Raw genomic sequence first — 72089 nt, forward strand, 5'->3', positions numbered from 1 at the left:
AAAATGTTGGGTAAAACAGCTGAAAGATGTTGGGTATGAAATGAAATGAAATGAAAAGGGAAATAAATGAAATGGAAATTAAATGTGAAATCTGAACAATATAAAATGGGAAAAAGTCACTTAAAGTGAAATGTAATGTAATGTTAAGCCATGAATATGAACAGATGTGTATGAATGAATAATGATAGAAAGAATGATGCATTATGATATTAGAAGTATGTATGTACGTAGAACATGTTACGATTGGGCAAAGCGTACCTTTCTCCTGAGGGCATGCTGAATAAGGTGAGTGCACTAGTAGCTACAGATGTGGCAGTAACCGCATAACGTACTAGGGCAGAGGGAACCTACTTGTATGGGTGGGTAGATTTCCTTATCCTTAAGGCCTTCGTTGGTAAGCTATTGTTGAACGGTGTGAGTACGAGATTAATCTAACACTTGAGGGCTTACTGAGTAAGGTGAGTGCCCTGGTATGCTTTAGTAGTGACCTCAGGGTTACCTAAATATCAGAGCAGAGGGGTGCTACTTATATGGGCGGGTAATCTCCCCTATCCTTGGGTAATCTCGTGAGTTAAATCTCTACATGTGTTTGAATAGGATCATAAAATGATTTCTGAAATTATGTTAAGAATTTGCAAATGTTAACTATTATGTTGATTATAAACTTATATTGGCCACACACTATTTTAATATATTGTTTTTTCCCTTACTGAGATATGTCTTACTCGAATATTAACTAATCTTTTTCAAGACCTCCATGAGATCGCGCTTAAAAAGCTTGAGCTATTATAACACCTTTGAGGAAAATGGTATAATTTTGATGTTTTTGGGTATGTAAATATTTTATGTAATATGTTTTAAGTCTTCTGAGTAATGGATGGTTGTGGAACATACTGATATTTGGGGATTATATTTTGGAGATATGTATTTATGTGAATACAGGTGGATGTATGATGTATGTTAGAACGTAGATGGATGTAGAATTAGTAAACTCTGGTGTTATGTTATATGGAGATTATGATCATGTTTTCCGCTGCGTATGTTAGGGATTATGATTTATCAGGATATGATCAAGTATAAGGCACTGGACCCGGGTTAAGGGTTCAGGGCGTTACATCTGGGGTACACAGGTTTATTCGAAGATTGACCTTAAATTTGGCTATCAACAAGTAAAAGTGAAAGTAGAAGAAGTCCCGAAGGCGACCTTCAGGACCAAATACACGCATTACGAGTTCCTTGTTATGCCATTTGGTCTTATGAATGCTCCTGCTATATTTATGGACTTAATGAATGGGATTTTTTATCCATATTTAGATCAGTTTGTTATTCTCTTTATGTACTGGTCTATTCGAGGAGCTATGAGGAGTATAAGATGCACTTGAGGCAAGTTCTGCAGACGCTATGGGAAAAGAAGTTGTACGCTAAGTTCAGTAAATGTGATTTCTAGCTTGAGAAGGTCGTGTTTTTGGGACATGTTGCTTCTGGAGATGGTATTTTCGTGGATCCTAGTAAGATCGAGGCGGTAGTGAATTGAGTTAGGCTGAGGAATGTTCAGGAGATCAGAAGTTTCCTGGGGTTATCTGGGTATTACCGTCATTTCGTTGAGGGATTCTCAGTATTATCAGGGCCTTTAACACGACTGACCAAGAAGAATGTCAGATTTGAATGAGACGACAGTTGTGAGCAGAGTTTCCAGGAATTGAAGTAGAGATTAGTCACAGCACCAGTGTTGATCATCCTGTCAAGGGTGAGGGTTATGTCATTTTCAGTGATGCATCCTTGAAAGGACTTGGCTGTATATTGATGCAACATGACAGGGTGGTAGCGTATGCTTCCAGATAGTTGAAAGAATATGAAAAGAACTACCCTACTCATGATCTTGAATTGGCTGCAGTAGTACACGCATTGAAGATTTGGAGACATTACCTGTATGGAGAGCGGTGTGAGATTTTCTACGACCATATGAGTTTAAAGTATTTATTCACTCAGAAGGAACTGAATATGAGACAAAGACGGTGGTTAAAGTCAATTAACGATTTTTATTGTACTATCAGTTACCACCTAAGGAAAGTAAACGTGGTAGCTGATAAACTGAGTAGAAAGTCTAGGGAATCAACATTGATAACTATGGAGATCAAGTATCCGATCATAATGGATCTGGACTCGACATTGAATTAGTCAAAAGTGACCCACAGGTATGTATTGTCAGTTTAGTAGTGCAGCCTATTCTGCAGGAAACAATTAAAGCCGCTTAGAAGGAAAATGCAGAATTAGAGGAGGTGATAGATAGAGTGCAAACTAGTTAGGGAGAGGAATTTTGCATTACAAATGTCAGAGCTTTACAATTTCGTTCTAGATTATGCTTTCCGGCTAATGCTGACATCAAGAAGACCATTTTAGAGGAGGCTCACAGATCTTTATACACAGTTCATCCCGGTAGTACGAAAATGTACAAGGATCTACGAGAGTTTTACTGGTGGAGTGGTATGAAGAAGGAAATTACTGAGTATGTAGCGCAGTGTCTAACATGCCAGCAAGTAAAAACTGAGCACCAGAGGCCGGTAGGTTAGTTGCAGCCGCTATTTATTCCATAGTGGAAGTTATGGATTTTGTCTCAGGCCTGCCATTGACATCGCATAGCCAAAATGCGATTTGGGTGATTGTAGATCGATTGACTAAGACCGCCCATTTCCTCCCTATCAAGATCAGCTACTCTTTTAACCGTTTGGTGGAGATTTACATTTAGGAGATAGTTCATTCTCACGGGGTGCTAGTATCTATTGTGTCAGATCGAGACCTGCGTTTCACGTCACATTTCTAGAAAAGCTTGCAGGAAGCTTTATGGTCTCAGCTATCGTTTAGCATGACATTCTATCCACAATCAGATGGGCAGACTGAGAGGATGATACAGATACTAGAGGATATGCTATGAGCGTGAGTATTAGATTTTGGGGGTAGTTGTACTTAGTACATGCCACTGGTAGAGTTCGCGTATAATAATAGTTATCAAACCAACATTGGCATGGCACCGTTTGAAGCATTGTATGGCAGGAAGTGTCGCTCTCCTTTATTTTGGGATGAAGTGGGTAATCGGTGAGTTGTAGGACCAAAGCTTGTTCAGCAAACCCGTGATAAAGTTCGGCTTATCAAAGACAAAATCAGTGCACTGATAGAAAAGTTACGCAGATAACCACTGTAGGGAATTGGAATTTGATGTTGGTAATTATATATTTCTAAAAATAGCTCCGCTAAAAGGGGTTATGCGATTTGTGAAGAAGGGTAAACTTAGCCCTAAGTTTATCGGTCCATTTGAGATTCTAGATAAAGTGGGGTTGGTTGCCTATAGGTTAGCTTTGCCATTTGTATTATCCATGATGCATGACGTATTCCACATTTCCATGTTGAGGAAGTACGTCTTAGACCCTTCTCATATTATTAGTTATGGTGAATTGGAGCTCAGTGATTCACTAGTGTGTGTGGAGGTGTTAGTACAAATTTTGGATAGAAGAGAACAGGAACTACGTAATAAGAAGATTCCTTTAGTAAAGGTTCTATGGAAGAATCATGCAATAGAAGAGGGTTCTTGGGAGCTCGAGGAATAGATCAGACAAAAATACCCACAATTGTTCTAAGAAGATCAGATGTAACTAGAAATGTAAAGTGATTATATAGTATTTCTTTTGCAGGTACATGTAATAGTTTGGTTAGTGTGTAGCATTTTAGTTTTGGGGGAATTTTCATTTTTATATGTAATCTCTCAGGACTCGGAATGTAACCATGGTATTCCTCCGCCATAAGTGAGAGTAGGTAATAAAATAAGTAGACCATTTTGTTTTAAGGGATGATGAGTTACATGGACAGTAAATTTCGAGGACGAAATTTTATAAGGAGGGGAGAAGTGACCCGGAGAATTTATAATATTTAAATGATAAAAGGAAGGGAGAAAAGGAAATAAATAAAGGGGCAAAGCAGGTTCGTCGACGACGTGGCATATTGGGCTCGTCGACGAGGGTGTGCTTCGTCGACGAGAAAACACCAAGAGGGAGTTTTGGGTAATTCTGAATTTCGTCGATGATGAGAGAGTTCATCGACGAATTGTCTTCTTGACCTCGTCGACGAAGTGACGTGGTTCGTCGACGAAGGCCAGTGTATAAATAGGCCAAATCTTCATTTTTGACAGAAATATCATGCACAATTTGCATTTTCTTTCTCCTCTTCAGTTTTCCATCCTTCTCTCTTAGTTTTTGGGTCCGTTCTTTTCTAGATTGACAATTCGAAGCCACCACGACACTTCTGGGGAAGTTCTCTACATATCTGCTGGAGTGGATAGTTGGTGGACCTAGTTCGGAATCCATCCTAGATTCATGGTAAGACTTTCTACTCAATATTTGACTTCTTGACAGTTGTAGAAAGCGTAGTATGCGTAGAAATATTGAAGTTTAGTTCTGAAAAATATCATTTTCAGGGTGTTGAACGGGGAACCTTGCGGGTGTATGACTGTTTATCTTAGGGGCTTTTCAGGAATTAGGTAAGGGAATAAACTAAGCTAGATGTTTTATGAAAAATAAGTATGGTTTTATAGCATTTGATTTCAAGGAAATATATATATATATATATATATAAATATATAAAATTATATATTCTGATGGAAAATACTGTTGAATATGATGATATGTTTTGATTATACAAAATACCCATTTTGTGTGGCATGAGTTGATTTTATGATGAATTACTGTTTTCTGGGAATATGATAATGATATGAATTTGTTTTAAATAATGAAAAACAGGCGTACGGGCCTAGAGTTTTATATGTTTTGCCTGCGTATGGGTCGAGCTATGGATATATTTTATCGGCGTACAGGCCGAGCTATGGATATGATTTGCTAGCGTACGGGCCTAGTTATGGTAAAAATATGAAATGCGGGCCTACAAGCCGATGATTTTCGTGATGTATATATGTGCAAATTGATGTGATGATTAACTTGGCAATTATTAGTATGAAATATCGATGTATCACAGTTTGATTATATGCTATATGTTATCAGAACCTGTTTGGTTTGGTTTAGGCTAGTACTTGCATGGTAGCACTGCTATGTGTTCATGATCATCATGATATTGTGTTAAAGCTGCTGTATGGAATATCGCGAGGACAGATAGTCGATGAGGTTTTAAGAAGTGTGGACGCCCCTGGTGTATGGACCAGGTCTGGCAAACCTATCGGACTTACAAACTGTACTTTTGACTTGGCAGTGGTCAGCTAACCATTATCAGGTCCCGCCTTTGGGCCACACAACCTAGTCATTTGGGGGTAATACATGATAACAACCAGCTAACCTACTAGGATTGTTTCACATTATTATTATATGAGATGATTTATGCTATGAGAATTCAGTATGTTTTGTCATGTTATGATTATACATGTTTTTCCCATAAATGATACATACAGTTTTACTGGTTATGCTTATGTATATGCTTATATGTATATCACAGGAATGCTCATGTTGCCACACACTAGTGTTAGTTTATTTCCATTACTAAATGGTGTTTCACCCCAAATTATATGAACTTTTTAGGAGCCCCTAATAGGAGAGCGGATAAAGCTCCGCTGAAATAGTACAATTGATATGCCCTCTCTGAAGGGTAAGTTTTGGTAGGGTCGGTTGGATTTTGTGGGAATGACCCTAGGATTTTCTTTTTGGAATGTATAAACCTAAATACAATGGATGCAGTAACTCTGTTATTGAGATGGATGGTTCTGCGTTTATGATATTATGATTTTATGTTTCGTGCTGCTTAGGTTTCCGTTATGTGTTTCTGTTATATCCCTAGTATCCACGGGTTCAGGTTGATCATGATCTGCGTGATTTATTATATTGATTTATATTATTTTAAAAAAAATGTACAGTTATTAAACAGGTCGTTACACACACAGTGTCCACCTTTCAAGCCCAGCTGGAAGCCATGATGAATAGGCAAGCGCAGTTCAAACAAATGATGCACCAATCTCGACCAAATGATGCGGGTGACTCCTCTCATTAGAAGGTATGTAAAACGTATTTTGAACTGTATGCTGGTAGCTCTGTTGGTTGTTTAATTGTATTCATATGCTGAATTGTGAATTGTTGAGAGATATTGGAACTTTATTGATTATGTTGTCAATTTAATTATTCCCAAGAAACCCTAACTCAATCTATCACATCAACATCACATAATCTAAGTAACAACTTCATGCACAACCCAAGCTGCATCAAGAATGCTTGAGAAGCAATCTTTTGGACAAAACTATAAAACCTTAGTTCAGTTGTGTTTTAACTTTTTCCTGATAATATTTTCTTGATTGATGATACTATATGATATGAATTATATATTGAACTACTGGAATACATGCTTGTGTTCAACGCCAACTGCATGGCTGATACAGTACATTGTGAATTGCATGCTGATAATAGATTTAGGTTGTTGCATGCTTAAAGTGTTTTATTTTGTGAAAACAACCATGTTTCAAGTATAGGTTTTGTGGAAAAATGTCCAATTTACAGATGGTATGCTGTCGAAATTTCGTTAAAATTTTCTAAAAAAAAAAACCATGTACAATGATAATTATAATAAAATGAATGTTAAAATATTTTTGAAAGGATAAGTGAAAGTTAAACAAAAAATCATTTCATTAAGTCCTAAATTTGGGATTGTTGTTTTGATATTTTTGTTTGCTTGTGCTGATATTTGTGTTATTGATTAATGACTATATAGTTTATATTAAAAAAATTAAAGCATTGCTATGGCCTTCAGTTGGTGCGTGTTTTCATGCTATTTGACCTATCTACATCATCAATTATATCACTCTCAACAAACTAGCAGCACTATACCAAAAACTTATTAAATCAACCTGAAAACATGATACTATGATCAAGGAGGATTATTTCTACATTCATCCATAGCCAGAAGAAAGTAGCCAGGCAATCTTAATTTTAAAACACCAAGGATTCTTTCATCTGGCCCTTATGGTGCAAAAAATTATGACCTAGCATTTAAATGTATTTGACTAAAATACAGACAGTTAATTCATAATATTACAAGAGAACAAACAGGAGGCAATATGCTTACATCAATATCACTACTTGGAAGATAAATCCCTGTCTTGAATGACCCATAAACTTCTACTTGTAAATCAGCAGCAACATCATAGAATCTAAGTACCAACTTCATACACAACCCAAGCTGCATAAAAAATGCTTGAGAAGCAACCTTCTGGACAAAACTAGAAAACCTTAGTTCAGTTGTGTTTTAACTTTTTCCTGATAATATTTTCTTGATGGATGGTATTATGTGATATGAATTGTATATTGAATTACTAGAATACATGCTTGTGTTGAACGCCAACTGCATGGCTGATGCAGTACATTGTGAATTGCATACTAGTAGTGGATTTATGTTGTTGCATGCTTGAAATGTTTTATTTTTTGAAAACAATCATGTTTTAGGTACATGTTTGATGGGAAAATGTTCAATTTACAGACGACATGCTACTGAAATTTCGTTAATTATTTAAAAAAAAAAACCATGTACAAAGATAATTATGATTAAATGAATGTTAAAATATTTTTGAAATGATGAGTGAAAGTTAAACGAAAAGTCATTTCCTTAAACCCTAAATTTGCATCTATTAACATACATGGTTTGATGCATGCAACTGTATATATTCATACATACGCTATTCACATTCATTTCAATCATTCGTTTAGGATTGAAAATTATTGTACGGCGTACTCTCTTGAAGGTCAACTGTCCATTTGTATACTATTTTTTTTTTTATGATTCTTATTTTGTAGGGTTTACGACTGTCATAACATTAGCACGATGTCATGCATGCATGCACTACGGTCGTCGGTTGCAACTTTTGATTATTTATTTGTAATTTTTATTGTTATTTGAACAAATAGAATTTTTGTATTTTAATTTGAATTTGTATTTGTATTTTGAATATTCTGATTTTTTTTTTTGTTATCCAAACATATGTTATTTCTTTATTTTAATTGAATTTGTATTTGAATTCAAAATTTTGAATAATTTACGAATTTTGTAGTAATTATGGTTTCAGGTTATGTATGCTACCGATTTTTATAGGAATTGATGATTAAAAAAATTAGTATTAAAGATTTTTTTTTTAATTTTTTAATTATTAGTGAAGGATTCAAATTCACCATTAATAGTAGGATATTAGTGACAAATTACAAGTTCATCACTAATAATAAAGTATTATTGAATGATTCATATTCGTTACTATTAGTAGAGTATTAGTGATGGTTTTTATATTCGTCACTAATAGTATGCTATTAGTGAAGGATTCAAATCATTCACTAATATTGTACTATTACTGACGAATTTGTGATTCGTCACTAATACCCTATTATTAGTGGCGAATTTGAATCATTCACTAATAATCTACTACTAATAACGAATCTAAAAACCATTACTAATACTCCACTATTAGTGACGAATTTGAGCAGAATCGATGTAAAATTTATAGTGACAATATTAGAGTTTTAGCGACAGTTGCAATTCGTCACTAATAGTTAGTAGTAACTGCAGATATAATAATTAATTTAAAACCGTCACCTAACTTATAAATTCGTTACTATCCTTCATTAATATCCTGATTTTTTGTAGTGGTATCTTCAACACATCCGCCAAAAGATTCTTTTAAAATTCCATATAAGGAAATATAAGTTATTGCATCACCTTTTAAAGAGGTTAAAAATACTAATAATGAATTTGATCAATTAGTAAGTTAAAATAATTATGCCAATAAAATGCCAATCGTCAAGAATGATTCTTGAATTTTGAAATTTATATTTGAGTTAAGATTTTTTTTGGTCAAAAAATGACTATCGACAAGTGAAATATATATATATATATATATATATATATATATATATAAATAAAAATTTTGAAATTAAATTTCAAAAATAAAATTATAAACTTAAAAGTACTTGCAAATAATTTATGCAAAACTAAAAAAATATTAATTGATTATTAAGTAAACAAAAATAATAATTATAAATATTTTAAGTAGCAAATAAAAAATTGAAAGTAACAATAAATTTATTAACATTTTTATTTAATTGAAAAAGGCATATATTAAGATGCTTAGAAAATAAAAAAATAAAATAAAAATATCATTTTTAAATATTTTTATTTATAATAACTTATAAATATTTAAATTTAATATCTCATATAATCTTAACTAGAGCACTACTATCATATTGTATCTTGTATTATAAAAAAAAAAAAAAATTAGAGTACTAATATCACATAATCTTAACTAGAATATTACTATCATATTGTATCTCGTATTTTCCAAAAAATTAATTTTTTATAAATAATTTTAACTTTCATACTTTTATATTTATAAACATATTATAAAAAATAATTTTTAAAAAGATATTTTTAAACTTTATTAAAATTAATTTTTTTGAATAGTATTATTTCCATGCAATGGCTGCAGATGTTAGTAATAAAACACAAAAAAAATAACAACTTTATTTGTAAAAATGCTTATAACTTAACAAGTCTTCTTACATTCATTTAATAGCGGATTTAAATGAATTCTCCAATAACACATTTTCGAACTCGTCCCTGTCGGAATCCTTCCTTTTCAACGCGATTGCTGAGCGCGTGTTCCAAGCACTTCTTCCCCTAGCTGGTACTTTCTGCCGAGAGGATTATCTCAAAGGTGGCCACCGCTTTCATCTCCCCAAAATCCACACAAAGGTGAGCTTTCTCTCTCTCTCTCTCTCTCTCTCTCTCTCTCCCCGCATGGCTTCGTCTTCGATTGCCACCTCCTTATATCGATTTTCTTGCTCTCGATTGGCTCCAAAATTCTTTCCATCCCCAATCCCTCTTTCTTTCCCCATCAGACCGAAGGTTGGAATCGTTGATGGTCGCCTTCTCCTGCTTCAAATGTCGGGCCTTCTCATCTCCATCTTTGTGGCATTTGCAGGGTTTGAATCGAAATCGGTTGTTTTCATCCCCAATGGCTTCGGTGTCCAAGGAATCTCCTTCCAACAACCCAGGCCTCCACTCGAGCCCCGACGAAGCCACTAAATCATATTTCATGCAACAGACTGTAAGCTCGGAATATTGTTGTTTGTTTGTTTGTTTGTTTTTATTTTTGTCGTTTTGTTTTTTTTTTTTTTTGTTTTCACTTTCAAACTCGCAGTTAGGTGTTGCTGTGAATATGTATCAATGTATGCATGTATCTGTTGTTCGTGTTAGTTGTTTGATTTGTGATTATTTGACTAGTTCTTGATGCTTATTTTCAATTTTAGATGCTTCGAGTCAAGGATCCCAAAGCCAGTCTTGATTTCTATTCTCGCGTGTTGGGCATGTCGTAAGTTCCTTTTTTTTTTTTTTTTTAAATTTCCAGTGATGCTATGTGTGTATAGTGCAGATAATTGTATCTTTACTTATTGAAGGTATGTGGTGTGTTCAAAGTTGCTACTAGTGAAAGGGTATAGGAATGCTTAGTGTTCAAGTGCTTACATGCTTTGTGTTAACTTCTCTTTTTGATAGAAAATTGTGATAACTGTTAAGCAAATATGGAAACGGAGAAATAAATATGAGACTTAATGGTCTTGATGATGATGAGCTGCAAATGAGAATGAGAGTCGCGGAAGAGCCAGCTTTCATGCGCTAGAATGATTATGCTCGCGTGCTCAATTATCCCATTAAAATGCAATGACTCCTTTGCTTCTCTATCTATCCTATGTATCTATAAATGAGAGCATTTTTGTTGTGTGAATAGTGCAAGCAAGTGAGTGAGCGAGGAGTGTGAGAGTACTGAAGGTGAGAGAAAGAAAAGTGTTAGAAGAATTTAGTTGAGTGTGTGTCTCCTGCTCTTATTTTTTTTCCCAGGTTGTAGTATATTTGGTGTACTCCGTGGACGTAGGTCAGATTAGCGAGGAGTGTAAGAGTGCTGAAGGTGAGAGAAAAAAAGTGTTAGAAGAGTTGAGTTGAGTTGAGTTGAGTGTGTGTCTCTTCCTCTTATTTTTCTCTCAAGTTATAGTATATTTGGTGTGCTCTGTGGACGTAGGTCAGATTAGACTGAACCACGTACTTGTTTTGCTTATGTGTGTGATTATTGTTCTTAAATCCCTAACAATAACTTCCTGTTCCTTGCTTAATTGAGTTAATTAAAGGAATTCAAACCTCATTTGGGTTTACTCATGATTAAATGTTACTTTAAACTTTAAAGACTGACAGATTTAAACCCAAAGTCAGCAGTCTACGTTTTGTTTGGAAGCATGGAGTTCAATTTTTTATTGGGGAAGGAAGTAGATGGTGATGGTTGGAACACAATAACCCAGGACAATGATTCCCTTTATTCGAATCAACACTAAGTAGAATAACCAATAACTGGTAGGCTTGCCAAGGTTTGGGTCCTTAATTACCAAAAATAATATTTATAAAACCTAACTAATCCCAAGTTCAGTAGAAAGTGGGGGAAGTAGGGTGTCGATCCACAGGGACTTGAAGCGCAGTTATCAAACCACTTCCAAATCAGTTTATTGTAGCCTTGTGTAGAAGAAAAGTAAAAAGGTGGTATTTTGCAATGAGTGTGAAAAAAGATGGTATTTTGCAATGAGTGTGCTAACAACTACTGGAAAGCAGATAAAATCTACATTACCCTACTCCTACAAAGCGATGGTTAGATATGAATCAGATGCTGGACGTCGTGCCTCTAACTACGTTCAATCAGGTATACATAAGAGTACTAATCTGAGCTTCTCAAGACAAAGCGGGAGAGGGTCATTCGAGGGCACACGGTAGCAAGGGTGCACCAACTGTCCAGAGTACGGTCGGGAATTGGAGTATACCCTGTCTCAACGATCCCACAAACACCTTTGCGGATCCGTAGCCAACTACTTTTACCTGACTGAAATTGTAGTAGTGCTTATCCTTATATGCAGCCTTTCATCATACACAAAGCAGTAAATCAAAAGCGAGTAAATGAAAGTAGTAAAGAGAAAGCAGTAAAGGAGAAAACAAGTAAAAAGATCATCCCTTTAGTATTCAGAATGTTTGTCACTAATGCCAGAAGGTACAAGAGAATGATTGTGTAATATACACGGAGAGTACATAAATGCCGCCGGTTGTCACAGGCTGTCGGACGCTTCATGCACAAACCGAAAACAGGAATTGAAATCTAATCTACTCCTGCTCTAACTTGGCTCTCAATGATGTCTTAGATCTCTTACTAACCTAAGAAAGGCCAAAAAGGATCCAGAGCTCATGTTCGTAGCGAATACTTATAGGCTCTAGGGTTTACAAAGTTTGTTTCACAGTCTAGGAAAGTCTGCAGCATATCTCGTGTAGAAGATCGTCGCCGTCGACCAAGTCGCTCCCATGCTCCCCTTGTGCGCGCCCTAGTCTAGACTTGCGGGAAATCAGGAATTCGAATCTTCAGTATCTTCAACTAAGTCGCACTTCAGGGTCTTGCTGGTCGAGTTGATGGTCGAGGCTTGCAGGATCTCGATCTTCAAGAATCTCAGGAACTCGACATAGTCGCCCCTCAAGGTCTCTTGGTTGACGGCTTGGTCGATGCTCTCAATATTTCTAGGCTTAGGAGACTTTAGTATCTTGCCTTAGTCGTCCTTGAGGGTCACATGGTCGACCCTTGTAGCATTTCGATCTCAGTTTGAACTTTGGAGTCTGCAGTGGAAGACTAGGTCGCCCCTGGTGTTGCTTGTTGCACCACTTGGTCCAAGAGTTTGATTGAGCATTTGATTTGAGCTTTGCGTGTTGCCAACTTCTCGTTTAGCTTCTCGGATGCTTAACTCCTCGGTTTTAACCCGTTTTTCCTAAAAGGACCAACAAACCTTGCATAGCTCCAAACAATGATAAAAATGGATAAATACATAATAAAATAAGGATAAACAAGGGTAAATGAGGGTCTAAAATCATGCATTTTAGGGATTCATCACAACCCCCAACTTACACTTTGCTAGTCCTCGAACAAAGCAAAAACTAAGAAAACTCTAAAATCCTATCTACCTCTTTTTTCGCGGGAAACGCGGTTGCATTTATCGTATGCAATAAGACTTTAAACCCGTTGGTTGATCCTAGTGAACGAGTTCTACTCTCATGAGGGTTTCTAGGGCGATACCCACAAACACCAGTTCCAGTGAACAACAGAGATGCATGCAGCCCTATCACACCTTTCCATATACAGATATATCACATATTTACAAACAGACTCTTTCACGCATGACTCCACCAAGCACACAACTTCGAAGCAAATCACCCATGCAAGTCTCAGCACAATATAATGGTTAGGAAAAGAATAACTCACAGATAATCAACCAGCAATTGCAATTCAGAGTTAATATAGTCATGTAAATCCAAGTATAAATAGGTAATATCACAATGCATGTGTAAAGTGCATGATCTTTCATACTCAAGATATCCTAGGACACCTACAGAACGGTCGTTTAACAAACGTTAAAAATATGGAGTGAACTAGTCTCAAAAGGACTCCAGCCTATGCATGAGATGTCGGGTCCTTTACCCTAACATCTTCTCACCTACTCGCCACATCCAACCAAGACCACCATAGATTAACTTTATTCATAAACTTATCGTGAATACAATAGGTGCATTGGTAAGCTGAAGACCTCTTCATATGTGTAATGGCGTGGTGTCGTGCCCTTAGCTTGACCTTTTCAACATTCATTTGGCGCAGGTAAATATTTTTTATTTCTTTTGTATCTTTTTTTATTTCTTCTGCTCATTCTTCATTTTCTTTCCTTTCATGGTCAGCTAGGACAATCATTGCAACCTTTATTTTGTTGTCTTCATACCACCAATGGGAATTAAACTCGAACAGGAGTCCATGAACTCGGTCTATCTCTAGGGATGACTTAGTCTTCACATCTTGAGTAGGCTATGAGACATAAGTTTCTATCTCCCCACTTGATGTCACCTCTAAGCTAGCAAATGCAAGAATAATGACTAGTATACAAAGAATATCGAGAAAAAGGAAAGTTGAATTTCACAAACTCATAGTTTTATCGTCAACAACTCCGGAAATGAACGTACGGCTCAATAGTACCTCACAGGGTGTCATAGTCTCCACGGTTGTTCTCTTAGCGTTCTCAAGGAACCCTAAGTGTTACAAATCACGTGTAAGTGCATTCTAGCCTTATGAGATACCATGTAAATACCAGTCGTTACACCATCATATTAACACGAATGAATCATTAGTCAATTATCCCAAAGTTTCAAAGCATAAATGGACCATATTATGCTAGACTAACACACAAGTAACTCACTACTTTGTTAATGAGCATAATAAAATCTTATATTGGTTAAACCTATGCATGTAACATGTGAGTGATATAAAAGTATGTGAAGAGTGTAAATGGAGCTAGCATGGCATAAAATAAAAAATGTTCATTAAAAGTTTTATAGTTTTTTGTCATTTTTGTGCTTTAAAATACCATGTAGTGTTTACCTACCCCCTACCCCCAACTTAAGACTTCAGTGTCCTCACTGAAGTATGGAAAGAAAGAGCCTGGAAATCATGGGAGAGGAAATACGACATGGTGCAATAAAAATCAACCAGTGTACCTGCGCAAGTAAGAAACATAAAATCCAGACATTGCATGTAATAATACATTGAAGCACAAAAGACATGGAGATACCAAAAACACCATGTATTTTCATTTTATATTCATAGGCAGTACAATGTATATAGATCATCAAGAGAACAGGTACAACCTTGCCAAAAGCATGGTGATGCACAAGACAAAAGAAAATACAAATAAGAGAAAAGAAACGAAATAAAAAGAAAAAAGACAGTATATACACAGAGAGCGTATAAAAAAAATAAAAAATCCCAAGAACTAGCCCTGGCCTAGTCTGAGTCAGTGGCACCCCCAACTTACCTATGACCTACTCTAAGGACCCTAAACGCTATCTACTCTACAATGTATAACCTATAAACTGAGAGTAGAAAGAAAAATAAGAAACATAATTAGGTTGCCTCCCACGAGCGCTAAGTTTACCATCTTCAGCCAGACGCCGTGAAAGCTCGTGTCGGATTCAACCGGGATCGATAATAAGAACCTTCTCCACTAATCCCTCACTAGCCCACTTCACACATGTCCAAGGCCTTCTCTCTAGACTAGAGGCCGAGTCACAAACAACAGAAATGTTCTCATACGGGTCCTCTAGGCCTGAGATGGAAGGGCTATTAAGCTGAAGCTTGATTGCGTCTGCGAGAGGACGGTTGACCTTAACTTGGTTAAATGAGTCCATTATGAACTCAACATTAGCTTTCTCTTTAGACTTGGTGTTCGAGTGAAGGGTTGCGTGATATGGGACTATAGGGATGTAGTGGGGCAATGCTCCATCATTGAAGGAGGTGGGTATCACATGATTATTCATCGGATTGGGGAAAGAAGGGTTGCATGGCTCAACACTGGGCTTTATCTCCATCTTCTCCCTACCTATACCTACGTCAAATTTTTTCTCAATCTTGTTGTCTACCTCCTTACCACTTCTAAGGGTGATCGCGGTTTAGGTTTGCTCATGATATATCGAATGGCTAGAAACCAGATTACTCACTACCCCTTATTGTCCTTTTGGGTTGACGAGGGACTGACTTGGCAACTTATCCTTCTCCCACCTACTCAGGGATGTAGCTAGTTGGCCCATAGTGACCTCAGGCTTCGCTATGGACTGCGAGTGGGAATGGAGCAATTGTCGATTAATTTGACGATCAGCCCTTGATACCCTTAAGGACTTTCAACACTGTCTCCTGACAAGAATCGTACTTAAGGGGAGGAGATGAATGCTGAAAAGATGATGGTCTAGGGGCATGAACGGGAGGATTCTGCTAGTTTTGATATGGGCGAGGAAGTGGAGCATTGGATGATTGTTGAGGTCTTTGAGCTTGGAAACCCGGAGCTTGTGGCCTCCAGGAGAAGTTGGGACGTTGCCTCCACCCAGAATTGTACACATTGAAGTAGGGGTCGTTTGATGGCCTGTCGTACTAATTATGGGTAGAGTTAACCTCTTCCTGCACAAGCTCAGGCTGGGGTGGCGCATGTGGGCATTTATAATAAGAGTGGGAAGGATTAGCACATATAACACACACTTCTGCACATGCCGTGGGTTGCAGTTGTTGTCCTAAGTACAAGACCCGATCTAACTTTTGAACTATAGTGTGCAGGGTGGTTGCTAGGTCATGGCCTGTGGCCAACTCATAAACTCCCCTAGATTTTGAAGTGGACAGTTTAGAGGGTCTATGAGCAGCAACATCATGCTGGTGAGAATTCTCGACGAGATTCTCGAAGAGAACCCATGCCTCATTCTCGTGTTTAGTGAGGAAAGTACCTCCACAAGACGCATCTACCATGGACCTATCTCTCTTGGCCAACTCTTCGTAGAAAGTTTGGACCAATTGCCACTTAGGAACCTGATGGTATGGGCATGTATGTAGAAGGTCCCTAAAGCGCTCCTAGGTCTCGTAGAACAGTTCCTTATCCGCTTGAGAGAAACTGGTGATTGCTCACTACAGCTGATTAGTCTTCCTAATTGGGAAATGCTTTTTCAAAAACTCTTGTTGCATGGTGGCCCAGTCAGTCACCGAGTTTGGCTCTAAGGACGTTAGCTAATATTTGACCTTATCCTTCACAGAGAACGGGAAAAGCCTTAAGCAGAGAGCATCATCACTAAAATTTTGGATGTGGATGATGGAACAAATCTTGAGAAATTCATCTAGATGCTTATAAGGATTTTCGTTAGAATTCCATAAAATGGGGACGCATCGAGATGATAGAAGTCTTTATCTCAAATTGCGCCGTCTGAACATTTGGATATTAGATGCAAGACGGCGAAGTGTATGTGTTGGGCACAAAGTAGTCCCCAAGAGGCCTAAGTGGTTCCTTCGCCGCCACAGGTTGGCGGGGAGCTTGGGGTTCTGGTATTTGAATAGAGGGAACCGGTGGACGTTTAACCATTACTTTAAGTTCAGATGACTTTGCAAACTCATGATTCGAAGTGGGTATTAAGGGACTTACGGGATCTCTCAATCTCGGGGTCTGTAGGAACTATCTCGGGCTCCAAAGAACGCAGACCAAACATACACACTTTAAGCACACAAATGTAAGACTTCAGATTCGGCAAACAAAAACAAAAATAAAAAGAAAACAAAGAAAAACAAAGCAATAATACTCTAAAATGGTAATTGGTCCATAACCGTAGCCAAGTCCCCGACAATGGCGCCAAAATTTGGTAGGCTCGCCAAGGCTTGGGTCCTTAACTATCAAAAATAAAATTTATAAAACCTAACTAATCCCAAGTTCAGTAGAAAGTGGGGGAAGTCGGGTATTGATCCACAGGGACTTGAAGCGCAGTTATCTAACCACTTTCAAATTAGTTTATTGTAGCCTTGTGTAAAAGAAAAGTAAGAACGTGGTATTTTGCAATGAGTGTGAAAAAGATGGTATTTTGCAATGAAAGTGCTAACAACTACTAGAAAGCAGATAAAATCTACGTTACCCTACTCCTACAAAGTAATGCTTAGATATGAATCAGACGCTGGACGCCGTGCCTCTGACTACGTTCAACCAGGTATACATAAGAGTACTAACCTGAGCTTCTCAGGCCAAAGCGGGAGTGGGTCATTCGATGGCATAGGGTAGCAAGGGTGCACCAACCGTCCGGAGTACGGTTGGGAACCGAATTATACCCTGTCTCAACGATCACACGAACACCTCTGCAGATCTGTAGCCAACTGCTTCTACTTGACTGAAATTGTAGTAGTGCTTATCCTTATATGCAGCCTTTCATCATACACAAAGCAGTAAATCAAAAGTGAGTAAATGAAAGCAGTAAAGGAGAAAGCAAGTAAAAAGATCATCCCTTTAGTATTCAAAACGCCTGTCACTAAGGTCATAATGTACAAGAGAATGATTGTGTAATATACACGGAGAGTACATAAACGCCGCCGGTTGTCACTGGCCATCGGACACTTCATGCACAGACCGAAAATAGGAGTTGAAATCTAATCTACTCCTACTCTAACTTGGCTCTCAATGACGTCTTAGGTCTCTCACTGACCTAAGAGAGGCCAAAAAGGAACCAAGAGCTTATGTTCATTGTGAATACTTGTAGGCTCTAGGGTTTACAAAGTTTGTTTTACAGTTTAGGAAAGTCTGCAGCATATCTCGCATAGAAGATCGACACCGTCGACCAAGTTGCTCCCATGCTCCCCTTGTGTGCACCCTGGTCTAGACTTGCGGGAAATTAGGAATTTGAATCTTCAGTGTCTTCGACTAAGTTGCACTTCAGGGTCTTGCTAGTCGAGTTTATGGTTGAGACTTGCAGGATCTCGATCTTTAGGAATTCTCAGGAACTTGACATAGTCACCCTTCAAGGTTTCTTGGTTGACGGCTTGGTCCATGCTCTCAGTATTTCTAGGCTCAGGAGACTTCAGTATCTCACCTTAGTCGCCCTTGAGGGTCTTGCAGCATTTCGATCTCAGCCTGAACTTCGAAGTCTGCAGTGGAAGACTAGGTCGCCCCTGGTGTTGCTGGTTGCACCATTTGGTCGAGCAAAACCTTCTTTTCCTTTGATGATTTGGAGCTTCAGGAGTTTGGTTGAGCATCTGATTTGAGCTTTGCGTGTCCCCAACTTCTCCTTTAGCTTCTCGAATGCCTAACTCCTCGGTTTTAACCTATTTTTCTTGAAAAGACCAACAAAACTTGCATAGCTCCGAACGATGATAATACTGGGTAAATACATAATAAAACAAGGATAAACAAGGGTAATGAGGGTCTAAAATCATGCATTTTAGGGACTCATCCATCAATAACCAAATACCTTAAGCAATCAATAATATAAAATCATCCCCAGACTCAAAAGGACATCGAGATTTTGTGGAAACTTCCTTCAATGTGAAGGGAAAAACCATAAGATCAGAGTTTGCTTCCAATTGTCCACTATGTCAGAATATTAGGATTGCAATAAGTATTTTCTAGTCAAAACTAGGGACTTGCGTCTACAACAATCATCAAGAACAACAAATTCTTGGCATCCAATACATAAAAGTCATCATTTTAGTGAGCATCGCTTCCGCTAGTGTTTGTGATGCGGAGAGGGCTAAAGGTTAGGAGCCCAAGAATAAAGGAGTGGGCAGAGAGTTGGGTGGCCTATGGATTATATGCATTACTTTAAATTTGGGTCAACTGTTGGGTGCAATGGGCTTGACCTCAAGGTATTTAAAGGGCAACTTGCTCTAACTAACTTGTTTTCTCTAAAGCAGGCCCAAGACTTACATTAGGCTTTGTGAGGTAATTATGTTAGATGTTAGGTCCAAAGCCTAGTGGAGAATTCCCATTGAGCAGGTGGGTAAAGTGAGGAGGTGGAGGAGAAACAACTTCATGGCACCTCTTCTATGATAGGGGTGGATTGGGCCATTGAGCAACACAATATGATATTTGTTGGGCAAATGGATGGGGGAAGGGGTTTATTGAAGATAAATGAGTTTATCAGAGGCATGAAGGATGGTTGCCAGGAGGCTCTTATGGAGGATGATCGTTTGACGGTTTGAAATTTGAACAAGATGATGCAAGCTTCAATCATGACAAAGTGAGGATGGATGGGGGAGACTTAGGTTACTAAAAAGGCAAAAACATTAAAGGTTTATACTTGTGGAGGCTGAAGAGGAAGAAAAAAAGGATGACTCAATTGAGAAGAGTCTCATTGCTAGTTAAATTCCTCAAAAAACACAATGATGGTAATTTTACATTCAGGATTCAAGTGGGTTGAAAATAGATTTAAAGAAAAAGATTAGTGGGGAAATTTCGTTGGAGAAGAAGTGGGGCGATGTATTATATGAAAATGAAAGGCTATTCATAGATGAGGTTCGTGAACAACTTGGTAATGAGTTAGATGATTTTGAATTTATGGGGCCTTATTCCTTGCAATCCTCACCTCCAATGGATGATCTAGAGGGAGTTCTTGGCTTGAGGAATGATGGATTAGAAGAGGTAGAAGACAAGATTGAGCAGAATGAGACCATTGCTGATTTTGTGTCATGTATTCAACATATGCTGGATAAATAAGGTATGCAGTTAGTTAACTCAGAAGGAAGTAAGCCTGCGTGGATGGAGGCATAATTAAGGCTAGGAAGGGGCTACAGGAATTGGCTAATTTGCAGTGTTCCATCAATTACGATGGGAAAGGTCTGAAAAAAGGTTTTCTTTGTTCATGTTTTGTTTAGGCTTAGGTCTTGGGTGGAGGGTAATAGTGGTTCAGATTGTGGGCAGTTATGGTATGCGGTGGTCTTTAATTTTTGTTCTTATTTTCTTTGAGGATTCCTTAACCTTTCTTTCTTGTATCCTCTTTCTCTCTTGGTATATCTGTTAGGACCGGAGGAGCCCATGGGTGGATTTGATACACATGGGTGAACACCAACTTGACCCAAAAGCTTAATCCTATTGCGTTTCCAACTTATCACGCGTTTCCAGCTCAGCTCTAGCTCCCCTGGCTGTCTCCTGGCTCCAGCTACAACAATATCCTTTATTATTATCTAATTAGAAAGAAAACAACTAGTTGGAAACAAACAAGAATGAAATATGGGAAGGACTCAACTGAAAATATAGGCTGGTGTACGAGCAATTAAAACCGCCTTTGGAGAGCTCCAAATCACAATCACACCTCTCAAAATGAAGAAGCACAAGTTATGAACATGATGTCAAAATTTCACCTTAATCAAATTGGATGAGAAATCACCATTTGAATGTCAAGAACAAGCTAACTGCGCAGTTCTTTTCAACAAGCTTTTTCGTTCTCATTCTCTCACCCTTCTTAGCTTTTCTTAGGCACACACAAACTAAGGGGCTGTTTGTAATTACTGTTAAAAGTTATGAAAATGAAAACTAAAAGCGAAAATTTAAAACTAGAAACAAAAACAAAAATCGAAAACCAGCAACCTATTTGGTTAGCATTTCTAAAACTAATACAAATTAAAAATTTGATTAAACAAATGCTCATTTTTTGTCCTTGAATCAAATACAAATTTAAAGTATGATTAAAATAATAATAAAAAAATGAAAACAACAACAATAACAAAAACAAAACCAAGCCTTAAGTCCTAGGTGGGGTTGGCTATATGAATCCTTTTCCGCCGATTTATGCGATCATGAACCATTTCTTTTAACAAATTCAGGGCTATGATATCCTTACTATCTCATTTCAAGTTATTTTAAGTCTATCTCTACCCCTTCTACTGTCCCCTACGATAACTAACTCACTCTTCCTCACTGGTGCACTATGTGGCCTACGTTGCAAGTGCCCAATCATCTTAGTCGTCCCTCATCTTATCTTCTATTAAAGCTACACCTACCCTACCGCGAATATGTTCATTTCTTAATTTATCTTTCAGCTTGTTGACCCTATAAGGCTTAACATTCTATTTTGATGCTAACAAACAAGTGGAACTTAACATATTTGGTTAAGTGATGATATTTCAGGATTTAAGAATGAGAATACAAAGTAAAATGATCACAATGAAGAGTCAGCATGGATGCAAAGATGATCAAATAAAGCTTGAAGAATATGAGAGCATAGATGTTAAAGAACTTAAAGTATATCAAAGCTTGAAGAAAAGCAAGAGAGCCAAAGAAAAGTAAAGCAAGAGAGCTCAAAGGAAAACAAGCATGAAGACTCAAGCATTTAGAATGTCAAATGTCCTAAGAAGTCTTTATGTAAGTGTTTCATATTTTAAATATCTCTTGAAATATGTTGAAGCTCATTAAGGTGCAACAAAGACTTAGAGACCAGTTTTTTAAAACCCTGGAAAATGTTTTTGAAAAGTCACATTTAAGTTTTTCAAATAACAAAAGGTTTAAAAGCTTAAAAAAATAGAAGTTTTGAAAAATTGACTGGGCAGTCGACTGACCAAGATTGCTTTGAAATTTGTCAGCCGACTGACAAAAATTTCCAAGTTGAATAATTGTCCAGCCGACTGACCATTTTGACTAATGATCAGTCAGCCGACTGACAAGCCTAGCCGACTGACACTTTTGAATTGTGTTCAGTCAGCCTACTGACAATTTAATGGAATTAATTTCTGGTAGACAGAAAGGTCTCGGCCACTTTTCCAGCCGACTAACCCTGTATAAAATGCTTACCCAGTCGCCTGTTCAGCCGATTGATCCTATGAGAATTCAAATTTTGAACTTCAACAGGAAAATTCTAAAAATTAGTTTTTCAAATGTGAACGTTATAAAAACTTGATGGACACTCCAAGTAACTTGGGAAACAAGAAAACTAACCCTAAAAAGTCTATAAATATCCTTTAACCCAAGGAATTAATTACCCAAGCTTAATATCAGCATTCAAGCTCTCTAATTTCAATCCTCCCTTGCTCACTCATTGCAAAATTGATTTGCTAAGATAATCTGAAGTGCTGAATCCATCCTACTCTGGTCTTTACTGCTGATATTCATCTAGAGAAGGAATTGGTGAATTCTATACTTGAGCTTCAGTTCTATTTCATATTGATATTTGAACATTGAAGTGCATAGTGATTGAAATTGTACTAATCTGCTTTGTGTGAAAGCATTATTGTACGCAACTTTTGTTTCTTGTTTCTTTGACGATTCTAGGTTGTTGGATCATTGACCAAGTGTGGGGTATCGCTTGGAGAGGTGCAACTCTAGCCTATTGAAGGAGTGACCGAGTGTGGGGTATCACTTGGAGAGGTGGTGCTCTAGCCTACTGAAGGAGTGTGTAATGGTTTTGTTCCGCCTAGAAAGGAATTGGTTTAGTGAATCCTTAGGTGGTTTGCCTAAGGTGAGGACGTAGGCTGGGGATAAGCTGAACCTCATAAAAACCCAGTGTTATTCTCTTTCCCTTACTCTCTTTATTTTCAGCATATATTAATTGCGTGAATGATTTAAATTTCCTAATCATAAAAACTATGTGGATTGGATTTTAAATAAGCTGAAGTGTAATTTGGTTTTGGGATTGCGGAAACCGAAAGGGAGAACGTTGGTTGATCAATACTTTGTGGAAACCTCAAAGGGAGTACGTTGATTGGTTTACACCCAAAGAAAAATTAACCAAGAGTTTATTTAATTTATGAGTTGTTGGGAATTTGAGTTGTGGTTTGCATTGAAGAAACAAATTTCATTACTACAGGGCTTAAATCAAATTTATATACACAGGGCTGTTAACAAAAGCTGAGAAACAAAAGCTTTTTTGATTGAATATTTGATTGATTGAATATATTGTAGTTGAATAGTTTAAAGTTTGGTTGATCAGTTGGTTACTTTGTTGGTGAATGATTGTGGATTGAATATTGTTTTTGAAAATTGAATAAAGACTTAAGTATTTATTGTGTATTGGATAAATCAACAAGAAGTCAAGAATTCATTAAAAGAATTAAAAGAGGTTAAGAATTCATAAAAGGTTTAAAAGAAAATTTTAATAACCCAATTCACCCTCACTCTTGGGACTACACCTTAGTTTTCATAGCGTCATACCACTCATCCATTTAAGCATTCTCATTTTGGCAACTTTTACTTTTTGGATATTCAGTTTCTTCATCGCCCAACATTCTGATCCATATAGCATAGTTGGTCTTATAGCCGTCCTATAAAAATTCTTTTTTAATTTTAAGGGTATTCTACGATCAAAAAGCACACTTGAAACACTTCTTTCATTTTACTCAACCTGCTTTAACTCTGTGCATTACACCATCTTCTATTTCTTCTTTAGCTTGCATAATAAATCCAAGGTATTGAAATCTACAAGTGCTATTTATTTCTTCATCATCAAGTTTAATTTTGTCTCCAATATTCCTTCTATAATTATTGAAATTACATTTCATATATTTTGTCTCATTTCTACTTATCCTAAAGTCTCTAGATTCCAAAACTTCTCTCCATAATTCTAACTTAGTCTCTACTCCGCCCCTAGCTTCATCAATCAATACAATACCATCTGCAAGCAACATACACCATGGAATCTCATTTTGAATGCTCTTAGGTAGTTGGTCCATCACTAAAGCAAAAAGATAAGAGCTCAAAACAGATCCTTGATGTACACCTATAGTGATTGGAAATTCTCCTTACACTAGTCATTACTCCATCGTATATATTTATAATGACATCAGTATACTTACTACATACACCTTTTTTTTTTCTAAAACTCAACATAGAACTTCTCGAGGTACCCTATCATATGCTTTCTCTAAGTCAATAAATACCATATGCAACTCCCTCTTCTTTTTCGTAAACTTTTGCGTTAATCTTCTTAAAAGATATATAGCTTCTGTGGTAGATCTCCCAGGCATAAAGTCAAATTGATTTTATGAGATTTTCGTTTCTAGTCTTAATCTTTGTTCAACTACCCTTTCCCACAGTTCTATAGTATGACTCATAAGTTTAATTCCACTATAGTTATACAATTTTGAATATCTCCTTTATATTTTTATATAGGTATGAAAGTGCTTTTCCTCCATTCATATGACATTTTCTTAGTTTTGATAATTGTGTTAAATAAATTAGTTAACCTTATAATTTCGTTATCACCTAAGTGCTTCTAAACTTCAATTGGGATGTTATTTAGTCTTATAAATTTTCCATTTTTCATCTTTTTTAGTGCAAACTTTACTTTGTTAACTCTAATTTTGCGAGTAAATATCATATTTTTAATATTTTCCTCATTTGTCAATTCTAAGTTTAAGCTTTCTATTTGGTTTTCATTAAATAACTTCCTAAAATAACTTCGCCATTTATCTTTTATGTCTTCGTCCTTAACCAAGACAATATCATCCTCACTTATTATACATTTTACATTTCCTAAGTCCATACTCTCCCTTTCTTTAGCTTTAACAAGTTTAAATATATTTCTTTCCCCTTCTTTTATATCTAATCTATCATACAAACTATTGAATGATACGTGTTTAGTTTCACTAGCATACTTTTTTGCATCTTTTCTCGCCTCTTTATACTTTTCAAAGTGACCCATGTTTCTACATTTTTTCCACGTTTTATACCAATTTTTTTTTTTGTCTTTATGACTTTTTGGACATCTTTATCCCACCACCAACTGTGTTTGCTATTCAAGAATCTTCCCCTTGATTCACATAAAATCTCTTTTGCTATCTTTTTAATAGAGCTAGCTAATCTACTCCAAAGAGTATTTGTATCTATCCCATCCTCTATAATCTAATCTCCATATTTGATCATTTTATCTTTAAATTTTATTATATTTTCTCTCTTTAGGTTCCACCACCTAGTTCTCTTATACTGGTTTATTTTTTCTTTTTTCTTCCATTTTTTAATACATATATCTAACACTAAGACTCTATGTTATGTGGTTAGACTTTCACCCCGGAATAACTTACAATCTTTGTATGATAAAGGATCTACCCTCCTAGTTAAAAAAAAAAATCTATTTGACTTCTATTTTGTCCACTTTTAAAGGTTATTAAGTGTTCTTCTCTGTTCTTAAAGCAAGTATTCATTGTAATAAAATCATATGACATAGCGAAGTCTAAGATCATCTCCTCAGACTCATTTTTGTCTCCATATCCATATCCTTTATGTATCCTCTCATAACCTTTATTATCTCTTCATTCAAATCTCTTCCTATGAATATTTTCTCAGTCCTTGGTATGCCTTGTGTAATACAATCCATATCTTCCCAAAATTGTCTTTTAAGATTTTTTGCTAAGCTTACTTGAGGAGAATAAGCACTAATGATATTTATTATTTCTTGGCCTAATACCGTCTTGATTTTTATAATTATATCCCTATTTTTTTTACATCAACAATTCTATCTTTTAAGTTTTTGTCTACAATAATTCCTACTCCATTCTTATGTTTTTCTTTTCTAGTGTGCCAAAGTTTAAATTCTAATTTATCAATTTCTTTTACTTTCTCCCCCACTCGCTTAGTTTCTTGAAGGCAAATTATATTAATTTTTCTTCTAATCATTGTGTCTACAATTTCTATACTTTTAGCCGTAAGTGTCCCTATATTCCAAGTTGCCAATCTAATCCTAGTTTTCTGAACTAGCTTCTTTACTTGCCCACGTCTAGAATGATGCAGGAATCCTCGCATATTTGACACCATACTCGGACGTTGACACAGTGCATTGCTTTGGGGAGACGACCTAGCCCACCCTTGCCCACTTTTTGCTACACTCGGGTGATACAAGTGCAACACGTCTCTCATAAGGGATGCTCTAGCAAATATTCGGTAAGGATTCATATCATAGTTTTGACAAATTTTATGCTGGTTGTCAGCTACCTAACGCAATCTCCCTCCTTTACCCGGCCCTGAGATCGACTGTGTGTGAAAAAATTAGGATATTAAGTGCATCACAAGCAGAGTTATTAAAATAATAAAAGAACATGATAATAAAAATTAAAAAATACTATAATAAAAAAAATATTATATTTATTTTATTTGATTATTATATTTCAATATTCACCGTACAAGAATAATTTCATTGTACATGACAATTGAAATTTAAAATGGCTAGTATTATTTAAAATTTTTTTTTTGAAATTTTATTGGCATTTTATTTTACTTGTATTTTAAATTTATATGATCTTTTAGTTTAATTTTAATTAAAAAGTATGTATAGATGATCAAATAAAAAAGAAGTTAATTTTGGATGTTAAAATATTCTAACAATAGATTGTTGAAACAACTGAAAACCATAAAATCGGGTTTTTCAGTTTTTTTGCAAATAGTTGAAAAAGAACAAAAGAAGCAAAAGTATGGCAATGCAAAGAAGCGAGTTTTCATAATTTGTTTCTTCACTATATAGAAACGAAAACCGAAAAACCAGAAAATAGCGACGATACCAAGCATACCATAAAGCTTCAAGCTAGCCTTTGCTTCCCTAAGAATTGATCTGACTTCTTGAAAGATGACCATTCATCTCTTAAAGAAAATTATAAAAAAAAGAAGAAAAAGGCCGTACCCAGTGCACAAGGCTCCCACTTTGAGTGGGGTCTGGGAGAGGTGGATGTCGGCAAGCCTTACCTCCATTTTTAAAGAAAATTAAAGCCATACCAAAATATCAAATTCAATTGCATGGCCATCCAACCAAGCAGGCTGCCACTTAAATAAATATCATCTATCACTTGGGCATGGACCAAGACCTCCAAGTGGACCACTCCAAAAATATGGGCCATCATCCGCTTAGGAGGGATACTCAATAAATTCCACCCTCTTGATTATGTTGGAGTTCATCGTTCTAACAATCTCACAACAAGTTTCATGTTTCTTCCTTAAAGAAGGATTTCATCATGATGTCTGAACCATTGTCGTTAGTATGGATCCTTTCAATTTCAAACAAACCAGAATCAAATGCACCCATAATTCTATGGTGTTTCATGTAAATGTGTTTTAGTCTAGAATTAAAAGTTCTTAGATGAATTGCAGTCTTAATGTCACAATGCAACACATAACTCTCTTTCTTGAACTCAAGATCCTATTAAAAACTTTTCATCCACAAAACATCCTTGCAAACTTCGCTAGTTGTAATAAACTTTGCTTCGGTTGTAGAAAGCACAATACATTTTTTTAACTTCTATTCCAAGCTACAACTACCCCTGTGAAAGTAAACAAGTAACCCAAGATAGACTTTCTAGTAACAATATCTCTAGCCAGTCCATGTCTGCATGGTTTTTGATTCCCAAAGCAAACACATAACATATAGGACCTTGGAATCTTGGAGATAACTTGGAATCGATTTCATAGCATCCACTCCCTACCAAGGTTAGAGAGAAGTTTTCTAACAAAACCAACAAACAATCTATTTGTGGTCTTCTGCAACATATATCAAACTTCCAATTGTTTAATCTTATGGAACACTTACACAGGTGGCTGGGAAGTCGAGGAAGATTATGAGAGATTTCCTATGGTTGGGTATTGGTGAAAATTAGAGGGATCATTTAGTTAGTTGGGATGTTGTTAAGAGGCCTAGATCAGAGGGTTTTTGGGGCTTGGTAATGTGGTTTCTAAGGACATATCCTTAATAGGGAAATGGTTATGGCAGTTTTCTTTAGAATCCAATTCCCTATGGCACAAGGTAATACCGAGTAAATATGGAATACAAAAGAATAGATGGGATTCCAAAGGGAGTGGCAATGCCACTCATGTGAGTCCTTGGAAGTTTGTTTCCTAGGTTGCTAGTCTTTTCTTTCCTTTCCTCTCACTCAATTTAGAGTAGTTATGGGGATCAAATTCAATTCTTGGTGGACATTTGGGTTGGTGAGTCCACATAGGAGCTGTTGATGCTGCATCTGTTTAGAGTTTCCACTGTTTACAATGCACCGATTTCAGGATTTTATTCTTTTGATGGGGTTCTCTTTCTTGGAATTTTTATTTCTTTAGAAGTCTCAATGAAAGAGACGTTGGTGAGTTAACTCTGCTATTAGGTGTGCTGGATTCTTTCGTGCCAAATTCATAGGGGATACAAGGCTTTGGATTGAGGACACTTCTTTCTCTTCAAAGTCTTTCTTTTCCAAATTTCTTAAAATCCATATATCCTAGTGCTTTCCTCTTACACAAAGCTGCTTGGAAAGCAAAGATTTCTTTTAAAATCTACGCCTTCATTTGGACTTTAATTCTTCACAAGGTCCACACAAAATGATATGCTACAAAAAAGGAGGCTTCACAAAGCTGTTAGTCCAGACATGTGTATGCTGTGCAATGAGTCTAATGAGACTATTTGACATTTATTCATTCATTGTAAGGTAGCAGGATGCATGTGGAGGAACTTGTATTCGGAGGAGGAATATTATAGACCAATGTTAGAGGGGTTGGATTGGAATCCTATTGCTGTTGATCAGAAGAGTTGGTTAGAGGGACCCTTTGAAGAGGAGGAAGTGAAGGGGGTAGTTTTTGGTATGGATAGGGATAAGGCCCCAGGCCCGGATGGTTTTAGCATAGCTTTTTTTCCGAGATTGCGAGGAGGTTTTTAAGGGTGATTTGCTGAAAGTTTTTACGGAATTCTTTGGTAATGGGATTTTGAGCAAAAACATCGACTCCTCTTTTATTGCCTTGGTGCCTAAGAAGCCTAGATCTTTAAGGTTGAGGGTTTTAGACCTATTAAGCCTTGTTTCTAGTGTATATAAAATTTTAATGAAGTCTTAGATAATAGGATGATTGAGGTGCTTGTTGATACCATTTCTACTGCCTAGAGTGCGTTTTGGGGGGAGGCAAATAGTGGATGCTACACTTGTGGCTAGTGAGGTGGTGGAGGATGTTCATAGGAATAAAAAGTGTTTTTGTCTTTAAATTAGATTACGAGAAAGCCTATGATAGAGTGAGTTGGAGCTTCTTGGATAAAATCCTTGAGAGAAAGGGCTTTGGTGACCGTTGGTGTTGGTGGGTTAGGGGCTGTTTATCTAATATGTGTTTCTTAGTGATTGTTAATGGTGAGCCAGAATCTTGCTTTAGAGCTTCTAGGGGCATTGGATAAGGTGACCCTTTATCCCCTTTTTTATTTATTTTTTGCAGCTGATGTGTTAAGCAGGATGGTGAATAGGGCTGTAGAAAGGGGTTTGGTTAAAGATCTAGAAGTAGGAAGAGAGAGGGGGTGGTGATTTCTCATCTTCAGTTTGCTGATGATACCATTTTCTTCCTTGACAATCATAGCCCTTCCTTTAGGAGAATCTTGGGTATTCTTCAAATTGTGTAGGGCCTTAAAATTAATATGGGGAAGAGTGGAATAGCATCTTTGAATGTGCCCATGGAATGAGTGAGGAAAAGGACCACCAAAGTGGGGTCTGACATTTTGAATTGGCCTATAATTTACAGAGGGGTTCCCTTGGATGGTAATCCTAGTGCAGCAGATTTTTGGAATCTGGTAGCGGAAAGGGTGACTAAGAGGTTAGCTGGTTGGAAGGGCCTGTTCACTCTTTAAGGTGTAGAATACCCTTGATTCAGACTTGTCTTTCTAGCATTTTGTTATATTTTTTGTTTGTGTTTAGGATTCCGATGGGGATCGCTAGCAAGCTTGAGAGAATCATGAGAGACTTTTTTTGTCTATTGGGGGGGATCATAGTGACCACTTAGTTGGCTGGGGTGAGGTTTGTAGGTCAAAAAAGGAGGGAGGGTTGGGTATAGGGAAGTTGGTGTCGAAAAACTTGACTCTTTAACTAAATGACTGTGGCACTTCCTGCTAGAAGAATCGTCCCTTTGGCTTAGAATAATAAGATGTAAGTTCAAGTTGGATGAGAACGGGCGTGATGCCAATGTTAGTTTAAGATGTTCTTTGGGTAGTCCGTGGTGGTCTATTTCTCAGATTTATCCTTTTTTCATCCCTCACTCTAAACTTGAGGAGAGGAAGGGCTCTCGGATCTATTTTTAGAAAGACCCTTGGCTGGGTAATGCATCCTTGTCTACTTCATTCCCTCATCTTTTTTGATTGAGCTCGGAGCAAAATAGAGCAATATCTTTCTTTGTTGGGGGTTTGAGTAGTCCATTGGTTTCCTGAAATCTCCATTTTAAGAGACCTCTTAATGATAGGGAGTTGGTGGAGCTGTCTTCTTTGTTATCTCTATTGGATGGGAGTAATCTTTCCTTTGGGGAGGGATGTTTGGTCTTGGTCTTTGGATCAGTCGGGAGTGTTTTCTTGTAAATCTGTTTTTGAATTCTTGACTCACTCCAATTCTTCTATCCCACTCTCTTGTTTCATTTGGAAGGCTAATGCTCCCCCCAAAAATTAAGGCTTTCACTTGGTTGGTTGTGCTCAATATAATTAATACTAATAACTTGCTGCAAATTAGTAGACCTATGAAGGTTCTCTCGCCTGATGTATGCATGCTCTGTTACAAAAATTCTAAGATGACTTCTCATCTTCTTTTGCACTGTGAATTTTCTTGGAGGATTTGGAATATGCTTTTTGGTATTTTTGGAGGGAGCTGGGTTTGCCCTTCTTCAGTTGGTGAATTGCTAGCTATTTCTTTTACAGGCTTTGGTAGGAGAAAGGATAAGGCAGTCCTATGGAAGTGCGGAATACTTGCAGTTTTATGAGGGTTATGATTGGAGCATAATGCAAGGGTATTTAATGGAAAGAAATTAAATTGGGTGCTGGTTTGGGATAAAATTTAGTATTTGGCCTAATTGTGGTGCTGCGGTTTGGGCTTTTTTAGAGGAGTTAGTTCTCACGAGTTACATAGAGATCGGAGGAACTTTTTGGCATGTTGATCTTTTATATTTTGGCTTTTTTTAGTTGTTTTTTCCTGGATTTTCCAGGCCTTTTTTGGGAGATGTCTCATTCTCCCTTGTGTACATTCTCTTCCTATTAATGTAATATTGTTTTGCTATTAAAAAAAAAGATCTTGCAAGAACTTTCCCAGTGTATTTCTCCTATGATAAGATCAAAACTTCTCGGCTTTCCTGCACGGGTGATTTGTCAAGCCAATGATTTTCAAGTTTGTAGAACAAAAGATTTTCTCATATCTTTCTACGCATCATACCCAACAATTAGCATGTCATTGCATAAAGCAATAAAAACAAGATCACTGTGAGAGGATCTTTTAAGGAAAGCAAAGCTTCAATAGTAGACTTATTGTAACTATGTTGTCCCATGATTCAACATTTATATGCCATTGTCCTGGTGCTTGCTTCAACCCAAACAGACTCTACTATAACTTGGAAACCATATTTTCCTTCAATGTGAAAACCTATTGCTGCTCGATGCACATTTCAACTTTTGAGTCATGATGGAGAAAAAAGTGGTGAAAATGGATTGATGTAGCCGCCATTTGCTATATGTTCAAATCCATACTAGCTGTCAAACTTAGAACCACTATGATAGACGGCTTTTTCACGATTGAAGGGAAAAATACCGTGAAAGTACAACTAACCTTTTCATGTCTTTTGATTGTTAACAACGCTCTCCAATATTTAATCTGTATGCCCATTTGTTCTATAGAGCTCTTTTACCATTAGGCAACTTTACCAACTTAAATGTATGAGCTTCACGTAGAGATTTTAACTCTTTTGCATAGTCTTCAACTACTCATCTCTATGCTCATGTGCTATGGTCTTTTAATAGCATTTTGATTCGCGCTTGTAGCAATACACGTTCATGTAGGGAATACCTTCTTGAGGGTTGGCAGTTCCTTGATGAACTCATCAATAGTATATTAGATGAAAATAGTGGTGCTTCAAGTTTTGTAATTGGCAACTCATCTAGCTTAGTTACCTCATCACTAGCTATAGGTGAATCTACATAATTAGGTTATCACGTACATCATCTCCAACTTGATTTGAACTCATTAGAGGGGGTATTGGATCCAAATAAACTTTGTCATTAGTATGAATCTTTGTGTTGTCAACAAATTTTTTTGTGTTCAATGGTGTAGTCTTTAAGACAACATCTTTCCTTCCAACCACTTTGTTCTGAAGTGGACCTAAAGTTGTCATGTACATCTCTAGAAAGATACATTGCTTTGTTTTTGAATCAAGTTTTGATCTCTTATTCCTAAGAATATGCACAAAATCTTCAACGAACCACTTTCAAGTGATTGTAGTAAACATCTTTCTCACTCAAAAACTCTTTCTGCCATATGAAGGAAATGCACGGGTAGAGATTTAACAAATGGATTGGTGTGCATATTCCAAATATAAGACTAACATTCTAAATTTATTCTCTATTGGAAAGCTTGTTAATGAGGAATATTGCAACAATTGATGAGTGGTGGAAGCTCACAAAAGGATCTATGGTTGTATTATGAAGAAAGAAGTGTTCTATACTTCACTTGATGTAGGAAAAGCTCTAAAAGGGTATGTTCAATGTAGTGGGAAATGAGTCAACTTCAGAGTGGTGGCACACGAGGCTTATACATGAGTAGGAAAGTCTTGACTTTGTAGTCAAGAAAAAATTCCTTCCTCTAAAGCCTTGTGAAAAGTATTTAGCTGGGAAGCAGTAGAAACCTTTAAAAGTGCTCCTCTATCTAGAAAGTGTAATTTTCTAGACTTGGTGCATTCTGATATATGTGATCCTTTGAAAACTAGAATACTTGGTGCTTCTTTGTACTTTGTTACTTTCATTGATGACCATTCAAGGAAAGTATGAATTTGCACCTTGAAAACTAAAGATCAAAGTGTTGAATATGTTTAAACTAGTGTTGAAACAGAGAGGCACGCTGAAAACCAAAGTGCATGCAGCTAGATAATGATGGTGAATACTATGGCCCATTTGATGAGATTTATAAAGCTCAAGAAATTTGGCGTTTGACAACTCCTTCATTAACAACTTAGTTGAATGGTTTAGCATAAAAGATGAAAAAGTAGAGAATGTACAACCATAGTGTTGATACCTAAAGCAGTGAACCAAATACCTACTATGGGCCAAGTAGCTAAGAGGAAATGGAATCTATATGACTTTGAGAAAGATGCTATGGTGAAATTGGAAGTTGTAGGTATTATTGCAGGTCAATCCATTGGAGAACTGTATACTCAACTACCACTAAAATTTTTTTATACTGGTGGAGTATTCATAAGGGATACGACAAAACATGTATGAGCCCCATTTTTTGATTTGAAAATTCTTTCATTCGTGAGGACCTAGGTGAGAAGAAGCTCTCATGTCCGGTTCTGTAGTAGAGATGGAATTGTGAGAAACAACCATCCACTATAACCCCAAAAGCTTTACATTCTCTACCTTTTCATCCTTTATGCTAAACCATTCAACTTAAAAGTTTTTGAAGGAGTTGTCAGATGCCAAATGTCTTGAGCTCTATAATACACATCAAATGCTCCATAGTATTCACTACCTTTGTTTGATTGGATGCACTTTGGCTTTCAACATGCCTCTCTGTTTCAACACTAGCTTAGACATATCCAACACTTTGGTCTTTTGTTTTCAAGGTGCAAATTCATAATTTCCTTGAATGATTATCAATGAAAGTAACAAAGTACAATGTAGCACCAAGTATCGTATTTTTCAGAGGACCAAATGCTTCACAATGCACCAAGTCTAAACATTAGACTTTCTAGATAGAGGAGCACTTTTAAAGGTTACTATTACTTCCCAAATAGTTTCCACAGGGCTTTAGAGACCTACCTTTCATTTCTAGAAAAAGCTTTTCCTTGGCTAAAAAATCATGTCCTTTCTAATTCATGTCTAAGCCTTGTGTGCCAACACTCTGAAGCTGAATCATTTTCCACTACATTAACCATGCCCTTTTAGAGCTTTGCCTTCATCAAGTAAAGTGTAGAACACTTATTTCCTTGATGAGACAGCGATAGATCCTTTTGTGAGCTTCCACTGCTCATCAGTTGTTGCAATGTTCCTCATCATCAAGCTTTTCAGTAGAATTAAATTAACAAATTTAGTCTTATATTTGTGATGTGCCTCACATATCTAAGAAATATACCATTTCTAGTTTGTAAATACACGTCTTCTAGGTTGACAACTATAGATAAACCATCATTCTCATCTTCATGGCATGGAAATCACTAAGTGTATATAATGAGAAGAAATGCCCTCTTGAAGTAGCATGAATGGAGGCATCACTATCTATAGCACTACAGTCTTGTGGTAAGTAAGATTAATTTCATCATCATCATCATCATCACAAATAATAAGAAAACCATCCCAAGAATTAGCAAATCTGTCTCTGCCTTGATCTTTTCTCTAATACTTTTCTTTCCTTCCTTTGATTTGGCAATCATATCACCAACATAAACCTTTATCTCTTTATGCATCATGTCATGGAAAAGTGTCACCATCGCTCTCTAATAGGTAGCATCGACATTCTTCAACCCTAATGATATAAACTTGTAATAGAAAGTGCCCAATTGAGAGATAAAAGGAGTGTTTGCTTTATCTATCTTCTTCTGTTATTTTGATTTGATTGTATTCAGAAAATCCATCCATGAATGGAAACATCTTTATGTCTTGCGCTATTATCCACCATGTTAATGTGGGGTAAAGGAAAGTCATCTTTTTAGGACTAGCTTTGTTTAAATTCTTGTAATCTACATATATTTTGACTTTGCCATCTTTATTAAGAATTGGGACAATATTTGTCACCCATTAGGAACTGGGAGAATATTTGTAATAGAAAGTGCCCAATTGAGAGATAAAAGGAGCGTTTGCTTTATCTTCTTCTGTTATTTTGATCTGATTGTATTCAGAAAATCCATCCATGAATGGAAACATCTTATGTCTTGCGCTATTATCCACCATGTTAATGTGGGGTAAAGGAAAGTCATCTTTTTACGACTAGCTTTGTTTAAATTCTTGTAATCTACATATAATTTGACTTTGCCATCTTTATTAAGAACTGGGACAATATTTGTTACCCATTAGGGACTGGGAGAATATTCGCTAGCCATTTTGGATAATATGATACTTCAAGGAACCTCGCATCAAACTGTTTCTTCACTTTTTTTTTTCCTTCTATTTTTCATTTGCCATTTAGAACACATTCTTCTTGTCTTGGATTCTTGACCCTTTCTCACAATATAAATGGTAGCTGATAATATTTTTTTGATCAGCAGAGGCACAGTTTAGTAATGAAGGAAAAAGGCATCAAGAGGATGCCATGCAAGTACAATGAAGAAAATGAATGCAATACAACCATTGCCATAAGGTGTCAAGAAAATCAACGATTATGTAGATGTCCCTCCTAATCATCTTGTTGTGCCAGTTAGAAATCTTAGCTAACCGACGATCTTTGACAACCTGCAGAGTGGAAATTGTTCCCTCAAAAGCTTCTGTTCCTTTCCCTCCAGATGATCTACAAAACAGCAAGGGGGGATAACGGAAAGAGATTCCCTTAACAAAAGAGAGATTAGTGTGAACCACAACAGCTAAAGTCGTCACCTCTTACATGGATCATCCCATCAAGGCATTTGCACACAACACAAAGTATGGTCATATGTATGTGAGCTGCTCAAAACGTGAACATTGGCTTCCACATGTGAATGTTTGGAGCGTCTCCAATTTCTCCACAATGTAACAGCAGATAAGGTGGATGAAAAACAAGTGCATGGCATGGAAAATTTACATGGGGTGCGCGGGGAGCTTGCGTGGAAAAATAATGATCATCAACTCATGAAGCTTTCTTAGATAATAAAACAAACCCATAATATTGCCTATAATAACAAGAACACAGTAATTTCTTAAAGACTTAGTATTTTTTATAAAAGTAAAGAAGTTTTGTCACTCATAAAAATCATTTAAAAGGAAAGGGGTCAACAATTATTATTCTTTTGAACAAAAGTACCCAGAAAATTGTATCCACATGCTTCATATCAATAGAATTTGAATTTGCACCACATTTTCTTGTCCTTCAATTGCATGCACAAAATTTGCAGCGATGGGGAGTTATCTTTCTATAAATTCTTTTAATTTTGTTAATTTTGTTTCTTTCTGAAGAATGCGGGTTGTGGGGATGCTAAGGTGTTTTTGGATTCAATTGTCACTGACATCTCTTAGCTTCTTGGTGTTTGGAAGGGATCAATTTTTTCCTTTGGAGGGGGTGGTCATATTATATTTTTCCAATCTTGTCTTTCTATGGTTTTCCTTTTATTTATTTATTTTTGGTGATGTTAAATTTTTTGTGTTCTATTTTTGTCTTAGTACACATTGTATCCCTGTTTTGGTTTTTGTACACACTTGTATGTGATCTGGAATCAGGATACTCTGTTTCTATGTCTTGTTAAAGTTGTCATATTTGGCAAGTCAGATTCAATCTAGAGATCTTGTAAATAATGCAATTAATTTTGGTTATTGGTATAAACTAGAAAGGAATCTAAATTTGATGGTGTGTTATTTTTTTCCCTTTAACTTGAACATTTCAGGTTACTCAAGAGGTTGGATTTTCCAATGATGAAGTTTAGCTTGTACTTTATGGGTTACGAGGTACAGCATATAAAAAAATTTGAATCTTGTGACGTTTATACCTTATTGGTTCTTCAAAGTAGCATATTCCCTTATTTGGGATTTGCTACGTCGCCACACAATATTGGGCTCTAAAATTTTTTCAGTCTATATTCAATCAAATCATTTTATTTTGAGCTTTTCTTATAAATATATTTCCTGTGTATTCATTCAATCTGTTCATTCAGTTAAAGCATGAGATTCCATGGATCTTCTCACCATGTTGTTCCCAGCGTTTGAAGCTGAATACAAATATATATATATATATATATATATATATATATATATATACACTATATAATTAGTCTTACCTGGTGTAGGATCCAAAATCAGCTCCTAGTAGTTCAGTTGAGCGAACAACTTGGACTTTTGGTCAGAAAGCTACGATTGAGCTTACACAGTAAGATTATTATTATTATTATTATTACAATTTCTTGCATTGCTATTTGTTCTGTTCTGCTCTCATGTTTCCCGATAACGTATGACGTAATGTAAATATTATCAGTAACTGGGGTACTGAAAGTGATCCTGAATTCAAGGGATACCATAATGGGAACTCAGAACCTCGTGGCTTTGGTACGTAAATATCAAATGTAAAGGTAGACTTGTCATTTGGTTGTGATTATCTGTATCTCCATCATTCTATTGCTTTATTAGTCCCATTGATGGCAGAATGCAACTGCTAACTATATTTCTTGTCTTCTCATGGGGTTGCTAGAGAAGCCTCTGGTGATGAGGACCATTGATGTATGATGGGATAGTGCTGATTTAAGGAACCTTATTGTGTGTAAATTAATCTTGTCATGACTATCGAATCTCCATTCTTATACCTAGACTTTCCAACATGCCTTATTCACTGTCTGAAAGAGTGCAGGCTATAAATTCTTCTGCAGCAATTGAAATCTTGGTAGAGCAGATAGTGAGTATGTTAGATGCAGTTCCTATCATTGAGATTGTGATAATATGTAATTGACTGCTCAGTTTTTGATAGTACTTGCATGGTATGCATGCCATGCTACTTGTTTTGTTTTCTTCCATAATCCTTTAGTACAAATTATGGTACTTGATGTTCTTTTTGTGCTATAGATGCATCAGCTGTATTTTTTATAAGGATTATTTTCATATTTTCATAAACTGGGTATTCCCCCATGTATGTGACTATCTTGCCTTATTTTGTTTTCAGGACACATTGGCATCACTGTTGATGACACATACAAGGCATGTGAGAGATTTGAACGTCTAGGGGTGGAGTTTGTTAAAAAACCTGATGATGGTAACTTGATTCTTCAAATTGAGGCATTCATAAAGCATAATATTTTTCCACATTAACTAAATCAACATTTCAAGTTAAAATTAGGTGGCATTAACTGGCAGTGATTTTGTTTCCGATAATGGTACATTGCTTGATAATCATCAATGTAAATAGTCATGGATTAATGATTTCATATGCACTGATCATTTTGACCCATTCAATTATGTTCAAGGTTTAAAATGTGAGCTGCTTGCATTACTTTCTGCAATATTATCTGTCCCCCTAGGAACCTTTCCACGGCATATGTTTTCAGTTAGCTCTGGTGCCATAATTAGTCTCTCTAATTATGGCCTTGTATTATTTCTGTAGATATTCTGTGATTCGTAGGCTGATTGTAGTTGATATTCTATAATTAATAGGCTGATTGTAATTGCCTTATTCAGTCTCCTAGATGGCTGTAATTGCTGATTTTCAGCCTTGTAACTGACGTTTCTATTTACTATATAATACGAGAACCCTCACAAAGAGAGGTATTAAATCCAATTGACATGGTATCAGAGCTTTATCTCAATTAGGGTTGTTCTAATTTTTTTTCAGTTCTTTTCTGTGGGTAGCAGCAATTTCTGGGTCGTCGGCAGTTTCTGACTGTTGGTAGTTTTTTGTTGGGTTTCCGGTGGGTGTTAACCTGCTATTCGGCAGTTTCTTTTGGGTTGGGATTGGGCGGTTGATTCTGTTTTCTTCAGAATCTTTGGTGGCTGTCGGTGTTCTGTTTCGTCACAAATCTTTGGTGGTGTTGATCTGTGGTGCATTTCTGCTGCATATCTTTGCCGATTCAAGTTTCTGGAGGTCCCACCGAAGGCTGTTGACACGTGAATCAGGTTTTATATTTTGAGATTCAATTTTTTGTTGGGTTTCATCATGTTTTCTAGTGATTCCTTTGGGGGTTTCATCATGTCTTCTCGTGATTCCTTTGGGGTGCGTTTTGCTGAAAAAAATTACTCTGCCTGGGAATTCCAGTTTCGTTTATTTGTTACGGGGAAAGATTTGTGGGGCCAGTTTGATGGTAGTGATCTAGCTCCTATGGAGCCTAAGGAGTTGGCCAAGTGGAAGGTCAAAGATGCACGTTTGATGTCCTGGATTTTAGGGTCGGTTGATCCTCTTATTGTGCTCAATTTAAGGGCCTATAAGACTGCAAAGATCAATGGCTAGATGGGGTTTGTACCAAATTCACTCCAAAGGACTCTTACCCATACACCTATTCACATAATTATAATATGCAAAGTCAACAGCGGGTAGCACGAAGTCCCGGTCGCATGTTTTTATCCTACTACACATATGAGTAGATCACCTCGACTACAATTCACAATCTGACTGTCAGTTCGGGGTTGGCAAGCAGATGAAAACAGCATGTGAGTCACACAAATTTTCCAAAGTATGTCCAATAGTAACTAGCGAATCTGATATCCCTAATAGACACTATAGAAGTCAGCAAACCTTGCAATTTTGCTACCTCCTTAAAGAATGATTTAGCCGCATAATTATCATTATAAGTTTCATTACATGAGATGAAATGTGCCATCTTGGAAAGCCTATAAACTGTTATAAATATGGATCATGTACCGGCTGTTTAAGGGAGTCCAAGAACAAAATCCATACTCAAGTTTCTGTGTGACAATGGAAGAGGGGTATAAAGATCAGTATTTTGTGTTCTAGATTGGGCTTATTGACAGGGATAATGCTGGGGACACTGTCCTAGCGACATCCTTGAAACTTGTCTTCTACTAAGGCTTTTTATCCCTTCCCAAATGACCAGCTGACCCATCAGGGCATGCAGCTCTCAAGCTAAGAAATCTCTAAAAGAAGTGTGGGGAATATAGTCCATTACCTTAAACAGGTAATCCTGATGGATTATAGCATCTAGAAACCCTCTATGCTGGTCCTTACCTCTTGAAAAGAGAAGCCCAAAATCTGGACAAGTCAAATGCTCATAGTTTGAATGATCAATCCAATAACCTTAGTACTCATGACATGAAGAAGAACTGCAACTCTGGAAAAAGTGGGATTTAAAGGGGGTTGGCTAGAAAAGCTTCAGGTGGCTTGTGGGGCCCCATGCCTCATTGGATGAAGGCGAAACTTTAGGGAAGGCCTTTCAGGGGGTGGGTGGGGGTTCGGTTCAATGGTGCTGAAGGTGTTGTATGAGGAAGCTAGGAATGTGGTGTTAAAAATGAGGGGCATGACTGATTTTCTGGAAACTTGCAGGTTATTGAACATTGCTTCGAATTTTCAATTTTCCATGATTGCTTTGCGTAAATTGTTGGAATTCTCTGGCTTAAAACAATGTTGGCAGCAATAGAAGTGATTAGAGTTGGTTCTGATCTTCACCAATGATGGTAGTACTGTAGACGTTATAACGGTGATGGATCATTTACAGATGATAACAGAGGAAGATTGTGGCACTGAATCAAATGCTGCTCTGCTACCAAATTGATGTAGGTCAGAAACAGAAACAGAGAGATAATTGAGGGAGAGACAGAGAGAAGAAAAAAGAAGAGCGGATAAAAGGGAAACTGTTAGAAAATCAGAAACAGAACAGAAAGAGGAGATGGGAAGAAGAAGAATGAGACAGGGAGGGAGGGAGATGCCAAATGGACAGCCTAAATGATGTAGACTGCCACCATGGCAATGAAGGAAGTAAACAATGACATTTGGGGTGGATTCACTTGACAGTGCAATGTTTTAGCTGCATATACTAGAGATGGAATTAAGGAAAAAGGGCACATATTTTGCAAATTTTTAGCAGCTGTCAAAAGTTTCAGTGATTAGGAGTTCAAAATGTTTCTATTTTGCTTTTTATGGGTTAAATGTTAATAACTTTAATCTAAGAGGACTTCCATGTGTTTCATGACCTGTTTAATTAGTGCTGATGCCTTTTTAGGACTTGGCTTCCCTGCTACTATCTTAAGATAATGGCTGATAACCTTTGTCTTAAGTGGATGATGACAGTACCAGGGATTGTATCATGTCCTTTAGTTTCAAGGAACAACTTTGTAATTCATGATGGGATTTGGCACAATTTTGGTTACTCCTTAAGTTTCCTGTCTGGGCATTTTGAGTTTAGATATCTTTTAAACTGATTTGTGAGTTAAAATGTCTGTAAGTTTATTGAGATTGACAGCCAACAATGAGGTTGTCAGCCAATCAGAAAATAGATTGTGATGTGGTGTTAGATATGGATAAATTGTTGGATTTTGTAAATATGATATGTATATTTATTATGTATATTTGATAACAAAATAAATTTACTAAGAACAAGGAGAAAAATAGAATTTTAGGAGAGGGTAAGATACCTCATGTCTAGAAAACAAAAAGAAAAGAAAAGAAAATCAACATTAAACCTAAAATACTCTAAATAAGAGAACTCCTATTCAAGGCCTTCCCATCATAATTGACAGAACTCTGTAAATTTGCCAATTCATGCTGACCTTTCGTCATTTTTCTTTTAGCCCCATCCAAACAAACTTCATTACCTTCAGTATCAGTGGACTTCATTATCCAATAGCTTTTGAGCTTCTACATCCTTAACACTGACCTCCTCCGCTGGGGTATGGAGAACTCTGACCCTAATTGATTACTCCCTGTCAAATAATATCCCAAACCAAACTCACCCCCCACCCCTCATAGAAAGAGACAATATTGCATTTTTGCAGTGACTCTATCCCTTGATTCCCTTGTATAATTCATTAACTAGGGTACAGCTGCAATGACTTTTGTTATATTTTGGCTGCATCAGTGGCCCTTGGTCATTGAGGTAGGACGGCTTTCTAGGGAATAAGGCATCTTCAGAATTTAATATTGTGCCTCTAAGATTTGGTGAAGATAAGCTAGATTTCTTATACAAATACTTTTAAGCAGAAGTTAATTGTTGTTTGTGTAGGATTGTTGGAATACCAATAAAAATTGTACCAAAACATATAGACAATACAAATATTGAATTCACATGCATGCATACACATTCATAATATTTGGTAAAGGTCTCTTCTAATCACATTCTTGATGAAAACAGATGATCTGAATTTACATTGTTTCTTGCACGAGTGCAGAGCCCTCGCTAGAAATACTACCAAAGCATCAAGATTATACTTATATTCAGAGTTTTCTCTAATGACATGAGGTGTAAGCCTCACGGTATTTAGGCATAAGCCTTTTGGGAATTTATTTTTATATAATAAATATATAAGCAATGTACATATAAATTGAAAAAATAAGAAAAAATTTGGAACAAATACTTCCAGAATTTGGGAAAAAAAAATCCAAATACAATTTGTGTTGGATAGTCTTAAGTTCACTCAAATAAACCATGCTAAGTGATAATCATAGCATTACAAATTTTCAAATGGAGTCTATGATCCAAGATGCCGCCATCAATTGTTTTTGGAAAGATTTGGGTTCAAGAGTTCAGAGATTCACTCAGATTAGAACATTCCTTAATCATTTCATATAAGCATTTGACTAAATTTTGTTGGCCCTAATTTACTGCTGAAATCAAACTTACAATTCTAAAACTCAAAATCTGTAAACCTCAACATAGAAAGTGCAAAAACTGTTGGCGTGAGCTGTTAGAAATCAATTTAGGAAAGATATAGCTGTAGATGTAAATATAGAATCATCCTCTTTGCTATTAGAAATCAATTTACGAAAGATATAGCTGTAGATGTAAATATAGAAGCATCCTCTTTGCTGTGATATTTATATTACCAAAGATAGGATTGCAAGTTTTCCTATTTAACTGTATTCTCTCAATGTAAAAAAATATGGGAGAGGAAATAAAATTGTTGTAGAATTGACATGGTATCAGAGCAAGGAATCCAATCCTTGGCTCCCTCCATCGGAAAAACTCTTAACTTTATTTGTTTGATCCGTGCCTTCAAGCTATGGTTGACACCGACGTTATCATCAACTCCGGCAGTGTCTCTTCACCACATACCAACTCCATCCTCACCACTCTTACCAACCAAATGACCGAAGCTTTATCCAAAGTCCAGTCCCGACTTCAACCACCGAAAACTCGACCACTCTGGTCGGCATCAAGTTGGATGGTTCCAACTACGCCCTTTGGTCTCAGGTTGTCGAGATGCATATCTTTGACAAAGACAAACTGGGCTATATCAATGGCGACTGTCCACCACCGCCGCAGTTAGACCCATCCTTTCGAAAATGGCGTACCGATAATGCCTTTGTCAAGGGATGGTTAATAAATTCTATGGATCCGACACTCATTGGCAATTTCATCCGATTTCCCACTGCAAAATCAGTCTGGGATGCCATTGCTATGACTTATTTGGATGGTAGTGATACTCTCAAGTCTACGAACTCTAGCAACTTGTGGCTTGCCTGCGACAAGCCGGAGGCTCTCTTGAGAAGTTTTGCACCGAACTACAAGGACTTTGATGGGAAATCGATTTCCACTATCCGAATCCGATGGAATGCGCCACCGACATCCACCACTACAACAACCTACTCCAAGAGGATCGCGTTTACACCTTCCTTGACGGTCTTGATGATCGACTCGACAACATCCGTAGCCATGTGCTTCAAATGCGCCCATTTCCTTCCATTGAGTAAGCTTATGCTCATGTTCGCAGGGAGGCTCTTCGGTACGTAGTCATGAGCGCTGGCAACCCCAACAATACCTATGGCGCGATTTTGGCCACCAAGGAGGTGAAACTGAGTTCAGCCACCTCACCCTTTGTTGCGGTCTCTAGCTAGCCCATCGGAAAATCCACTGCAGCCTCTAAGTCATGGACTGTTCCTGATGGAATGAAATGCTCCCATTGTGGCGACTAGCGCCACACAAGTGAGAATTGTTTAAAAAAAATTGGCTATCTTGATTGGTGGTATGAGTTGCAGGCAAAGAAAAAGGACTCGGTGGGTGCGAACATGGGCAAGGTGGCTGTAGTGTCAGCCGAACCCCACCTTTCCTTGATTCCCTAAGCCGAGTTTTCCCAGAATGCGGGACCCATCTTTGATATAGGTAACTTTTGTTCTGGTTTAGTTATCTCCTCCTGTGATGTTGATCGTGGTGCTTGGCTCATCGACTCCGGAGCTGCAGACCACATGACTTTTGCAACTACCGATTTTGCTACGACATCTCCACCGTGATGCACTAGTTTTGCAAATGCTAATGGGGTTGTCTCTCCGATCACAGGGGCCGGATTTGTGTATTTGCCTCCTTCCCTCCAATTGCCGAATACGTTACTTGTAACATCGCTCTCGCATAAATTACTGTTTGTTAGTCAAATTACTACAGATTTAAATTGTGTGGTCCTAATTTATCCTACATTTTGTCTTCTTCAGGATATTCTTACCAAGGAGATAATTGGGCGTGGTACTAAAAGGGGGGGCCTATACTACATGGAAGACGTCAGCGTGGGCCATGCTCATCACATACAGAGTGATGGGAGGGAACGACAAATCTGGTTATGGCATCAACATTTGGGGCATCAAAAATTTAGTTATCTGAAACATTTACTACATGAATATTTCTAATATGGTGCCGTCTGACCTTAAATGTAATACCTGCTTTTTAGCCAAAGGTCACTATACTTCCCATTCGCTAAGTATGAATAAAAGCACTATTCCATTTGCTTTAGTTCACTTTGATGTGTGGGGTCCTTCTCCTATCTCTATTGGGTCTGATGTTTGTTGGTTTGTTATTTTTGTTGACGATGTACCCATATTATCTGGCTTTGCTTGATGAAACATAAAGATGAAGTGTTACACATGTTTCAATCATTCCATGCAATGATCCAAACTCAGTTTTCAGCCAAGCTATGAGTTCTCCGCTCTAATAATGGTGGCGAATATGTTAATTAGTGCTTCCGCATCTATTCCAAACACCATGGACTCGTTCATGAGACATTGTGTCCTCAGACTCCTCAGCAAAACGACATAGTTGAGCAGAAGAACCGCCATATTCTCGAAACTGCACGAGCTTCACTTCATGGAACTCATGTGCCGACTTGATACTGGTTTGATGCGGTGTCCACCTCTGTATATTTACTCAATAGAATACCCTCCAAAGTCTTAAATTTTAGGACTCCGCTCCAGGTTTTGGCGTCCCATGTCTCCCAACCCACAACCCTAATGCTTCCTCCCCGAGTATTTGGGTGTGTGGCTTATGTGCATCTTCACAAAAATCAACGAACCAAACTAGATCCATGTGCTCTTCGTTGCCTTTTCTTGGGCTACGCCGTGCACCAGAAGGGCTATCGGTGCTATGATCCCTCTACTTGACGCATTTGCGTGACTATGGATGTTATCTTATTGAAGTCTAACACTCTTTGACTGGCCAAATAGTGAAATAGTGGCGGAAGAAGCACCAAGCCCAGGGTCGGTTGAGCCCATAGATGAAGCACCATGCCTAGGACCGGTTGAGCCCATAGGGCCGGATGGGCCTACAAAACAGAATACGCCTTCAGGAAATGATACGCCTTCGGAAACTGAACCAAGCTTTCCCCCCCTTCCTCAGTACCTGCAGACCCATCTCCTGAGGACATCCCTGAGGTAAGCACTCTCGACACGCCTTCAAATATAAGTGACTTGAATACTCCCGCTGGATATACATTGCCTTCAGGGAAAATCGTGGCAAGCCACCAAATAAATATTCTCTTGGTATTGAAGAGGGAAGATCACAGTATCCAATTGCCAACTATGTGTCTACCAGGGGATTATCTGAACCCCTCTAAGCATTTGTGCATGTACTTTCCTCAAGTCAAGCTGCAGTTGGAATTCAGGAAGCCTCGTCTGATCCAAAATGGACTCAGGAAATAAAGGAAGAAATGGAGGCACTACTAAAGAATGACACATGGACCAAGAAAGCAGTAGGATGCAAATGAGTATTTTTCGTCAAACACAAGGCAGATGGATTGGTCGAAAGTTACATAGCAAGACTGGTGGCAAAAGGCTATGCATAGACATATGGGGTAGACTATCAAAAGACTTCACCAGTTGCGAAACTGAGCACTGTAAGGATATTGTTATCTCTTGTAGCTAACCTTGACTGCCATTACATCAATTTGATGTAAAAAATGCCTTTCTACACGGTGACCTTGAAGAAGAAGTGTACATGGACCTTCCTCTGGGCTACACAACATCAACTGAAAACAAAGTCGTGTGCAAATTGCAACGAGCACTATATGGATTGAAACAATCGCTTCGAGCGTGGTTTGGGCGGTTAGTCTGGCAATGAGGAAATACGGGTTCAAGCAAAGCAACTTGGACCATACACTGTTCCTAAAGCACAAATTGGGCAAGCTAACCGTGTTGATAGTCTATGTGGATGAAATGATTATCACAGGAGATGATGAGGAAGAAGTTTCCAGACTACAGAAGGAGTTGACCACCAAATTTGAGATGAAGAACTTGGGAGGACTCAAGTATTTTCTGGGGATTAAAGTTGCCAGGTCCAGACAAGGAATATTTCTTTCCCAAAGTATGTGTTGGATGTAGTAACTGAGATAGGAATGTTGGAGTGCAAACCAGTGGATACTCCAATTGTTCAAAACCACAGACTTGGGGAATACTTAGATCAAGTACCAACAGATAAACGGAGGTACCAAAGGTTAGTTGGCAAACTTATATACCTCTCATATACTCGTCCAGACATTGCATATGTTGTAAGTGTGGTTAGCCAATTCATGCATAATCCTAGTGAAGATCATACCAATGCTGTAACCCGAATACTAAGATACTTGAAGTCCTCGCATGGGAAGGGACTTATGTTTTCAAAGAATAGTCATTTAAGAATTAATGGCTATGCAGATGCAGACTGGGTTGGAAATATCTCAGACAGAAGATCTACTTCATGTTATTTTATGTTTGTTGGTGGGAATCTTTTTACGTGGAGAAGCAAGAAGCAGAAGGTGGTAGCACTTTCCAGTGCCAAAGCAAAATTCTGTGGAATGGCAAAAGGGCTTTGTGAACTGCTCTGGATCAAGAGACTACTTATTGAACTAGACTTCACCTTTACTTCAGAAATGGATCTCTTTTGTGACAACAAAGCTGCTATTGCAATATCTCACCACCTAGTCCAACATGACTGTACGCATGTGGAAGTGGGTTGACATTTTATCAAGGAAATCCTGGAAGCAAAAATAATTCGATTTCTGTTTGTGAAGCCCAAAGACCAACTAGCAGTCATACTCACAAAGACGGTATCAAGCAAAGAGTTTCACAACTCACTCAACAAGTTGTGCATCAGAGACTTGCATGCATCAACTTGAAGGGGAGTGTTGGCGTGAGCTCTTGGAAATCAACTTAGGAAAGATATAGTTGTGGATGTAAATATAGAATCATCCTCTTTTGCTGTGATATTTGCATTACCAAAGATAGGATTGCAAGTTTTCCTATTCAATTGTATTCTCTCAAATGTAAAAAAAAATATGGGGGAGGAAATAAAATGTTGCAGAATTGACAAAAACTGCATGTGTTGTGCAAATGCTTTGGCATTAATGTATTATGCTTTTGCCTTACAAACTTCAGTATAGACCAAGTCCAAGGGCATTTTAGGCACGCCATATCTTGAGGTAAACCTTGATTGCACCTTTTAGAACATTGCTTATATTGAAGTAGATGAGGGAGAAGACAAGATTGAGCAAAATGAGACTCGTTTTTCTCCTTTCTTTGTGTATTGCTTTCAACATTTATTGGATAAAAAGGTTATACGGTTAGCCAATTCAGTGGGAAAGAAGTTTTGCTTGGGTGGTGGTAAAATCAAGGCTAGGAAGGGGCAAGGTGCACTAGCTAATTTGCAGTGCACCATCAACTATGATGGAAAGGGTTTGAAACTAGGTTTTCTTAGGTTGCATTTTGTTTGGGGGGTGGGCAGTTGTGGTTTGGGTTGTCTTTTTCTTTTTAATTTTCTTTTTTCAAAGAAATCTTTTCCTCTCTTGCTTGTATTCTTTTTTTCTTATAATATATCTTCTTTTATTGTCTAAAACTAAAACAAAAAATGATGAAGCATATTGTAGCTTGGATGTTGACACTAGTGTCAAGAAGCTTGGTTGACAGTTTGGCTTTTGTTTTCTCATTTTCTATGTGTATGTTTATATATGTATATTATAATTAGATGCTCATGTTGTATATTTGTTTGAGTGATTTTTGATTTAACATTATGTTTTTCTCTCCTCTCTCTCTCTCTCTCTCTCTCTCTCTCTCTTTTAAATAATTTTTTTTGTTTCCTTGTCATTGTGAGCTTTATTTAGGCATGCGACAGTTTGAACACTTGATTTTCTTCTATGAGGACTCTGCCATATGAGCTAATGTACTTTCCTGAAGTAGCAAATTTTCAGGTTTATAATGTTGAAAATTAAGAAAAAAGTAACACATAATGCATTTTGACATTTGTTTTATATTGTCAGTAGAATCTTAAAAGCCTTGCTGATTGTTATCAAAATCCTGATCTAGATTGTATGATCCTACGATCCAGAATTGCCTAATTGACCCAGATCATATGATGAATCGGAATGAAGTAGGATCTCAGTAGGATCATATCGGAGTCATTAGGATTGTAGGATCAGGATCTTACTTGGGATCCTACCAATCCTACTTGTGCAACATAATATAGATTTTTCCTGTGTGGGATTTTAAAGGAAAATGCCAAATCTATATTTTTATCAGCACAAATACTTTACTTTTGCAATAGACACAAAATTTGGTCAACTTGGCCCAAATGCATCAAAATTAAGGAAAAATAATGAAGCATCTCCTGGGATTTGTTTGTTCCAAGTCAAGAGAGTTGCTGAGCATCTCCTTAAAACTCACTTCCTTTGAAATTGGACTTTTTCTGAGAGCTTGGAGGGTTCTTGATCAGCCAACTGCAGGTTTTCTATCAGCAGGCTGGGACTATTCCTTCTTCCAGCAGCAGCAGCGACCAGCTGAGAGCTTTGAGATCAATAGAGAGCTTCACTAACCAGGGAGTTGTATAGTCAGGTTTCTTCCACTTCTTTTCTCATATCATCGACAAGTGAGAGACCTATATTTTTTCCCAAAGCAGAGAACAGAAAACTTTCTTTTCTTCTTCTTTTCTTTTTTACTAACAAAAACACTCTTCTTCCCCAACAAAAAAGATTTTCTTTTCCTTATTTTCTTCCTCTTCCTCCTCTCTTTCCTTCTTCTTATGGTCTGATGACAGAGCCACAGAAGCAGAGCGATTTACAGCAGTTCATTGAATTAAGATTAGCAATTTCTTCTTTATTTCTTGCTTTTCTTTTTAATTATGATTATTGAATAAACAATCTAGCAAGTATCCTCTTGGCAGTGCGCTTTGCTGTTCATACTATTCAGATTTTTTTTTTCAATTGTCAAAATTGTTGAAGAAAAAACCTGCTAGCAGAATAACTACATCTTGATGCTTGTTCTTAAACTTACTACCAAAATTTTAGGCTTATTTTATTGAGGGTTATTATAAAATGCTAAATACATAAAATTTTAATTTATTTTACATTGTAAGTAGAATCTTACGATCATTGATCTGATCCTAAAATGCCAGTACATAAATTTTTAGTTTATAGTATGATATATACACTTAATAATAAAAGAACAACATGTACTTCATTAACATTTTTTACCAAATGTTCAAGTGACCTTAGTTTCTCATGAACAATTGTTACCAATAGTTTTAGTAGCCTTGGTTTCTCATAGAAAACCAAACAAGATAGTCATGGATACTCGGTGATCTTTGGTATGAAAACAACAAATTGCCCTGGGATCACTGTGGCGATCCCATTTGGTTACCAAAGATTCCCTTAATGTTTTACGCCTTTTGCTAGGTTTCGGTTGGCCATAACTGCTGTCTGGACTCATTTTAGAAAATCATGTGGCATGTGCTTGTCATGTTACTTGCGGATGATCTTGGAGGTTTAGGATTACAAGTTTATGTGGGAAATTATGGATGGGACTATAGGATTTTGCAAGTTTCAGCGTTTTATATGCAGTATTCCATCGGTTTTAAGAGAAAAATTGGATTTAGTAATTTCCAGGGAGTGCCTGGCTCTTAATCTTATTTTATTTTTGTTCCCTTTTGATTATACTATTTCTTTTCTATCCTTTATTCTGCTGGAATTTAATTTAAAGAAAATAAAATCTTGGCTACATCATTAGGGCAGTAGATTCAAGTCTTACTGCTGCTGTTGTAATTGCTAATATGTTTGTTATACATCATTGGTGCTGTTAGCTGGTTCAAAAAAGAAAAACAGAGAGAGAGATTTTATTTAGAAATTTATGCTTTCATTTCAGTAGCTACATAAAATTTGTCAATCTGGTTGCAGGGAAATTGAAAGGGATAGCATTTATTAAGGATCCTGATGGCTATTACATTGAAATCTTTGATCTTAAAACGATAGGAACAATAACTGCTGGTGCCGCTTGAGATAATTATGATACGAACTTCAGGTAGCCTTTAATTGTACCTTATTCTTGTTTTTATTTTATTTTTATTTTTAATGTTAACCTATTCAGGTAGCCTTTAATTGTACCTTATTCTTGTTTTTTTATTTTATTTTTATTTTTAATGTTAACCTATCTTTTTTTTTTTATTAATTTTTTTGGCTTGGGATATTTTCCTTTACATTTTCTATTAATTCAACAATTCAGGATTTTCGGCTGAATTTTTTGATTGTAGCTTCCTGATCAAAATCTATTGTAATAAAGTTCAACCTTAGTGAATTTCTGGGTCCAAAATGTTAGTTCCCATGAAAAACTTTCCCTAGGTTTGGATCTTTGAATGAATGTGGGAAAGTAAAGGAAGATTTTAAAAATAGCGAGGAAAAGATTTTATTTTAGGCAATTTTTTTAGCCTTTTTTTGGGAGATCCTAATGGAGCCTTGTTGTATATTACAAGAATATTTTTTCCAAAGATATAAAGTCTGGACAGATACTATCAAATTCTCTATCTTTGTATTTCATAGATTTACAAAGGTACCGTACAAATTTATATAGAGAGATTAACAATCCTTTCCTTGGTTATACAGATTTTATGGCTATAATCATGCTAAAAATCATGATACAGATTTTAGTAATCTCATAATCATGATTAATCCCTTGATGGAAGGGACTTTGCAGTTATGACTATTCCTATAATCTCTCTGATTGGTTTATTCTTATAATCTCCGATTTGTTTCTTAATTGACAACTCACGTCAACACTCGCCCTCAAATGGAAGCATCCAACTCTTCAATGCGCAACTTGTCTAGTGAGTTGTAGAAATTTTTGCTTGATACGGCCTTTGTAAGAATATCTGCTAGTGGGTCTTTGGACTTTTGGAATGGAAACCAAATTATTTTAGCTTCTGGATTTTCTTTGATAAAGTGTCTGTCCACCTCCACGTGTTTGGTACGATCATGCTGGATAGGATTGTGAGCAATGGCGATAGTTGCCTTGTTATCGCAAAAGAGGTCCATCTCGGAGGTAGGAGCAAACCCAATTTCAATTAGAAGTCTTTTGAGCCACAAGAGTTCACTGAGTCCCTTAGTCATTCCACGAAATTCTGCTTCGGCACTTGACAAAGCCACCACCTTATGCTTCTTACTTCTCTTTGTAACAAGATTTCCCCCGACAAACATGAAGTAACCTGAGGTAGATCTTCTGTTTGTGGCATTTACTGCCCAATTTGCGTCTGTATAATTATTAATTCTGAGATGGTTATTTTTCGAAAACATAAGCCCTTCTTCCGAAGAGGATTTTAAGTATTGTAAAATCCGGATCACTGCTTCCATATGATCCTTGTTAGGTTGGTGCATGAATTGACTTACTACACTTACTGCATAGGCAATATCTGGACGGGTATGTGAGAGGTAAATAAGTTTACCAACTAATCTTTGATACCTTCCTTTGTCCGTTGGCATTTGACTTGGATATTCACTGAGCTTGTGGTTTTGAATGATTGGAGTGTCTGCTGGCTTACAATCCAACATTCCAACCTCAGCTAGAAAATCTAACACATATTTTCGTTGGGAAAGAAATATACCTTGCTTTGATCTAGCAACCTCAGGAAATATTTAAGTCCTAGATTTTTCATCTTGAACTCGGTTGCCAATTGTTTCTGAAGCTTAGCGATTTCCTTCGTATCATCCCCTGTGATGATTATATCATCGACATATACAATTAAAGCTGTTGCCTTGCTCTGCTAGTGCTTTAGAAATAATGTATGGTCTGCGTTACTTTGGCAGAAGCCATACTTCTTCATTGCTAGACTAAGTTTTAGTTCATACAATGTTCGCTGCAGTTTGCATTCAACTCCAGCTTTTGAAGATGCCGTGTAACCTAGAGGAATGCGTTCTTTACATCAAACTGACGCAGTGGCCAGCCCAAGTTGGTTGTGAGAGATAATAGGACCTTGAATGTGTTTAACTTGGCTACCGGCGAAAATGGTTCTTGATAATCTACATCATATGTTTGAGTGTATCCCTTTGCTACCAGCCTCGCTTTGTATCATTCTATAGATCCATCTGCCTTGTGTTTGACAGAGAAGACCCACTTGCACCTGACTTTTTTCTTTCCTTTGGGCGATGGAACCAAGGTCCATGTTTGATTCTTTAGTAGTGCCTCCATTTATTCCTCTATTGCCCGAGTCCACTTAGGATTTGTTAATGCTTCCTGAACTGTAATGGGAATATGACATGTGGAAAACTCATGTGCGAATGTATTGAGATGTTCAGGTAGCTTTTCGGTGGAGACATAGTCGGCAATTGGATACCTCGACCTTCGTCAATGTCTTGAGAGTATCTGTTTGGTGGTTTGCCACGATTATACTTGATATACCCAATAGAAGTATTGATGTTATTCATAAATGAGAGCGTAGTGGAATTGCTTACCTCGGGAATATTCTCAGGAGATGGGTTTGCAGGCACTGAGAGATGGGGGGATTTTGGTCGTCTCTTGATGGTGTGGGCTCAATTGCTGGAGGCCCTCTAGATTCAGAGGATATGTTCGGCCTTGAAGATTTATCTGTTGATTCCTCGCTAATTATTGGTGTGTCATTCCGATCTTCAAGCCAGTCAAAACTCGGCCAATTCAACTCTTCATCCAGTGTCTCCCTCTGAAGGAAAGAATTGGATGTCGAAGAAGGATAGAACAGTTTGGACTCCGTAAAGGTGACATCCATAGTCACATAGGTACGCTTGGTAGCAGGGTCATAGTAGTAGCCTTTTTGATGTGCAACATAGCCCAAGAAGAGGCACCGAAGAGCACATGGGTCACGTTTGGTGCGCTGGTTCTTAGGGAGGTGCACATACGCGACACACCCAAATATGTGAAGAGGGAGCATGAATGCTGTAGGTAGGGAGATTGAGGCTGACAAGGATTAGAGTGGGGTTTTAAAATTTAAGATTTTTTATGGAAGTCAGTTGATTAAATGTACGATAGTGGTAACAACATCGGGCCAATGTTGTGTGGGGACATGAGCGCCTAAGAGGAGAGCCCGTGCAATTTCAATTAGATGCTGAGTCTTCCATTCAACGACCCCATTTTGCTGAGGGGTCTGGGGACATGATGTCTCATGGATAAGACTATGATGTTGAAAATAGGAATGAAAGTGGTGATTAACATATTCACCACCATTGTCGGAGCGGAGGATTCGGATCTGAGTAGAAAACTGAGTCTGAATCATAACATGAAATGACTGAAAAACACGAAACACTTCATCCTTATGTTTCATCAAATATAGCCAGGTTATTCGAGTGTAGTCATAAAAAAATATCACAAACCAACATACACCAGAGACGATGGATACAAGCGAGGGTCCCCATACATCAGAATGAATTAAAGCAAATGGTGTATTACTTTCATTCATGCTTAATGGATAAGTAGCACGATGACTTTTGGCTAAAATGCAAGTATCGCATTTAAATTCAGAAATATCCACGTTGGAGAATACATCAGGAAGTAAATGCTATAAGTAACCAAATGACGGATGTCCCAAACGACGATGCAATAGCCAAACCTATTGAGCTTTGGAACTAGGTGAAGAAGACATGTGATGCACACAACCCAAACTGAAATCTTCCATGTAGTACAATCCCCTCTTTTTAGAACCATGTCCAATGATCTCCTTGGTGAGAATATCTTAAAGAAGACAAAAATCGGGATAAATTAGTACCACACAATTTATATCTATAGTAACTTGGCTAATAGATAATAACTTGTGGGATAAAGAGGGAACAAGTAGAGTGTTGGATAAATGAAGAGAGGGTGATAGGGTCATAGATCTGGCCCCTGTGATAGGTGAGACCATTCCATTAGCATTCGCAATCTTGGTGTGCCTTGGAGATGAGCGGTGGTAGAAATCTGCAAGATCAAAAGTGATATGATCCGTGGACCAAAAGTGGAGGAACCAAGCACCACGGTTCACATCGTGGCGATGACTGAGTAAGGCATTCCAACGTTACCTGGATCCGCAAGAGAATAGACTTGAAAGGTATCGCAACCATCAAAGTAGGTGGTAGCAACAGAATCCCAAACCAATTTGGCTGTGGGAAATCTAATGAAATTGCCGATTAATGCCGGATCCATGGAGTTGATCAGCTAGCCTTTGACAATGGCGTTGTTAGTGCACCACTTGTGGAAGGAGAGTCGGTTGGAGATGGTGGAGGTAACTTGCCATTGATGTGGCCCAACTTGTCTTTGCCGGAGATGTACATCTCAACAACTTGGGACCATAAAGCATAGATGGAATTATCCAACTTGATGCCAATTGAGACGGTCGCAGGTTCAGGAGGCATGGTTGAGGCATGAGCTTTGGACAAAGCTTCAGCCATCTTGGTGGTAAATAATTTAGAGAGGAGCGTATTAGGATTGGTGGTTTCGTCGGAATTTCGTCGTCGTCTCCCATATGAGAAGGGATTGGGTTGAAGGAGGCTATGGGCTAGGGGTCTACGTGAACCAAGAGCCAGATATCGTGTGGCTCTGATACCATGTCAAATTCTCTATCTTTGTATTTCATAGATTTACAAAGGTATTGTACAAATATAAATAAAGAGATTAACAACCCTATCCTTGGCTATACAAATTTTATGGCTATAGTCATGCTAAAAATTATGATACAGATTTTAGGAATCATAATCATGGTTAATCCCTTGATGGAAGGGATTTTGCAGTTATGACTATTCCATCTCTCTACTTGGTTTATTCTTATAATCTCTCTGCTTTGTTTCTTAATTGACAACTCACGCCAATAGATACATCCATGTTGATGAGATGATTTTTCATTTTTTACGTGAGAAAAGTTGCTTATTTGTTTTGCCCAAGAATGAATACTGCTATAATTTTTGTAAGAAACACTTCATTTTGATTGTGTGCCATGCTATGTAGTTGAATCAATGCATAATAATACAAAGGAAAATCTACCTATCCTACCCATGCTATGTAGTTGAATCAATCCATGCTTATTTTGAGTTCTTATGATGAACTCTATAACATTCCAATTGAAGTTTGGAAATGCTTGGGTGATAACGGAATTATATGGTTAACTAATTTATTTAATACAATTGTAAAAACTAAAAAAATGCCAGATGAATGGAGGAAAAACACTTTAATACCTATATACAAAAATAAAGGAGATATTCAAAATTGTAATAACTATCGTGGAATTAAACTTATGAGTCATACGATGAAACTATGGGAAAGGGTAGTTGAACAAAGATTAAGATCAGAAACGAAGATCTCAGTAAATCAATTTGGTTTTATGCCTGGGAGATCTACCACAGAAGCTATTTATCTTTTAAGAAGATTAATGGAAAAGTTTAGGGAAAAGAAGAGGGACTTGCATATGATATTTATTGACCTTGAGAAAGCATGATAGGATACCTAGGGAAGTTTTATGGTGGGTTTTAGAAAAAAAAGGGTATATGTTTTAGGTATACCAATGTCATTAAGGATATGTACGATGAAGTAATGACTAGTGTAAGGACTATAGATGGAGAAACTAGAGAATTTCCATTTACCATAAGTGTACATCAAGGATCTGCTTTGAGTCCTTATCTTTTTGCTTTAGTGATGAACCAATTGACTAGGAGTATGCAAAAGAAGGTTCCATGATGTATGTTGTTTGTAGATGATATTGTATTAATTGACAAAATTAGGGACAGAGTAGAGGTTGAGTTAAAATTATGGAGAGAAGCTTTGGAATCTAGAGGCTTTAGGATAAGTTGAAAAAAAATAGAATATATGAAATGTAAGTTTAGTTATGATAGGAGGAATATTGGAGACAAAGTTAAACTTGATGATGAAGAAATAAATAATACTTGTAAATTTCGATACCTTGGATCTATTATGCAAGCTGAAGGAGAAATTGAAGATGATGTAATGCATAGAGTTAAAGCAGGTTAGGTAAAATGGAGAAATGCTTCAAGTGTGCTATGTGATCGTAGAATACCCTTAAAATTGAAAGGGAAGTTTTATAGGACAGCTATAAGACCAGCTATGCTATATGGATCGGAATGTTGGGCGACGAAGAAACATAATATCCAAAAAGTAAAAATTGCCGAGATGATAATGCTTAGATGGATGAGTGGTATAACATTGAAAGATAAATTCAGGAATGAACATATTCGTGGTAAGTTAGGTGTAGCTTCTATAGAAGATAAGATAAGGGAGGGACGACTCAAATGGTATGGACACTTGCAACGTAGGCTAGATAGTGCACTTGTGAGGAAGAGTGACTTAGTTATTGTGGGGGGCAGTAGAAGGGGTAGGGATAGACCTAAAATAACTTGGAAGGAGATAGTGAGTAAGGATTTAATATCCTTGAATCTATCAAAAGAAATGGTCCATAATCGCATAAATTGGTGGAAAATGATTCATATAGCTGACCCCACTTAGTGGGACTAAGGCTTGGTTTTGTTTTTGTTGTTGTTGTTTATGATGAACTCTATTTCTGTCACGAAACCTACCCAAACCATTGTTTTTCTCTTGCTGTTGCTCCATAGCTGTGATAGATCATGAATCAAGAGGCTGGCTTAATCCAGATCGAAGGGGTAAGGCTTCTGATCTGATATTGGATAGAGTATGGAAGTTCCTCAATATGTTCATCCTTGAACACGACAATGTGCGTAATAGGTGGGTGAGGTTGTCGTCAGTCGGTGTAAGTGGTTTGTTGAAGGGTTTTTGGCATCTCTTGGCCCTTGGTAGTTAAGGTGGGGTTTTCTTTTTCCAAAACTTTTGTGCTGGAAGTGTGAGATATTGGATTGGGATTGGGAAGTTTTTGGAATTAAGACATGGTTGGAAAGAAAAGTGGTTTACGGTTTTTGTTACCGGAGAGGCTAAAGATGGTGGATGGTTTTGGTTTGGGGAAGAATTCAGTGCATTGGTTGATCCTCTCTTCTTGGTGAATCGGCGATGGTGGCGAAGGAGTTGGAAAGAAAAATCGTTATCTGTTTGTGGAGACAAATCATGTCGGTGAAAAAGGAGCATTATTGTGTTTGATGTGAGAGGAAATTGCAAGTGGAAGGGATTTCGTTGCTGGGAGCAAACAAGCTTCAGCCTCCCGCGGGTGAGGTAGCTAGGGTTTGGACTGGAGTTGCGTGGGGTTCAGAGGCAGCTAGGGTTTCCTTTGGGGAAGACAGGATGATGAGTGCTGTGGGCCTAGGCCTCTGGTAATTGTTTTGGACCTGGGCTGTATTCAAAATCTCTACCTCCTTCAAGCAATAGAATGAGAATGGTGGCAAAAAAGAGAGCAGTGGCCAGGCCACCAAGGTCCACATTTTTTAACTGCTATATGTGTGCATGCATGTGTGTTTTCTGAATACCATGTTTTCACAGGCCCAGACCAAATTTCTTGGCAACTCGGGTGAGCTTAGCTCCTCCTTGCTTTGAAATAAATATATTATTCTACTAGTATTGTATAAGAAGCAAAAGCGAAGTGTGAAGAAATTGTCCAACTCATTGGTAAATCTATTGGCAAACATTAATTTAGAGATGTTGCCAAACATTTACTGCAGAAATTAAAATTGGCAAAAAGGAATCCAGAAGAGAGCAATTGTAGAAAAGGAATGATTGTGTTAAACAAATATATGGGTCGAGACCTTAACAATTCCCACTGAGAGAATCAAATATTGATCCTCAAGAATTTCACCGTGCTTGATCTCATTTTATTAGGACTCCAGTTTTGGAAATGATGAAAAATGAAGGAAGAGAATAATATCCCTACTACCGGCATGGAATGCATTAAAGATGGCCTGTACTGCTGTATTTCAAGCATGCACTTCTAATCATGTAGGTTTAATTGGACTTTAATCATAGAATAAACTATTTCTCCAGCCGTTGGTTATCCAGATTGCAAAATTTGTATGAAGGTGGTTCTGTTAAAATTTATATTGTCAAGAAATGCTTCTATTTACGGGGTGTGGAAGAGGCTAATGTGCCGCATGGATTCTAAAATGGCTGATTTTTATTGGTTTTAATGCAGGATTGTCCAATACAAATGCAGGAAAATTTGGGATGCAGTTTTTAAATGCTTATGGATTTCCATCTGCTATTTAGTAGGGGGGTCTGCCTGGGTCGATATAGGTATTTCTTCTCTTTTAATGCTTGCGAGATTCTCGAGCTACTTTGAACCGATGAATGTAGTGGAATTAAACTAAAAAAAAAATGTTGTTTATTCTATTGCCCCAGTAACTAATGTATCTTATTGTTTCAATTTTTTTTTTTTAAATTTTAAAAAATAGAAATTATGAACGTGATCAATAGATTATGCTTGCTGTAGGATTGGTGGGTAAGAAGTAAAAACAATTTTAAATTTGTGGAAGTTCAATCGATGAAATTCCAAAAGGTCAAGTTCCATGAATTTAATAATAAATAAGCATAAAATCAGAGGCGACTAAAATATCTGAGCAATGAAAATCGTCAAATGAAACCAATGCTGATTTGAAGGAGGAAAAAATAAAAGCCAAGTACTAATGAAATTTAAAACTGGCAATAGTATTTAGAATGTATGATTCAATATTACAATCCAAAAAATTTCAGATAGCTGTGCTTGTGGGCTTTGTGTTGTAGTTCAGAGAACTGTTTTCCGGAAAACTCAAGCTACTCTCAAGCACCGAAGACATTGGTCATAAATACAATTGGGGCGCACGTGGGGATGACAAATTGGTGATCGCCAAAAAAAGTATATAAAATATTTTTAAACGTTTTATTTTGACGTGTTTTACGTTTGCATCACCTGAACAGCGTCGCTGATTTGTGGATCCATCAAACTCCTCCCCGGTCCCTCCACTTAGAGAGCTTTGCGCTACAAGTTATTATTATTATTATTATTATTATTATTATTATCATCAGTGGAAATTGTGCGTGGAGCATGAGAAGAATTTGTCTTGCTCTATCCTCGTGGTCTGACGCAACCACTGCTCTAAACACCTTGAGCCAAAAGGCAAAAGCTGCAGTCGAATATGTTTGTTTAATTTATTTTTAAGTGTTATACAGCGCATCCATGTAAGCATTTTCATTCCGATAGCATTTACTTTTTTCAGATATTATGTTTTTTTATCGTTTAACATTCCGATCCATATAACATAATTGGTCTTATAGATGTCCTATAAAATTTTTTTTTTTTTAATTTTAAGAGTATTTTACAGTCATAAAGTACATTTTAAATATTTCTCCATTTTGCTTAACTTGCTTTAATTCTATGCATTACATCTTCATTTTTTCCTCGAGCTTGCATGAAGGTATCGAAATTTACAACTATAAATTATTTCTTTTTTATCAAGCTTAACCTTGCCTTCAATATTTCTCCTCCTATTATTCATATTACATTTCATATATTCTGTCTTATTTTTACTTGTCATAAAACCTCTGGATTGTAAAACTTCTCTCTATAATTCTAACTTAACCTTTGTCCCATTCGTAGTTTCATAAATTAATATAATATCATCTGCAAACAATACACACCATGAAACCTTCTTTTGAATACTCTTAGTTAGTTGATCCATCAATAAAGTAAAAAGATAAGGGCTCAAAAGCAAAGATCCTTGATGTACACCTATAATAATATATATTAGTTATTAGTGAAACATAATTCAATTCTAAAATGAAGAAGAAAAATCATCTATTAATTTAAATTAATATTAAAATAAAAAATACTAATTTATTTAATAATATTATTTTAACATAAATTAATTTAATAACCATATGTTAATAAAAAAATAATATCATATTATATTTACTTGATAAAAATATTTAAATTTTAATTAAATATAACAGTTAACATAATTATTAATTAAAAGTTAATCATGCATTATTTTATTATGTATTATAACTTATTAACGATTAATAAAACATAATTAAATTCTAGAATGAATAAAAGAACCATTTATAAATTTAAATTAATATTAAATAAACTATTTTTTTTAATTTAGTTATTAATATGATTTCTAACATAAATTAATGTCATAATCATATATTATAAATATATACTAAAAACATGATTATAGTTAATTAATAAATGATATTATATTAAATTTTAATTATAAAATTAATATAATTATCATTTAAAATTTAATTATATAAATATAAATATCTTTACTTAAAATATATTTAAAAATACATATTAGTTATTGTAATTCAATTTTGGATTAGACAAGAACTGCTTTTTTGACTTAAATTAACATTAAATAAATTAATATTTTAAATTTAATTAATAGTATTATTTTTATCATAATATGATGGTAATATGTTATAAATGTATATTAATAATAAGATTATTATTAATTAAAAATAATAATTTTATATTATTTTTAATAGTAAATATTATATTTTAATTAGAAATAATTAAAATATTTATTTGTGAAATTGTTAATTAAAAAATATTAATATTTGTAATTAAAAATATGTTTAAAAAAAATTATATAGTACACTGTAATAAAGGTAAGTATTCAAATACCACTTATTTTAAATACAACCAAACACAACTTATAACCAACATGTTTTCAGTTTTGTACGTATTATCAGCACTTATTAAATTCAACACTTTTTCTGAAAAACACTTCTGTTTAAATGGTTTAATTAAAAAAATCCCTTAGTCGTGATTGGATACTCATTCTCGACATTAAATTTTTATTTGTGGTGTGGTAGAGGCAAATATTGAGTTTGTGACACAGAGTATTTCATTTCTCATCTCATATTCTTTCTTCCATACTGTTAGAATTTAAATCTAAAACTTATTACATGAAAATTGTGAATTTTAATCATTAAGATATCTATTAGGAGTATTTTTGGTTCATGACATCTTTCAAAATTTATGGAAATATCATTCTCACATTTGTTTAACAATGAAATTTGATGTGATGAACATGTTTACATTTTTGAGAATGAAAAGATTTGTATAAAATATGAATATTTTATTTCCACCTCCCCTCGATGTGGTATAATTTGATTTGATTAGACATTAAAGTAATAGGACTTTCATGAGGTTAAATTCACAAGTCCTACAAAAGCCTTTTAAAAAGGGTAAGAGTTGAATACTTTCTGGAATGAACAATCAAAAAGGAATGTTAAAATGTCGATTCCTGATTTTCAAAGTTAATTATATTTTTTCAAAACTTCAAATTTTTGTTTTTAGAAAATGATTTCAAAATGGGATGTACATACACATACAAGGTAAGCACAACATTAAGGGGGATGGGCGTTCTAGAGTGCTCTAATGCTTTGAATTCTAAAAGGAATTTAAAGTATTATATTTCCTATTCACAAATATACTTTCGAATCTAATATCTTTATATAGGTTTTCTTTCTTTTGCATTTTCAAAAATTAAAATAAAGTGGCAATTTTTGTTTTCTAAAATTAAAAAAGACAAATTAGATAACTAATATTATTCGCACTTGCTTGAGTTTCAAAACAGTTAACAAATCTTGAAACTCAAATGTGTCTTTGAAAACCAATGTCAACAAATCAAAACTTAGATTCAGAACTCATATGATGGATTTGAGGAAGCATTGAAACATTTTAGGGAATAGCACTATACTATTACCACATGATATTTGCCTAAATTTCATTCGCTTCTCCATCTGACTTATGATAGGTTTATAAATCTCCTAATATTAATGAATTGTTGATGCTCCAATTGCCTTTTTTTTTTTTTTCTAAACCTAAATGAACAACCATCTTACCATCAAAATGCGCTAAACAACAAATGCAATTGAATTTTATTTTTTTTTACTGAAAGAGGGCGATACTTCCATTTATTTATTAATATACCCTTACTTTTTGCGGAGGAATACCGTGGTTACAAGATAAAACAAAAAGGAGAGTACAAAAAAATCCTCCCAAAAATCAACACCAACAACCAACCAAATTAGGATAACAAAACTAAACATAACTAACAAAGAAGATAAAAACATAAACACAATAAAAAACAAACCCAAATTCACCATTCGAAACTCTAGAGTTGAACTAATGACGAACGGAAACAAGACCTCACCTATCCATCCAAAAAATACCTTTTAGATAACGTGATAGAAACTGTTGTTCTTCGTAGATTACATTGTTTCCCATTTCTCATTCTTTAGCAAGAAAATCAGTTGCACTATTACCTTCCCTATATTGATGCATCACCATTGTAAAAAATTTGTCTTTTGTATTCTACTTCTTTTTTTTCCAGCCGTCTGTCCTTTCTTATATAGAAAAAACTTAACTTTGTTATACATTTTTTTTCATCTCCTAGACTCAAGCTAACCACCTTGATTTATGGGATGTTACAAATTTCAAATGCCTCAAATCTCTCTTAGTTGTTTACAATGACAGCTCACGCCAACACTCCCCCTCAAGTTGATGCATAGAGGTCTCGCATGCTCAACTTGTCAAGTGAGTTGTAGAAGTCATTGTTAGATACAGTTTTTGTAAGGATGTCTGCCAATTGATATTCGGATTTCACAAACGAAAACCTAATTGTTTTTGCTTCAAGATTCTCTTTGATGAAGTGTTGATCTACCTCCACATGTTTAGTACGATCATGTTGAATAGGATTGTGAGAAATGACAATTGCAGCTTTATTGTCACACAAGAGATCCATCTCGGAAGTGGGGGCAAACCCGATTTCTGTGAGTAGCTTTCTTAGCCAAAGAGTTCACAAAGACCTTTAGCCATTCCCTTAAACTCAGCTTCAACACTTGACAAGGCTACCACTTTTTGTTTCTTGCTTCTCCAAGTTACAAGATTTCCTCCAACAAATGTAAAATATCCTGATGTGGACTTTTTGTCAGTGATATTACCTGCCCAATCCGCATCCGTATACCCATAAACCATCGGCTGACTATTATGTTTTGAGAACATAAGTCTCTTGCTCGGGGATGACTTCAAGTATTGAAGTATTTGAATCACTGCTTCCATATGATTCTTACTTGGATTATGCATAAATTGACTTACGACACTTACAATATAGGCAATATCTGGGCGAGCATGGGAGAGATAAATGAGTTTACTAACTAACCTTTGGTATCTTCCCTTATCTGTTGGTACTTGGTCTGGGTATTCTCCAAGCTTGTGATTCTGAGTCATGGGGGTGTCTGCAAGCCTACACTCCAACATCCCTACTTCGGTTAGCAAATCTAATATGTATTTCCATTGGGAGAGAAATATGCCTTTCTTAGACCTGACAACTTCAATTCCCAAGAAGTACTTGAGTCCTCCCAGATTTTTCATCTCAAATTCAGTTGCTAATTGCTTTTGAAGCAGAGAGATTTCGTCTTCATCATCTCCTATAATAATAATGTCATCTACATAGACTATCAAAGCAGTTACCTTGCCTAACTATGCATTAAGAACAATGTATAGTCAGAATTACTTTGTTGAAAGCCATATTTCTTCATTGCCAAGCTAAACCTTCCAAACTACGCTCGTGGTGATTGCTTCAGTACGTACAATGCTCGCTGCAATTTGCACACCACTCCATTCTTTGAAGATGTTGTATAATCAGGAGGAATATCCATATAAACCTCTTCTTGGAGATCACCATTGAGAAAAGCATTCTTTACATCAAATTGATGCAAAGGCCAATCAAGATTTGTAGCAAGAGACAATAATACCATAACTGTATTTAGCTTGGCTACAGGTGAGAAAGTCTCCTGATAATCGACACCATATATCTGCGTATATCCCTTCGCTACCAGTCGTGCTTTGTACCATTCAATAGATCCATTTGCTTTGTGTTTAATGGAGAACACCCATTTGCACACCACAGTTCGTTTTCCTTTAGGTAATGGAACAAGAGTCCATGTATCATTTTTTAGTAGTGCCTCCATTTCTTCCTCAATAGCTCGGGTCCATCTTGGATTTGCCAATGCCTCATGAACACTGGTAGGAATTTGACATATGGAGAGTTCTTGTGCAAATTTTTTAAGAGGTTCAGAGAGTTCCTTGGTGGATACATAGTTAGCAATAGGATACCTCGATCTTCGTTCCTCAATATCTGGAGAGTATCTATTAGGTGGCTTGCCACGATTGTACCTGTGAGGTAAGACATAACCCAAAGAAGCATCTATATCATCGGTATGTAAGGGTGTAATAACATTACGTACCTCAGGAGTATTCTCAGGAGATGATTCGGCTAGCACTTCAGAGGGAGGGATATAGGTTCAGTCTCAGATGTTGCATGCTCTGCAGTAGGATATATCTTAGCTTCATAGTTCACAATGCCTAAGTTATCATTCGGCCCATCCTTCCCCTTATGTTCACGTGGCCCCTCATTTTGTGCCAAAAAATCAAACTCATTTGGTGCCTCATGTTGGAACCAATTCAACTCTTCATTATGTATCTCCCCCTGAAGAGGAGAAGTAGGTGCCGAAGAGGAAAAAAACATATCAGTCTCCAAGAATTGGACATCCATAGTCATATAGAGTCTACGGGTGGTAGGATCATAGTACCGGTACCCTTTTTGATGGACGCCATAGCCCAAAAACAAACACTACATGCACACGGAACAAGTTTAGTACGTTGGTTCTTGTGGAGATACACATAGACAACACACCCAAAGACGCGAGGAGGAAGCATTAGTGCAGTAGGTAGTGACACATAAGTAGAAAGACATTGGAGTGGTGTCTTAAAGGATAAAACCTTAGAAGGCATTCAGTTAAGAAGATGGACAGCAGTTGAGACGACATCGGTTAAAAAACGTTTGGGCATATGAGCACCGAGAAGCAAAGCACGGTTAGTCTCAAGAACATGTCTATTCTTCCTGTAGGCAACACCGTTCTGTTGAGGTGTTTGTGAGCATGAAGTTTCATGAATTAAACCATGTTGAGTAAAGTACGCTTTAAGGTGCTTATTGACATATTCACCACCATTATCAGAGCGGAGAACCTTCATGGTGGCACCGTACTGAGTACCAACTATAGCATGAAATGTTTCAAACACACTAAGAACCTCATCTTTGTGTTTCATCAAGTAAAGCCATGTCATACGAGTACAATCAGCCACAAAAATCACAAACCAATGAAAGCCAGACATATTAGTAACGGGTGAGGGCCCCTATACATCAGAGTGAATTAATGTAAATGGAGTGTCACTTTTATTCATGCTTAAAGGATAAGTGGCACGATGGCTCTTAGCCAAAATATAAGTGTCACATTTCAAATCAAGAGTTTGTAAATACTTAAACAAATCAGGAAAAACATGCTTCAAATAAGGAAAAGATGGGTGTCCCAAGCGTTGATGCCACAACCAAAGTAGTGTCTCTTTAACGGCATGCAGATGGTTCATGTGATTGGCCTGGACGATACTAATGTCTTTCACATAATATAATCCCTCCCTCTTAGTACCACGTCCAATTATCTCCTTAGTGAGAATATCCTAAATAAGACAGAAATTGAGATAAATAAGCACAACACACCCAAGGTCTGCAGTAAGCTGACTTACAGACAACAATTTATGGGATAAAGATGGGACAAGTAAAGTTTTAGATAAATGCAGGGATGGAGATAAAGTCACAGATTCAGTGCCAGTGACTGGTGAGATAACACCATTTGCATTGGCTATGCTGATGCGTCGCGGAAGAGAGGTATGAGAGAAGTCTGAGGCAGCAAAATTCATATGGTCAGTGGCCCCCGAGTCAAGAAGTCATGCACTACAATTTGCATCTCGGTGGGAGGTAGGAAAAGCAAGACTAGGGATACTTGAGTTCAAATTAGGAGGAACATCCGTGGACATTGCAGCTGGTTGTATAAGGGAGAGATGAGGCTCTGCAGCAGCAATAGCATCTGTGCCTGAATTTCCATTCGTTCTGGTTCCAGCAGGACGTTTACGAGCTTGAAGGTCATGCCACCAATTAGGGTACCCATGCAATTTGAATAGGTTTCACGAGTGTGCTTCTGGTTTCCATAATGAGAACATTTTTTCGAATCAGTAGAATTTTGGGGCTTGGAAGATTTAGCAGGGGTAGAGGTGCTTAACGTAAGTGATTTTGAGGCCAAGACAGCCTCGTGGAGCCCATCGGGGTTATGGGTAGTCATAACCTACTGTCGAATAGCCTCTCGTCTAACACACGCATACGCTTGTTCGACAGTAGGAAATGGTTTCATCTGCAAAACATCAGCCCGTATTTTGTCTAGCCGATTGTCAAGACCATCCAAAAACACATAAACACGGTCTTCCTGGATGATCCGATTATAGTGCTGAATATCAATAGAGCATTCCATAGGATTTGGCTGGCATAAATCAATTTCACGCCATAAACCCTGTAACTCAGTATAATATTTTTCCAGCGAGCCAACGGCTTGCTTCAGCCGTGTCACACGGCGTCGAAGATCATACACTTGTGATGTATCACTACCATCAAAGAAGGTAGTGGCAATGGAATCCTAAACCGCTTTTGCTGTAGGAAACCTAATAAAATTGCTAATCAAGGATGAATCCATGGAAGAAATTAACCAACCTTTAACAATGGCGTTATCGGTGCGCCACTTGCGAAAGGAGGGATCAGTGGATAGCGGCTGGGGAAAGTCACCATTAATGTACCCCAGTTTATCCTTGCCAGAGATATACATCTCAACAACCTGGGACCACAGTGCATAGTTGGAATCATCCAACTTAATGCTGATCGGAGCAGCGGATGTTTCAGTGGTGATGGTCGAGGTCCGAGTGTTGTTCAAAACCTCGGTCATCCTTGTAGTCAATTCAAGGATAGAATCAGAGAGATTGGACGTCTCGCCAAAAGAGTTCAGATCATCAGAGTCTGCCATGAATAGAGGTATGGTTAGGATGTAATATAGGAAGCCAGAACTCGTTTGGTTCTGATACCATGTAAAAAATTTGTCTTTTGTATTCTACACCTTTTTTTTTTTTTTTATTCAGCCGTCTGTCCTTTCTTATATACAAAAAACTTAACTTTGCTATACAATTTTTTCATCTCCTAGACTCAAGCTAACCACCCTGATTTATGGGATGTTACAAATTTCAAATGCCTCAAATCTCTCTTGGTTGTTTACAATGACAGCTCACGCCAACAACCATGACGTTCACTTCTTCTAGCTCCACCACGAGCTCCTCCCAAAATTCCCAAAGATACCACAAAGTACATCTACCTTTCCAAAACCAATCAACTACAATTTGCAAGTCACTTTCAATTAATCACATTAAAATAATGCAAACGTTTGCACAAAAAATTCCTTCTCTGATTGCTTTTAATTCCGCACTATTATTTGTACAATTGCCAAAATAACTTGAAAAAGCCGCTTTTACCATGCCATGACAATCCCGAATAATTCCTTTACCTCTTGAAGTACCCGGATTGGCCCTATAACTTCCATCACAATTAAGTTTTATTCACTCTACTGGAGGTTTAACTCATGAAATAATTTTTCTAAGCCTGTCACAAACTCCCTAATGCTTAATTTGAAACTCATTCAAATTCTTAATATTCGACTTCTTCAATTTTTGAAAAGAATTGGTGCTCTCAGTAATAAAATTAACCCAGAATCGAACCTTTCTCCACATTTGATTTGCACTTTGATAAACTCCTTCCATTCTCGCTTTGCATCTTCGATTCTAGAGGCACCACGTAATCAAACACGGAATCAGCCCGATTAAAATACCTTTAATAAACGATTTTTTAGCATAGTGGAACCAATTTGCCATTTTTTTTTTTCCAGGGAAAGGATCGTTGGAAAGGAATCCCCAACGCCACACTAGCCTGGCGCCAAACGTCTGAAACCACCTTACCTAAAGAAAGAATATGATCAATATTTTCCTTACTTCTCTGAATGCAGCAATCATAAGTTGAAGCCATCGATATTCTTTTGGCTTGAATTCTATCATCTATAGCAAAACATCTAAACCAGACTCTCCATAGACACATTGAGATTCTTCAGGGTAATAAAAAATGCCAAAACCAGTCTTTGAGATAGCTAGCGATCATTTTCTCTATGCACATCTGTACTCTCAAATTTTATTTTTTGGTTTTGAAGAATTTCTAATTTTTTATTTTTATTTTCCTTATTCCAAAATAAAGCGGCAGTTTTTCTTTTTTGTTTTGTTTTAGCTTGTCCATTTCATCTTTAATTTCCAATCTTCTTGTTTGGAAGTACCAATCTACCTCCCGTTACCCCAAGGAAGAATTCGACATTAATGCAAACATATTGTTTGAAGATATAAAAATAACTTAAAAGATAAAATGACTATAGTGAGATAAGATAACTTTTATCTTAACTTTCACTAATGAAGATAATTCTTCCTCTTCTTAATAATTATCTACTAGTTAGTCACATCATAAGTGTTTTTGTCAATCATCCCGTTTTTAAAAGAGTTTAAATTACGGTCAATTACCCATTATTTCTTGATTGTTGTCGTCAAATTCGAACTCAATCATCTGGCAAGGGTTGGCGATGGTGCTCTTTTAAAAGTTCTTCCTTCAATTAGCCAACTTCTTTTTTCCTTATAAGTTGATCAAACAAAACATTTTTGAGTCACCCCTACTTAATTTTGGTATAAAAACCCATATTCATAAATCTCTTATTATGGTGAAACCATGACTTAATCTTTCTGCAAACAGATTATTTGATAACGTCTTTGAGCTAATTATTGTTGATACTTAAATTAGGACATTGTCTTTCTAATAATATAAACATTTTGCTAGCAAGTTGGCTAACACCCTTTAAATTAATTTTTAACTTCAATAAAATATTTAATGAAGTCAATCACATTTTTTTTTCTTTATTCTTGCGAAGTGTCTTTTCACAATGGAAACCCACAGCCTTTTTGACGTGAAAATGACAATTTCTTATTTATTTATTAAGAAGATTAATTCAACATCAAACTGTCATCCAATTAAGTAATTAAACGGTCCAATCAATTCGACCTAAATGATTTGTATTAAACTCCATTGAATTGAATAGTGAGACCCTAAAAATGGGTTTGATGGTTTGGGTTCATTTGAGTTTGTGATCCCCACAAATGGGACAAACTATATGCCTCATCTATCTGCAAAATTTCAAAAACTCTGTCCAATAATCTTTTTTTTTAATTGTTGACAAACAGACCATATTACTAATTATTCAAAGAAAAATTTCTTAGTAATAATAAACTAATAACACTTCGCGTGTCAGACTGTCAAGTAGGTTTCACATTGACCTTTGCATTGCGCTGGAAAAAGACACTCCTGGAAAATCCAGCCTTTCCCGCAGCCTAAAGAACAATAAACTTTCAAGTAGTTTGAATTAAAGAAATTGGATAGCTGGCAAGCTGATTAATTTAATTAATACTATAGTTCTCACGAGATGCAGACTTGGAGAAAACAAAAGAAGGGTCAGAATCATTGTTGAATTTAATTTTTTAGTTTATCCAGAGAGGCCATGACCCTGAGGCAGTAGTACCTTGACGTGACATCACATCTTATGACCATGCAATTTTGGACTGCTTCCCTCTAGGATTTTCTGTCACTTGCACCATCAATCACACTAATCTCTAAATTAAGTCCTCCCTAACTTTAAAGCACTCATGTAATATATAATTAAATAAATATTTTTGTGCTCGTATCGTTGTGGAAGACGAGCAGTGTTTGAGTTATTAAGAGAAGCTCCACCAAAATAATATATCAAATATTTTTCACATAGGACTTTAGGGAGGTTGGTCTAACCTTGTGCTTGTGATCAGCATGACTCATGCTAAGTTAGTTTACACACACTGTCCTTTTAGAGTGCATTCTAATTTTTGGGTCTGTTCATGTTATTTGCAGGTAAAAGAGAATATGCATAAATGAATTATATAGGAGCATTTGTTTGTAAAGTTGAAGAGGTTCTACACTAGGAGGAGTGAAAAGGTTAAAAAGCAGTCGCAGCAAGTTTGGCGAGCACTCTTGGCCTATCTGCCATAGATTAGCACTTCCCTAAAACAATTTTGACTAAAATATTGCTTTTAATTATATTTATTGTTTCCTTGGTTCTTTTTTTCTTTTCATGAATGCGTGTGGAATGACAATACTTAAATCAATTTTTTTTTTTTTAAAAAGAAATTGAAAAACATGCGAATAATGGAATATTGATTTGAAAGTTTAGAGAGAGATACTAATTGTTAGCCTAACAAGGTTTTTCAAACGGTTTTGATGATAACAAACAAAGGACTATTTAACTTGGAAATGTTGAGTTTTTATGTTTCAGGAAATATGGTTCAAGCTCAAGTATGGTTCAAATCAAGCTCAAGTATGGTTAAAGTAAAGTTCAAGTATGGTTCAAGTAAAGCTCAAAGCATGGTTCAAGTAAAGATCAAGACTGATAAATGATACAAGGAGAATCTAAGATATTTGCATCTCAAGAGCAAAAGAATGAGAAAGAACTCAAGCATGTCTTATGGAGGATTATGAAACATATATTGTAAGTATTTCAAAAGGTAAAATATCATTTGAAATATGTTTTGAAGCTCCTTCAAGAGATTATAAAGTCTTAAAAGATCTATTGAAGTTTTCTGAAACAAGTTTTGTAAAAATCAAAAGAGAGCAAAACAGTTTGTAAAGAATTTTTTTTTTTAATAAACAGATTCTTAAAAGATCAGATGATTGAACTTCATGTTCAGACATTTGAAGAATTATTTCAGACATCTGAAGATTAAGTGTAGAGATCTGAAGAATTTATGGAGCAAAATAGAAAGATGTAGTAGTAGTTCAGACGTCTGAACTCGCAACTTCAGACGTCTGAACTCGCAACTTCAGACATCTGAACCTGAAACCTCAGACGTCTGAACTCTGACTTCAGACATCTGACCCTGTATTTAGCTATGTTTTTAAAGGGTTTCAAGAACTTCAGACGTCTGATCTCGAATCCTCATACGTTTGAACACTGTTCAATGGGAAAAAATTTTAAAACTCTTATTTTTAAATTATAGCTGTTTGAACCCCAAATTTTTAAACAACTTGGGAACCTCTTTAAGGAAACTCTTGCAACAAGAAAACTTGCTTGAAAGCCTATAAATACATGGTTCTTGTTAATTAAAAAGATACCAAGCATTGAAAATCTCTCAAAGCTCTCTTGCTCTCAAAATCTCTCTTTGATCAAACTCTTGCAAAGTTGAAAGTATTGTTGTTATGATATTCTTACTCATCAAATTCTGAAGAATTACTAATTTCTCATCTAGAGAAAATGAATTGGTAAAATCCTTCAAAAGCTTCAAAAGCATATTTCTTTCTTGATATTTAACTTTTGAAGTACATAGTTTGAATTTGTACTAATCTGCTATTTGTGTGAGCCTCTCTTGTACACCAGCTTTTTGATATCTCTCTTGCAGATTTTGAATGATTCCAGGCTGTTGGATTATTGACAAAACAAGGGTATATTGTTTGGAGAAGGCGAGCTCTAGCCTTGACCAAGGAGTGGTTGTAAACAGGCGTTGTTCCACCCGGTAACGGAACTGCTATAGTGGAACCCT

The 72089-nt window shown here is 36.6% G+C and overlaps 1 protein-coding gene across 8 annotated transcripts; it reads left to right on the plus strand.

Moving 5' to 3' along the window:
- Positions 1-9597: 9597 nt before the first annotated feature.
- Positions 9598-59799, plus strand: LOC131148659 (lactoylglutathione lyase). Of its 8 annotated transcripts, none has more exons than XR_009135047.1 (10): positions 9622-9771; positions 10001-10126; positions 10329-10390; positions 36867-36927; positions 37266-37345; positions 37451-37521; positions 38129-38218; positions 50524-50647; positions 58656-58756; positions 59243-59799. XR_009135047.1 is itself a non-coding variant. In XM_058098523.1 (9 exons), exons 2-8 carry the CDS (start codon positions 10034-10036, stop codon positions 50622-50624), a joined length of 558 nt encoding a protein of 185 aa, XP_057954506.1. In that variant the 5' UTR covers positions 9598-9771; positions 10001-10033; the 3' UTR covers positions 50625-50647; positions 58656-58886. The 8 variants fall into 8 exon arrangements, 2 of the variants coding, with proteins under 2 accessions (XP_057954506.1, XP_057954504.1); XR_009135049.1 differs by having other exon boundaries at positions 59248-59799; XR_009135048.1 differs by having other exon boundaries at positions 59417-59799.
- Positions 59800-72089: the final 12290 nt, after the last annotated feature.

Source organism: Malania oleifera, chromosome 2, assembly GCF_029873635.1.
Source record: "Malania oleifera isolate guangnan ecotype guangnan chromosome 2, ASM2987363v1, whole genome shotgun sequence".
NCBI classification, from domain to species: Eukaryota; Viridiplantae; Streptophyta; class Magnoliopsida; order Santalales; family Ximeniaceae; genus Malania; species Malania oleifera.

Bases quoted from the DNA above. Each gene is read 5' to 3' on its own strand.
- LOC131148659 (XM_058098521.1), top strand. From the start codon at position 9,817: ATGGCTTCGTCTTCGATTGCCACCTCCTTATATCGATTTTCTTGCTCT. The intron at 10,391-36,866 runs GTAAGTTCCTTT...TGAACATTTCAG, and splicing joins TCTCGCGTGTTGGGCATGTC to GTTACTCAAGAGGTTGGATT. The intron at 37,346-37,450 runs GTAAGATTATTA...AAATATTATCAG, and splicing joins GCTACGATTGAGCTTACACA to TAACTGGGGTACTGAAAGTG.